General features: G+C 45.0%; 2 protein-coding genes and 1 non-coding gene across 11 annotated transcripts in view; all 3 read right to left on the minus strand.

The window, feature by feature from the left end:
• Window positions 1–768: 768 nt before the first annotated feature.
• LOC142572631 (reticulophagy regulator 3) lies at window positions 769–59,203 on the minus strand. 9 transcript variants are annotated; one of them, XM_075681881.1, is made up of 9 exons: window positions 44,518–44,772; window positions 42,508–42,645; window positions 34,263–34,389; window positions 28,629–28,713; window positions 28,418–28,537; window positions 23,705–23,920; window positions 13,048–13,380; window positions 8,915–8,991; window positions 769–787 (listed from the first exon to the last, which is right to left on the minus strand). In XM_075681881.1, the coding sequence occupies exons 1-8, from the start codon at window positions 44,751–44,753 to the stop codon at window positions 8,930–8,932; spliced, it is 1,317 nt and encodes a 438-aa protein (XP_075537996.1). In that variant the 5' UTR covers window positions 44,754–44,772; the 3' UTR covers window positions 769–787; window positions 8,915–8,929. The 9 variants fall into 9 exon arrangements, with proteins under 9 accessions (XP_075537996.1, XP_075537995.1, XP_075537993.1 ...); XM_075681880.1 differs by lacking the exon at window positions 769–787 and adding an exon at window positions 3,232–3,416; XM_075681878.1 differs by lacking the exon at window positions 769–787 and adding an exon at window positions 8,303–8,521 and having other exon boundaries at window positions 44,518–44,771.
• On the minus strand, window positions 7,578–7,652 carry TRNAS-GGA (transfer RNA serine (anticodon GGA)). The gene has a single exon. It is a non-coding gene; the product is annotated as a tRNA-Ser (tRNA).
• Window positions 59,204–71,335: 12,132 nt separating the features above from the next.
• The window catches only part of LOC142570959 (uncharacterized), a 1,312-nt gene continuing 558 nt past the window's right edge, over window positions 71,336–72,089 (minus strand). The window contains exon 2 of the mRNA XM_075679256.1: window positions 71,336–72,089. This exon is cut by the window's right edge and continues 185 nt beyond it. Within this exon, the coding sequence (XP_075535371.1) occupies window positions 71,693–72,089 (397 nt within the window). The 3' untranslated portion in view covers window positions 71,336–71,692.

A 72,089-nucleotide genomic window follows, 5' to 3' on the forward strand; every position in this document is an offset into this window, starting at 1 on the left:
TGATGGCTTACCCAAGGCGAGCAGCTGCACCACGCCACTCATCCAAATGGCTATAGAAGGACTCAAGCTTGAAGTTGTGCTACACCATTGCTGTCAAGCTACCTTTTTGTGTCCTCCTAGTGGTACAACGTACTGCCGTCAATGAGCATTTAGCTTCTGCATTTCTTACCCATCTTGCACCACCATGCTGCTCTATGCCTATCATTCGTAGAAATCATGTGATCATCGTTACAGTCATCGTCATCTTACTGCTGTCTAATTGTAATTACACTTTGTCTTACGCTTGACACACTTTGTCTAATTCTAGACAAAGTGTGTCAAGCGGCCAGTTGCGTGGCACTTATGTGTGCATTCATGAGTTCCTTTCACGCTCGGAAAAATACCTTTATCTAGCATGTATTCAGCAACAGAAAGCTGTAGTGGGAATTTTTGACGTTTCTCTACAATTTTCTGATTGACACTGTTCATCTAATTATAATATTTTAAAAGCTGATTAATTATTGTAAACTAATTATGTAATTAAGCAGAATGGAGGAGGAGGGGGAATAAACGTCTATTTTCGAAACAGTATCCTGGGGTAATCCCCAGTTCTACTCTAGGTGGCAGGTCTCCTCATTCCAGGAACCCTCTGGCCTTCACTGCCTCCTTGGCCCTGGCGGCAAAGCGTTGTTGTCCCAGGTCATCGGAGACGGGCTTGGCCTCCCACATTTCAACAAAGTCTTTGCTTTCTTGTCTGGCGTTAGTCTTTCGGTGAAAGCGATGCATCTGTGTCTAGATTTCATGGACACTTGAGGATCAGGTTCACCAAGGTGTCGGCAAAAAAAAAAAAAAATCAAAGTATCTTCAAGTGACAGCAAACATTACCTTGGTTCTGTCCAGCTATGTGGCATTTGCATATTTTTAGTTTGGCGCATGATAGTTGGGACACCCTGTATAATGTTAAGACGTTTACAACTTTATGCTCAACTCACAATATGAGTTTACTCGCTACGTTTGTGGGGTGGTTCAGGGCCCCTTCAAAATATTCAGGAGATAAATAATGGTGATGCACATCTGTGCGACAGTTATAGCTCTATTTCCCGGCAATTTTTTTTTTTTTTTACAAATAAGTGAAATCCACTCCAGGTTCTAATCAGAACTTTCACTTTCAAGTATTTCACTCAACTTTGATGTAGAATAAGTGAAAATATGGTGAAAAGGGTGATGTGGCAACTTCTGCAACATGCGTCTTCAGAAAAACCAGGGATAATACATGAAAAGACATTTTGTTTCGTAGCAGTTAAACCTCTATATAGCGAAGTTAATAAAATGAGCAATCTGCTTCGTGATGTCAAAATTTCGTTATATTGAAATTCAGCCTTTCATGCAAATAAGTGCAGCCACCAATAGATCCTTTTTTTTTTTGCATGGAAGGGGCCGCAACATTTTTAAAATTATCGTAAGATAGGAAAAAGTAAATTTGAATAAGAAAACAAAATTTAATTAGTTGAACTTCATACGTGACCCGGTGGATGACCGGCAGCAAGGAGCGAATGCTTCGTCTGCCTCGCATCAACAAGTCTCTAAAACTCGAGATTACACAATGTACAGGACTAAAGTGTGGGAAAACAATGCACATGATGCCATGCCATCTGCCACACACAGCAGGTAACCTCGCATGGCGTTGAGAGCCATGCACAGCCATGGCTGCTCTAGGATAGGAGATGCATGCAACCTGCCCCTAGGGAAGACTCCAAGTCAGATGGCGCTCGTCAAGGCACCAACTTCCTTGGCTCACCCTTGCATGCTTTTACTCGAACCCAAAGCATACAGCACACGGGGCTGGATTTGTCTCGCAGTGTGTGATTTGAGAGGTGCGCTTGCAAGCAGTCACTTGGCCATCTGTGCCCGTGGAAGCTTCCATTTGTTGTCTCGGCCAGTGGATGTGTTATCTTGGCATTCCCTCACAGTGGCAGTGAAATTGTGTTGTACAGTTAACGACTGATTTTTCAGACATGCCCAATAATTCAGACGTCTTCGCGGCACCACCGCGTGCCCCATAGAGCTAGGGTATAAGAACGTCAGAATTTCGGACGTTAAAACCCTTCATTGTCTGATTTTCCGGACTTTTTGCCATGAATGCAGGTCCGAAATGGCATTATTCGAAGCCACTACTGCGGCCATTTTAGTTAACTCACAGTCGATCTGCTGGAAGACATGGCCCTCGCACAAAATGCTTAGCCTAGCTGCTTTGACGTTCGCTGCCACATTTTTCATAAGACAATTTTAGTTGGCATCCGCAACAGCTCTGCGTACGCAGGAAACCCGCGGAGGCGACAGTACGCTTGCACATTACACAGGAGCAAGCACGGTCTCTTGCGTGCGCCCGCAGCTTTTCAAACGCTGCGTAGTGTCCGCTGCAGACTTTGCTGGATGTTCTCGTGTGTCCATGACAGCGAATTTTTTGGTATGCGTCCGGCCAAAGATATGGCCCCGGCTTCTGGTTTGACCTCGTGGTGGCCGATATTGGCTACACAGTCTCAGATTCAAAAGCTGGCATATGGTGGAGGCGAGTAGCACACACTACCAGCTCCTGTGCATGCAAATCAGCAATCCCCTTCTCAACTTTTGCGTCCGGCCACTATGACCTCGCACGCAGCGTACGTGGGTGGTTGCGGATGCCCAACTAATAATTTGGAGGCTTGTCGCGCTTCCCGGCAACTGCAGCATATGTAACCGTAATGTTTACCAGGAAACGCTGGCAGCAAACGCTATGCACAAAGGCGGGCTTTCTGGTAGAAATGCGGCCTCTTGCATGGGCTGCGATGCAGCAGAGGCGAGCGCCACCTGGAAGTGTCGCAAGGAACCGGGCATGCCTCTCCATGGCCTCCAAGATAGTCGTGCGTGGTGCAAATGGCAGACGCCATGGCTGGTCTATGAATGACAGAAACCATGGAGGGAGAAAAAAACTGAGGAGCTGCCCTGACGTCACTCTTTCTGAAGCTAGGCTAAGCGAGAAGTTGGTGTTGCTCCCCCCACCCGCCATCATGTCGGGCTAGTTCTCTTGTTTACATTTCTCGTGAAACTACGCCGCGCTGCACGCAATTGGGCTATTCGGACGGGCGCACTTCGCAGCAATCTTAAACCGAAGGATTTACTCGCGACGTCTCATCGTATTACCGTTGCCGAAGTCATGTTGAAAGTTCATAATGAAATTCGCAAATTGGGCCGTGAGGTCGAATCCGCTGTTTTTACTGGCTTTTATGAAAATAAACATGCGTTATCAGCCCCACCAACCGAACTGTTCTCATCAATCGTAGGTACAAGCCACTGCCCAGTTCTTGAGTGTTTTTAGAGATTGCCTTTACCACTCCCTTCTACTTGCTTTCTTCTGCTTGGATTTCCGGGGCTCTCACACGGACTTGCCAGCTAGACGTCTAGCGATGCGAAAAAAAAAAAAGAAAAGAAATGTATGCATTCTCACTGCACTACAAGAATGCACTGGAGACACGTACAACACACCGACCCATTTGCGAGCACAAACACATATTGTCGCTGTGGTTTGAAAAATTGTCACGCTTTAATGAACAAATTTCAGGTGGCCATGCATCACTGCCACAGCGCACATGCGAGGAGACAGAACATCATTTCTGACTCCACATTTAGATTCATTGACTGCGGCCTTCTTCTTACGGTAAGTGAAGCTTCACAGAACCAAAGTTTTGTGGTAGCCGGCGCATGGTGCAAAGCAGTAGACTCGGCCTACGTGCGACCATGGAACAGCCCTTTGATGCGTTCGCAGGTGTACATTCTGTGGAGCCTTGCTCACTCTTGCGCAATACATCCGCTAACCTTCACTTCCTTACACTTCTCACGCGCATGGATAAGATACAACTGCAGTAGGGAGGATTCATTCCTTAATACGTCAAAGCAGCCGCTTCTTTACCATCTTGCCGGATGACGCATCGACTGGCCAGTGTACGGTGCCGAGGGTAGCAAAATGCACATATTCTGCATAAAGCTCTATAAGCATGTGTATTGTGGTACACTTGTGCAGGTGTGTATGATCCTCAAACGCACTCTGCTTAAAAGAGTTCGTGCTGTCACGAGTACTGCGAGAAACAAGCAACAATTGAGTAACATTGTTTTAATATGCACAAAAGCAAGTTGTTACTGAGCATGAAGTTCTAGTAGAACCAGGATTATGCATTGATGAATAACATACGTTCTACGTGCCACAAATGCACCATGTGCTGTCAAATGCAGGAATCACTGACCTGCAAGGCATTTATTGTGGATTCTGACATGCATCGATTGCAGCCTGTGATGGCATGTAGCATGGTTCCGCCAAGAGGGTAACATTTCCTGCAGATATTCCTTCGTCTGTTGCCATTGCTATGGCGCGGTACATTGCGTACAGCGTTGCATGCGCGTTCATTTCACGAGTTCTAGTTCCTCCTGTCCCGCCTGGCCACAGCAACATCCAGGAGAGCACGTTCCAGATAACACAGTGCAACAAAATACGGAGACTAACTCTAGACTAACCTTTGCTGTGGTACGAAACCTACGAAGCAACAGGTCTGAGCACATATAACCATAATAAAGCTGCCATTGTGGCCCAAGAACATGGCCACTACAGTGAGAGAGAGAGAGAGAAAAAAAAAAGAAACTACCATGCCATTTCCTCCACACCTTTTTCCTAGCACGAGGAGGGGGTAGGGCCTCCCCTGTTTTTTACTTCCTCCATCTTTATGGTAGAAACGATGGACAAGGAGTTTGTTTGAGCTTTTGTGTAACACAATTATGTTTTCTCGTATATTCAAATTACAATAGACACTATCCTGTGTGTAGGTTGTTGTAAGTTGAACTTAATGATTTTTCTGCGTATTTTGGCTTGAGAAATTCAATTAGTTCATTAACTTCCTTGTACCACATGGAGGGCTTGGGTATGGTTAGAAATTCTTTTTGCCAAAACGACGTCCGACACTTCATTTTCTGCAGCACGGGGTGCTTAATGCTTTCACGTTAGAACTATCTAGTTTTAACGTCTGCAGGAAGCATGGCGAGTTGCAGATGCCGGTTCTCAAAAGTCACCTTCGCCACAATATAGTCATGGTACATGGTGAAGCATACCAAGGGTAACTGTCATGGCACACAATGTACTAAGCCTGTGTCGCAGAAAATCTGGCGTCGGCCGAGTTGTCCATGAGCGAAAATTGCCGTATATATTTAGGTATACCATATTTACTCACATAATGATCGCACTCGCGTAATGATCGCACCCCTGAATTTTGTCATCAAAATTCTTTTTTTTTTCTTTCCCGTGTAATGATCGCACCCCAAACTTGCTGCAGCGATATGTCGTGTGCAAAGTCTAGCTAATGCTACGCGGACGACTCTTCAAGACAAACCAAGCGGTCTGCACGCACCAAACATTCTTAAGCAGATGCAGATTTCATTTCTTTCATCACTTTCCACACTTCCACGAAAAAAGAAAAGCTACAACCAAACTTGCCTTCATTATCTGCAGGCTTTATAATGGTTGTGTTCACCAGCGATACAACAACAAAAAAGGCGCCTTTCAATTCTTCTCGTCTGTACTCGTGGGCACGCAACAAATCGCGAGCAGCCATTAACAATGATACGTTAGAAGTGTACCCTATTCATACGCCGACGTTTAACACAGCTAAGATATTTGCCTACCCTTCACGGAAACGTGCGGTATTAGGGTAGTAGCGAAAACAAATGCCGCAGTTTCCGCAGCCTGCCCGCTATGTGTTTCTATGTCACCAGCAACTAAGCGCGCCCATCTGTTTCTGTCCCCTCAAAGTGGACATGGCTATGTTATTGCCGCAAACTTGCCTATATTAACAATATTATTCCTTACTGATATGGAAGAAACTGTTTCAATGCATGTAATGTACTCACGAGAAGAAGAAAAAAAATCGCGTTCGGCTTGCTCCGCCGGCCGCCATTTTTGTTTTGGTGTCCCGCACTGTTACAGCGGCAGCCACCTGTTTGTTGCCCTGTTGTCATCCCACAGCAAACACGGGATGAAAAAAAAAATTTTTCTTTTCATGGGGAATTTAACCCGTGTAATGATTGCACCCCTTCATTTGCGTCAATTTCTTTTTACAAGGAAGTGCAATCATTATGCAAGTAAATACGGTACGTATATGCCACGCCTTGCTTTATGACAAGTGGTATGTGCGGGTAAGATTGCCACACCATTCTATCACTAAAGTTGCTCATACCTTACATTTTTGACAGCTATTCCTCGGAATTTTGAGAATGACAGCTCATAAACAAATGTCATGAAAACAAAACACCGACAGCGCATGCCTTTTATGCTACATCTTCTCAGACTTAAATATTAAAAGTGCAAAACAATAACAGAAACCTGAAAATGATGTAATTTTTCGGCGCAGCTATGCACTACCTCTGGGATCGGCCCACGCACGAGGCCGCGTTTCTTCCAGAAAGCTTGCCATTGTGCATAGCGTTCGCTGTTATGCACAACATTACGGTCACATAAGCTGCAGTTGCCAGGAAGCGCGACAAGCAGTTGGGGACCTTTAAATGCCATTGTGTTTAACTCTGAAAGGCAGAGCTTAAGCGTTCTCCAAGTGTCTTCCTGAATTATACATGCGTGCACCCACCATCTCCTTTCACAGTGTGAGCACTGATACGCATAAGTATACCGGTATTTCAGAGCTATTTCGGACATGCCCATGGCGATTTGAGCACTTGGGGTTAGTAAAAGGCATGCATTCATTTTTTCGGACGTCATGGCCATTAGGGAATCAGAAAAATCGGATGTTGACTGTATTAAAATTGCGTATAAGCACACTTTGTTATATTGAGGTTTGAATATCGAATACATGGTGTTCTAACGTAGTAGTTCTGCGGAAACCCGCAAGGTGGAGAGAAGTAATGAATAAAGGGAAAATCAGACATCCACCAGTTCGTAGCGATTGCTACAAAGGAAACCCATACGGGTTCCTCGAAAGAAAAGCCTCATAGTTGAAGAAAAATTTGTCCTGGTCCGGGACTCGAACCTGGGACAACCGCCTTTCCGGGGCAGCCGCTCTACCATCTGAGCTAACCAGGCGGCTAGCAGATTGTAGGGCGAAGTCGAATTTGTTGACAACACGAAGCAAAGGCAAGAGTTTGACGTAGTAGTTCTGTGGAAACCCGCAAGGTGGAGAGAAGTAATGAATAAAGGGAAAATCAGACATCCACCAGTTCGTAGCGATTGCTACAAAGGAAACCCATACGGGTTCCTCAAAAGAAAAGCCTCATAGTTGAAGAAAAATTCGTCCTGGTCCGGGACTCGAACCCGGGACCACCGCCTTTCCGGGGCAGCCGCTCTACCATCCGAGCTAACCAGGCAGCTAGCAGATGGTAGGGCGAAGTCGAATTTGTCGACAACACGAAGCAAAGGCAAGAGTTTGACGTACTAGTTATGCGGAAACCCGCAAGGTGGAGAGAAGTAATGAATAAAGAGAAAATCAGACATCCACCAGTTCGTAGCGATTACTACAAAGGAAACCCATACGGGTTCCTTGAAAGAAAAGCCTCATAGTTGAAGAAAAATTCGTCCTGGTCCGGGACTCGAACCCGGGACCACCGCCTTTCCGGGGCAGCCGCTCTACCATCTGAGCTAACCAGGCGACTAGCAGATGGTAGGGCGAAGTCGAATTTGTCGACAACACGAAGCAAAGGCAAGAGTTTGACGTAGTAGTTCTGCGGAAACCCGCAAGGTGGAGAGAAGTAATGAATAAAGGGAAAAATCAGACATCCACCAGTTCGTAGCGATTGCTACAAACGTCAAACTCTTGCCTTTGCTTCGTGTTGTCGACAAATTCGACTTCGCCCTACCATCTGCTAGCCGCCTGGTTAGCTCAGATGGTAGAGCGGTTGCCCCGGAAAGGCGGTGGTCCCGGGTTCGAGTCCCGGACCAGGACGAATTTTTCTTCAACTATGAGGCTTTTCTTTCGAGGAACCCGTATGGGTTTCCTTTGTAGCAATCGCTACGAACTGGTGGATGTCCGATTTTCCCTTTATTCATGGTGTTCTAAGGACAAGTTATAGAAAAGTGAAATATTTAGTTCGTTATATCAAGTTTCACTATATAATAGTAGAGTTTTGCCAGCAGTATGCACTTGTTATTTTATTGAGTGGGTGGCAAACAAAGGGACAGTTGTAATGTGGCGAGAACCACCTTTGGAAGCATGAAACTACATGAACCTTGGAAAAATGCATAATCTTAAAGTTCAACAGGGTCAGCAGTACCCCTTAAGTTGCAATGTGAAAAACAACCTTTGAAATACTTTCTTTTATTGTTCATTTATGTACAAGGCACTCAAATATAGGTCTGTGCTGGTATCACTACGATGCCTGGTTTGCCGTAATCTTAAAACATCCACGTATTGATGGATACTGCAACCAAACCCCACACCAAAACTACCGGATGCCCACAATTTTTCCAGGAATCCCGCAGGTGGCGCCGGTTGCTATGCTTCGACCAGGCTTTGTAGAGCTATTGCACAAAAGAGTCGAATATGAGATTCTTGATGGAGGAGGTGCAATTTGGTGACAAATTTTCAATTCAGCAAAAACATGGCAGGACTACTGTGACACTTTACCATGTGCAAGTGCACATGCAGGCCCAAGTTACGACTAGCATACAGGTGTGATGACAAAAATAAAATCGTGACAGTGCAGGTTTGTGGTTGGTAAAAACTCATCACAACAAGTGCGTAAAAGTACAACCACAGACGGAGGTAACAAAGAGCAATCACTTGCACATTCGTACTTAGACAAAGTGCAACATGTTTATGTGCAAGTTGTCATTGGTAGTCGAAATGCAGAAAAAAAAAAAAAAGGGAGAGCAAATGTATAGGAAAAAAAAAATAGTATCAAGGCAACTCACAATCTGTTCTTTGGGTTATTGAAGGTCCCGCACATCGCCAGTTCTCGTGCATGACGGAACGTTTTCACTTTGTGACACTTTGAAAAAGACAGCAGAATACAAATGCCACATTACAGCTATACACCAAACGACCAACAGCAACACCACGGCACTCTCACAAAATGCATCACAAACCTTTTCGACTGAACATTCATGTGACCTTTACTTGACCTACACATGTAAAAAGTAACTGCAGAAACGGAGTTGTAGATTGTTCGTGTCTCCTTACTTTCTCTTCTGCAAAACAAGGATTGGTTTGTCACACTATATTTGCAATTACAAAACTACTGATTCTTTGACGGAGACCGAGCTTTTTGGTTGCTTAAAACACTACTTTTACCTGGAACTGAAACATAAAAACGGAATGTGACTGCAACTGAATTCAGCTTTCACCATAATTAGGTCGCTGAAATATAGTACATTTTGCATGCCATCGTTTTTTTAATTAGCAGGGGATAAAAAAAATAAAATGCAGCTACTGCTCAAACTTGCAGGCACCTGTTGTCAATACCACCTGCTCCAAGCCATGGATGATGAGTCTTTATAAGGTCTCTGCCTTGCGCTCTACAAAGTCTACCTACATTGTAAAGTGCAGCACACATTTCGCTTTGAATTTTGTAATGCAATGTTGTACAGTACCATTATCTTTACATTACTCTTACTTGTAAGCTGTAGATTGCCAACTGTGTGTTTACCTGCTACAATCCCTTTGGGATTGTCAGTATATTCATATAGATAAAGTAAAGCTTGTACCGCCTGCGAGGCCATGTACACAAGGCATTTTGGGGTTCCAAACATTTGGGGCCCCTAGGCAAATACTCTTCTAATCTCCAGAAGGCCACTTGACCAAATCATGCTGTTGTAGAATATGAAAATTATGAACAATTTAGATCACAATGAACTTAGAGTTCATTGTCATTATGGCATAATGTGCTAGAATGTGGATACAGATCTCCTCACTTCTTCCTACAGCAATCCAGTAGCACATCAAGAGAGGATACTTATGCAGAATAGCACTCTCGATTTATATACAGGCAAACTATGGTCTTATACTTCCTTCTTTGAATCCAGTAGCTGCCCTGTTATTTCGAGCTGTCTTCACTCTCTAGCCACTCGAGCACTCTAGACACAAACATGGATGTCTGTAGTACATCACTCTGCTTAGTGATCAAGGTACTTGCTCACAACACTGTGACACTTCTCACAAAGTTGAAGAAGTGCCACTTAAGGGCTGGAATTCAGACCCCCCCCCACCTGTCAAATGCTTAGTATATCTAAAGCTAGATTCACAAAATGTCTCAGCACTTTAGGCCAGGTTAACCATTGTATGCTTTGAATGCAAGGCAGACAAACCTTGGCAAGATGTTGCAAGTCAACGTTTTGGCTCAGTGAAAGTGTATTACCATTATGGCACCTAGAATAAATTGGTTGCAGTGCGAGCAGTAATGAAATGCCTACGGATTGCTCACACGTCGACTGCATAATGCCATAACGGAGCAAAGGTGTGATGAAATGCTACAATTGGCCATAACCTGCTAGTCCTGGAAGTATACAATTTTCAAGCAAAAACAAGCTAGTAACGATACCGCAAGCATTCATAAAACAAATCGTTGCGAACTATATATTGTAACATGTTGCCGCTTGCTTAACCTTCAGCAAAAGGTTCGAGTGATGGCTAGCAGGAGTTGCACGTATAAAACATTGTGAAATCACAGCTCAATGCTAAAAACTCAAAGTAAATAACAATAACAAAACATAGCAGCACTAACTTGTAGAAAGTTACCCTGGGCTGTGAGCACTGCGATTCCTTAAAACTCTGTTCTCACATACATGGCAACATGGCATCACTGCCAGTGAATGCGCAGTAGTAAAATTTTCCATAGGGACAGCCATGGAGAACAGAGCGCGAGGAAGCACAATCTTACTCTGGTAAAGAAATCTAATACAGATTCAAGATACCTTACAGTCGTGCACAAGTCAAGTCTTTCTCTTACTGCTCAATAATGTTTCAAAGTATCAAAAGTAAAAAGTAACAAATTTAGCTATGCAGGGAGCAAACTTGGGTGACTCGAGATGCTCATCAGAGGTCAACTAAATGTAAGCTGTAAGCTAAGTTGAGGTGGTTACGGCTCGGCTCTGCATCTTCAGATTTCTAAGCCTTAAATTATGACCTAACCATAGTAACCATACAGGTTTTTAAGCTGCCTTGCAACGGATGATACTAAAAAATGCGAGTCCTACTATACTACAACGCTGGCTAGATACATGCTAGATCATGAGTGATCACCTTTTTCTCTCTGAAAGGTTAAGCTACTGAATCTGCTGCTAACGACTATGCTTTTTGTAAAAGCCGCATTCTGCGAGTGGTGCTTACGATAGTGATAAAATTGTTCTCTTGTGAATACTGATGTAAAAAATGTGGGAAAGCTTCCACACATTCATGGGAGTCCCACTTTCTGGTATAAAATCTGCATATGTGGCCTCAAGAGAACACAGGAACACATGGCCTTAGTCTTAACCTCAATATGGACATACAAACAAGCACAGAGGGGTTCTTTAAAACAGGGCACAGTGCCCAATAATGCCTACAAGTGCCATTGATAAACTGCTTGTAGTAGTACTAACTCAGAAATACCAAAACAAACCACAAAGGCACTGATGACATGCAATTGGTGATCCATGCCCAAACCAGCTTTTAAGAAAGTAACAAACACAAAAAGGGGGCTTCAGGCCATTGTTAGTGCAATTTCCGTGCACGGAAAAACCACCAATACATAAATGTGTTGCATATACACGGCAAACAGTGTCATACAGTGCATGCAGTGTCAGTTTGCTGCAATTTTCTGCTAAACATCTGATTCCAAAGATTAAGCATTATAGAAATTTTTTCACCTAGTTACTTTTTGCGTGTGGCGTATTGACAGAAACAATCAGCAACACTGGACTACCACTGAACAGAATGTGACATACACAGAATTTCCTCGCAACACACCAGCCTGCCAACATGTGCTTGGCATGGAGTGTTTCAAAGTACTAATATTCAGAGCATACCTAGGGCTTCTGGGTCACTAACTTCCACAGCGTCATTAAGATTGCCACACTCTAGATTGATGCGTCTCCAAGTTACTGAAATCAAGGAATCATTATTCACAAGGGACCACAGGGACTTCATGATACGTTCAACCAGTTACACTGCATCATTTCAGTCTGTTCAGTAATGACAAATGAGAATATGGTGGCTACCAAGAAAGTGTGCATGTAGTAACTTAATGAAACCACATGGTGATACTTGGTTACATGTACATGTACAGGTACTGTTAAATGACTGATGAGGTGTTACCTCAAAAGCGCCTCAGGGCTCTTCAGTCAGTCACAATAATGCCAATCAATAGAAAGCGCAATGAATGTACAGTGGTTCTCAGGTTGATGTTTCGAGAAATCTCAAATAAAACTACAACCTCAAAGCTACTTGGAGCCAAAAGTGTGCAAAGACTTAACCATATCTGACAATTTAAAAAAAGGAAGAAAAAGAAAAGACCTTTCTCCTTACCTTAAACTTGAATCCTATAATCAGACTGCTAGCTTCACCCAGAGCATTTTGTGCAGATGTTCAGAAGATGCTGTCAAGGAAAGCTTTAGTGACACATTCACTGATCGCCGCTTGACAGCTGTCTCCAAGTATATACTTGGTTATCAGAAGGTTGCAGATACCAAGGCTGATGTTGCCGACAGTCAATGGTAACTCATGCTTGCTGCAGCTGCTCCAACATGCAATTAGATCGGGATGCTAATTACACAGTCTGGCTGCCATGCACTTGCTCACAAGCATAACAGAGGGCCCGCACTGAAGACTATGAGCTAAGAATACAAAGTGTCGAGAAATAAAACAAAAAGGAAGAAAGGTAGGAAAATAATGTACAAAGGAATAAGGTGAACAGTGGTGAAAAGAACAGAAAGAAACCACTCCTCCACGGCGTGCACAGAGCATCACAGAGGTGCACACATATACACGCAGTAAGTGTGGGTTTGTTATCACAAGTGTGGAAGCTCCCGCTTATCCACCACCTCATATTCGTCAATGTCAATGTCACTACCTTGGGAGCTGTGTCGGGAGGTGCGAGGGCCCACGGCAAGTGGGCGCGACTTTGATGCCTCAGGCTGTCGGGCAGGCCGACGCGTTGAGGTCAGGCCTCTGATGAGTGCGTCGTCACCTTCCGAGTCGGAACTGTCCATTTTGAAGTGTGAGGTTGAAAAATGCATGGATGCTGATGATGCAGTGGCAGCAGAGGGAAGGAACTGCTCTTCAGAGTCACAAACTTCGCTCAGAGAGGGCATGGTTGTCATGTCAGGTAGGAAGCTGTCCAGGTCTGTGTCTTCATCATAGTCTGGAAGGCTCCCCATCCCTTCATAGAACTGAATCTCTTCATCTGGAAACACAAGTAAAAACTTCAATTATTGCTTGCAATGAACTCGTTGCTGGCCTAATTGGTGCATGACAGTAAATAACAAAATTATGGCAAAGCAGACAACTGCAAAAATAAAAAATGGCTGTGGCTTAGCTAAGGTTAAGCCCAGGATGCGAAGCATACTAGCCTTTATTTTAGTTGTTGAACCACTGTTTAGCCTGGTGAACTGCTGTTGCTTGGCTATACCGTATTTATTCGCGTATAACCCGCACCAAAATGTGAAAAAACGCGTTTAAAAAGTGGGGGTGCGGGTTATCTGCGAATTTTTTCCTTGGGAGGGGGGGGGGGGGTCGGCTTCACCGCAATGTGCGGCGGCCTCCCCGTGTAGTCCGCCATCCCCATCGTCATCGACGCTTGTCAAGCCGATGAAGGGCCAACGAAAGGCCAGCATTGTTGAGCCTCGCGTTAGGCGCTGTTTAGTGTACTTACCCCAGTTTGCACTGTTTGCCTGCTTTGTTTTGGCATCATGAGTGCGACTCGACGGCAGTGTTTCACAGCGAAAGAGAAGCTAAAGATTATAGCCGCTGCCGAAGAAATCGGCAACAGAGCTGCTGCAAGACAGCATGACGTCGACGAGTCGTGCATTCGCGACTGGAGGAAGAAAAAAGAGAGTCTCGAAGCAACGAACCGGAACAGGCGAGCGTTTCGGGGTCCGAAGACTGGCGCGTACCCCCACCTCGAGACGCAGCTTGCGAAGTTCATTGAGGAGCAGAGAAGTCGTGGCCACGCTGTTTCGACTGAGATGGCGCAAATGGAAGCCCTGAAGTTGGCCCGGGAATTGAACATTCCACGTGAGTTTCGTGCAAGCCGTGGATGGCTTCAGCGCTTCATGCGAAGACATGGATTTTCTATGCGGCGGCGAACAACCATGTGCCAGCGGCTTCCTGAAGCCTACGAGGAAAAGTTGTTGAACTTTCAACGATATGTGATCGCACTTCGGAAGGAGCACAGCTATTTGCTGTCTCAGGTGGGAAATGCTGACCAAACACCTGTGTACTTTGAGATGCCGATGGACACGACCATGGAAAAAAAGGGCTCCAAATCAGTCAGCGTGCTGACCGGCGGAAATGCCAAGCTGCGCTGCACAGTCATGCTATGCGCTTTGGCTGACGGCACGAAACTGCGCCCGTGTGTCATTTTCAAACGCAAGACGCTACCTGGCATTCCACTGCCCCCAGGAATCGTTGTGCGTGCGGAAGAAAATTCGTGGATGAACAGTGGCCTAGTCGGTGACTGGCTTCGAGTAATCTGGGAGCGAAGACCAGGTGCCTTGCTGGCACGCCGGTCGATGCTCGTACTAGATTCCTTCAGAGGCCACTGCACTGATGCGGTGAAGGCTCGCCTTGCCGAGACCAGCACCGACCTCGTCATAATACCTGGCGGCATGACGTCCATGCTACAGCCACTCGACGTGTGCCTGAACAAGCCGTTCAAGGCACACGTGAAGCGGCTGTATGCCCAGTGGATGGCCGACGGCATTTACGCCCTCACACCGATGGGACGCGTGCGAAGGCCTGATATTCCATTGCTGTGCCAGTGGATCGTGGATGCGTGGAAAGCGATACCGGCCGATTTGGTGCGCAAAAGCTTTAAAAAATGTGCGATCAGTAATAGTCTGGATGGTTCCGAGGACGACTACGTCTTTGAGAGTGGCGATCAAACCTCGGATGGCAGTAGTGAGAGCGGCGACGATTAAGAATCGGATAACCAGTGACGTGGTGGCGGTCGTTTGAATAAATGTTCTGAAAACGAAATGATCACTGAGTGTGAGTTGCATCTTTCTAGCGCTCATTTTTTTTTTTTCAGGTAAACGTGCGGGTTATACGCGAGTTTTTTTTTTTTTTTTTTTTCCGCCGAGTTCAAAGTTAGGGGTGCGGGTTATACGCAGGGGCGGGTTATACGCGGGTAAATACGGTATTTGGTTCGGCTAGACGAAGAAACAACTCATGTGTTACTCTGCTTCGCCTTCAAGAGTGGAACGCGACAGCGTTCCCGTCGACCCGCCAAGGGGTGTAAGACAATGGGCTACGGCGCAGCGACTACGCGCCCCGCATTGGACGCGGTGAGCGTCGAGCAACACAGCGTTCGCCGCGGCAACGAAATGTGCGCCTGAGCAAGCGACGCACGCCTAAGCCTTAGAAACAGCTCGTTTCTAAGGCAACACCACATTCACTAGAGGCGCTTTTGTACCGCTTTAAAGCATCTTACTCGTGGCTCAGTGGTAGCATCTCCGTCTCACACTCCGGAGACCCTGGTTCGATTCCCACCCAGCCCATCTTGCAAGAGTTGAGCCAAAGCCACCTAGAAAATCAGTCTCTGTAGCACGCCGCAACCTTCGCTTCTCATTCCAACGAGCAGCTCTGTCTCCAGGAGGCATCTCACCTCGTGAGTCTAGCAGAGGCAAGTGCAGCTGCTTATATACCGCCGCGACGCCGCGAGCGATGGCGCGAGTTGGAGCCCCGTTTCTCCTCTGTCGTGACGTCACGGTGTCACGTGGTATTGAAGGCGACACCGCCGCGCCTGAGGAGCTGGGTTGAGCTCTCGTAATATGCTTCGCATAAAAAAACACAAATAAACAAGACAGTGCCCGTCCTGTCCTTGCTTGTGTTATTTTGAAGTGATCCGGTTCACAAAATAATCTTATGTTGGAGGCAAATCAGTTTACTGTCCAAGTCCCAACCACGAGAATAATTTGTATGCAGTGCACAAAGGTGCCTGCAAAAATGAAGGCATTGGAAGTTATAGAGAAGAACTACAAGGAGAAGCATCAAAATAATTTGGTGAAGTCTCACAAAGCTTGCTGGAAGATGTGTGAAAATGTGCTTAGAAAAGCTTGCCAAAGGTTACGAATCAACACTCGCAAAACATGGGCCTTTTTATATAATAATGAGGGAAACCACAAAAATTAATTGCAGTCATAAAGCTTTTATGAACAAAACTAAACCTGACTAATGCGCATCAAGACTCTTTAAAGACCTTTAGATTTGCTGATGATGATTTGCTGAGATTTGCTGATGATGTCCTGTCAGAAAGGCCTATTTTCGGCCTGCCCTAGGAAGATCTTCAAGCAATAATTGTAGCTCCCAATGTCTGATTACTATATTTACCCGATTCCAAGGTGTACTTCTTTTGCAAGAAAATTGGCCGAAAATTTGATACAAAACCAGAACCGCCTTTGCGACGATTGTATGCTTTACTGCATAACACATATGTATTGCGGCAAAGCTGACTTTTACTAGCCATGCAGTGAAACTAACTAGGAGACTGGCCACCATTGTGTCGGTAACCCATAACTAAGACCCTTACTCGTTTTTCTTGCCAGAAGATTGCCCACCCATTCAATTTATGCTTTGTTTAGGAGCTTTAATGCCATTTCTGCATTATTTTTCTACTTTGGAAACATAGAAGTGGGCGTCCGTTTGACTTGGTGGTGTGTTTGAATCTGGCAAATTAATCAGTTGTGTTACTTTTAAATAATCAGCTGAAAGAAAATTTTCAAGCCTATTTGCAATCTTTTATTTATAAGGAGCAATATAAGTTATTTTATAACATTTCTAGGCCTTGAATGAAGTACAAACCTCACACAAGGGGCCCTACTTTTCCCATTTACAGGGGGCACAGAAAGATGCCTGGACAAGATAATGAGAAACTGAAATCATGTTCAAATAAATGAATGAACTAAATTTTGCATAATTACAGCCGGTTAACTTTATTCCTAATGAAAATGTATCTTTGAGGTATAACTTGCTGCTCCTAAAAAGTTATGCACTTGTGTTGAAAAATAATACTGTTATACACGTATATTGGGCAAATTGGTGGTAATTCATGTTTTTGGAAATTAACAGCGCAAAACAGACAAAGATGAAGGAAAAGAAGAACACGACACTGGCGCTGTGCCGTGTTCTTCGTTTCCTTCGTTCTTGTCTGTGTTGTGCTGTTATTTCCAAAAACATGGATACAATATATATATATATATATGTAAATCTTGCAGCCTAAATGTACTCATTACATTTTGTCGGTCAGTACTAATCACCATATGGAATGTCACAGAAAGGCAATTCGGCAAGGGCAACCCCTAGTGGTGGATTATTTACTCATGAAGCTACCGAAAGTTTCATGGGCACTGACAAATTCAAGGACTGGTTGAAGTGCCACATTTGCGCTTTTAAAACGCTACTATAGGCCAGAAAAGCAGAAGCGGTAACTATACGGCAAAGTGCATTGCATCAATTGTCCAAACAGGTGGCACACAAACCTGGGACAGTGAAGTAGCACTGCTGCATGCACTCCAAAAAGAGATGATGATGATATATGGGTTTTCGACAGTAGAGTGAGGCCTCATTAACCACCGAGTTAACTATGTTGGTTTTCCCTGCCTCGAAATACAGTAGAACCTCACTGATACTATCCCGTTTTGTACGATTTCTCAGTGCCAGTGTTCGCGATCAAGAACACAAAAATGACCCAACACAGTTAAGCTTCTTTTTCACTAGTTAATACATTCCTAGAGCACACAATCTTTTGGCACTAACGTTCACTAAATCGTCGAACTGCCATTGTGGCATACATTTTTCTGGCCGCTGGATCCCATGCGAACAATAGCAGTAGGCACTTGCCACGGCAGCTTCTCCGCAGTACTCGCCCACCCGTGTCACATGAAAATTTTGGCACAAATTCAGTTTTTTCTTCTGGTACCAGTAAATCTGAGGCGTTGCAGATTGCATTAACAGCTATCATTATCAAGCCTATCGCAATAAGAATCTGCACCAATCGGTTTTCCAGCACGTGTTTGCATAGTACTGTTGGAAGCGTATTGCGTATTGCAGTGCAAAGTGACCATCATATTTCACTCTGGTGGCATCGTATTACAGCGTGGCCCACCAGCTCGATTTTGTTTCAGTTTTCAGCCGCCATCTTGAAACATTATGCAATAGGAAAACGACAATGTCTACCTCAGGATGCACGGGCCTCACCAGCCTCAATGAGTGTTGGCGTGTTGTGCTGCAACACTTCACGTTACGTAGATGTCAACTACAGTTGACTGCCAAATTTTTTAGTCACTTCAGGTCATATGTGTTCCAAGTTAGTAAGTTTTGTTTGTGCATGTTTTTTTTATGTAACGTATGATCTGGGCACCTTTGCATTTTACCTTTCATTAAGGCAGCCAATGTGACCAAATATCGAACATGAAATTGTGAACTTAATCGCAGATTGCTGCCGTGGAGTGGGCCATAGTACATGTCACTTATAAAATCATCAAAATGAAGCAAATGCCAGAATAAAAATGCATACAAACTTTTCTACACTAATACATTAATGAACTTCAAGGCAACCAAAATAAATTGTAACTGAAACTTCACCTAACCAAAGCATGTGCACAACAGTCTTTCATCACGAACGACAGCCAACTGTTTTCATGCAATATAAGGGAATTCAAAGCAGATTTCAATGGCCAACATGACCATGAAAAAAGTTGGGGGAGGGAGGGGGCTCATCTTTATGTACTTATACTTTTTAACAAGACATTCTGAATTGCACCTTGGTGTTACGAAGTCAAAAACCACTGAACTGTTCTGCACTGCTTAAACCTAAATCAACTTCAAAAATTGGTCTGTATGACCCTTATACAGCTTCTGCCATGTCACAAAAGAATTTCTAGACCTGATAGTTGCATCATACTAAGATCACTGAACCGATTTTTGAATGCAAATCCCTGAAAAGAAAGAAAGAAAGAAAGAAAAAAAGAACTGGCAGATACCACGCCCTGTGAGAATCAATATCATGCGAAGCCGTGTGCAGGGAAGCCGTGTGCGGGGAGGAGCCTGCCAAGTTAGCAAAACGACCATCAAAGCACCAAGATGTAGGTGGCCGTATCACGAACTTTATGACAAGCATGTCATGATTTATGATTTATGTTCGTCATACACTCTTGTTATACTTTGCCAAATGTGGTACATACCAAGTTAACGAAATAACCACGAGAGCACCAAGACCTAGGTGGCTGTTTCATGACCTACACGACACACATTATGATATTCATGTCATCACCAATCATTCATGTTTGTCATACATTCTTGTCACACTATGCCAATTTTGGTACATAGTAAGTTAATGAAACGACCATGAGAGCACCAAGACGTAGGCAGCTAGATAGATAAATAGATACCGTCAAAGTGGCAAATGTTCGCCAAGAAACGCTTAGCAAAAAAAAAAAAAAAAAAAAAAGAAAAACTGCCGCACCTGCCGCAGATGCAGCATGGCATGCCTTCACCATACAGTGAAACCTCGTTAAGCTGTAGTGTGCCAGAGCTTGGAAAAAGTATGCATTAAAAGGTAGTACATACTGCTTAACCAAGACAGCATAAGATCACCTGCTTATATTTATTCACTTTGCGCGACAAAATTGTTATATCCCTGTCAAGCGGGCAAGTTAAGTGCACTTTCCCGAATTACGTCGCGAGCGGAGTGTACTCGCAGAAGAGTGCACTCCGATCGGAGTGCGTTCACGGAACTCATTTTTGCTGGTCAAGCGTGTAGCATCGCCGCCAGCAATTTGAACGATACAAAATGTAATGCACAGAAAAAGGACACAAAAGTTCATTCTAGCTGTTGAACAGCTTTTAACAAAATAATCAGAACAGAACTCGCTGGTATTCTGTTCTAGCAGGATCAAATGCCCCCTCGTTTTGAATTGGCTAGGCATTCATCATGGCCAGCCTTGACCTGTAAACTCTTCTGATAAAAATATTTTTATTTTTGGTTGAGTAAATATAGACTAAAATTGTTTTTTTTTATTTATGATAGAACTAAAGCAATCGCTTTTTAGATTTTTTTATTTTGCTTTACATCTTCCAAAAGCGTTATTTTAGTCTGTCACCATTTTTTTTTTTTTTTCCGTGCGAGTGCGCTCTGTTTTTTCGTTTAGCACCACGTAGCCTAAAGTGTCACTCAAGGTTCTGAAGTGCACTCCCCGTAAGTGCACTTAATTTGCCCACTAGACAAAGTGTTAGTTTCGTTTGATGCTGCCGCGGCCTAGCAGCAATGACAGCAGCTTCTTAATTACTGAAGCTGCAAGCCAGCTTTTCAGCCAGCCCCCTCTTGTCAGCAAACACTCGCATGGCAGCTTGCTCGTTAGCATTGCATAGGACGTATTCTCCGTGCACGTGCGTAGTAGGGCTGCAGTAGTTGCGGGGCGCCTTTTTCATTGTGGGGTGCTGTTCTCGTTGCGACGGTTGCATTCATGAGGCTGACGTAACGCGCAGCTTCTGGCACTCTCGGGCCTGAATCGTCCGTGCTATTGCTTTCCGTGTCATCCTCATCACTGTTGTTAGGCGACACATCGGCAACAGAGGCAACGATGGTGGAAAGTCGAACCTCGTAGCCGACATCTCTTTGCGGTCGCAGCAGCGCTACCAAGCAACTTCTTCGCATTCAATATGCCACACATGGTCAAGGGTGGATCCCTGTCGCGCACCAGCACCGACTTCGTGTCACGTTCAATAGCACAAACAATGTACAACTTTTCTTCTATGCTAAGCACACGGAGTTTTTTTAACCGAGCTTTGGCATGAAGTGAGTCTTAGCTTGCACGACGCCTCAACGCTCTCCGGCACGACCCCAAAATGATGTTTACGTCGACGTGGCTTGACGCACAAACGCACAGGGCGCTTGGAGGCCGTTGTTCTGATCTCTGAGGCTTGTTCTGCCGGGCTGCCTGGTGGTGACGACGCACCACTGCGATTGCGCGATGAAGAGTGGAAACACTACGTGTTGATCAATACGTACACAATAAGCTTGTACGGCTCATGCGGATACAAAACGCATTATGTTCCAATGGCTGCCGAGTCGAGAATTTAACTTTACTACTTTTAGAACGAAACTAATGTTTAAGCGGGTACGGTTAAACGAGGTTTTACTGTATTCTTGGACAATCACTTTCGAAGATATACTTCTGACTTTTGTGACATTTTGTGTGACTAGCACTGAACGTGTCAGCCAACAACAAAGGTGTTCTCGTTACTATAATAAGATGGCATGCCTCTTGGCATTGTGCCACGAATGCTGTCACTCATAGGTGCAAATTCTTCTGATGCTAGTCACATGCAACCCCGCAAATGTGAAAGGAACCCCAAAAGTGGTAAACCAAGAAATATGGCACACCTTATCTGGCCACTTGTAGAATAAAGTCACTCATTTCCAGTCTTGTTTATTCGGGCTTAGAGGCAGTCCTTGTCAAACCTGAATTATTGTTCAATGACTGGAACCTTTATAAAGGTTAAATGCTGTGTTTGCTGCCCATTGATCTACGTGAAAGCCACGAGGAAAGCAAGCGGTGGGTTTACATTTATCTGAAGGGGCCTGGCCACTTTTAGGCATGCCACATCATCGACAGTTCATCCAAATCTTGCCATAAAATTTATTGCAATATTTTTTTTTATAAGGTGCTGCTGTGCTTGTGACAGAGATAAGAGGGGAATTTGGAGATCGTCGGGAGAGACCTTCTTCCTGCAGTGGACATAAATAGGCTGGTGGTGATGATGGTGATGTTTGCAAACCACCAGTTAAATCTTGATATAACGAACTTCAGTACAATGAAATTCTCAACATAATGAAGCACTCAACCTTTTTTAACTTCATGTCCATAGAACACCATGTATTTAGGACCAGAATTTAATGAAGTGCATTAATACACAATTTCCATACAACAAAATTTCACTGCTGCTTCAAAGGGATATCGAGACAATACACGGAAACTTCCACGGACACGGATGACCAAATGGATGAATTACCAGTGGCTGTCAAATCCTCTCGCACCTCTCGAATTGCGCGCCTGCAACCAAGAGCGACCGACCGTTGAAGCAGAGCAGCGTTAAAGTCCAATTGCAATAAGATACTATTGAGCACAGTGCGCTGTATGCTTTGGGTGCGAGTGAAAGCTTGCGAGGGTGAGCCAAGAATGATAGTGGCTTGATGAGGTCTGGCTTTGAGTCTTCCCGAGCAAGTAAGGAGAAAGGGAGAGAAGGTGGCACAGGTTGGCACGCGTCTCCTATTCTAGAGCAGCTGTGACTGGGCTGATTGCATAGTCAGCCCCTACGCACCCTCGGTAATCTGCAGCGTTTGCAAAAACGCAAAGAGTGGGGGTGCCGACATGGCATGGCATATCATTAACACTGTCTTCCCACATGTTTAGTACTAGAGATAGTGTAATCTCAAGTTTCAGAGATGCATTGAAGGAAAAGGCAGAGGAAGCTTTCGCCCCCCACTGCTGGCGCTTTTCATGATAGTGTCATCCCACTGTAGGCAACACTATCAGCCGCAGGGGCAAACTGAATGCGGAAGCGTGGCTGGCCTTGCCTCGCACCATTCATGTGAAGGTATTGTCGACAAGGCACGAAACCGTATCTTTCATCACAGACTCTTAAATTCAACAAAATAAAGTTTTTATCATTCAAATTTGCCTTTTCCAACTGCCCGATAATTAAGAAAATTTTGTGGCCCCTTCCATGCAAGAAAAATCCAGTGGCAACTGTACTTATCTGCATGAAAGCAAATTTGTGATCTTCAGAAAGTCAATAGTGCATTGTTTCCACTTGTTTTATCGCACTGCTAAGAAAGCTGCCAGTCTATAAATAGAAAAGTGTAACACTAAACAGCCAAAGAAGTTGACAAGTTCAGGTACAATAATGCTAAAATGGCAATAGTGCCTGGTGTTTAGCAGATATGATGCAAATCACAAACCGTGACCTTCAAAATTTTTAGCCCACTGCTAGTGCCGCCTAATCCCAGAAGTAATGCTGAAGAGCGACGAAAGTTCTCAGGTTCTGGGTTCTGTCTCACTGTCAGTGAGTGGTGATGGCCGCGTTTTCCCCTGTTTCGGCATCAAAATCGTTCACTGTTGCACGCTTTCTACAATACAGGCACTTGAATTTCAAACGCAAAATTTAGCATAAGAGGTTGTTTTATGCCTTGGCACCACCTGCAGCAAGTTGCTTTTTCATCCACTTTTATTTCCCTTATTGCTACATCTATATATATACATATATTTTTTAAAGTTAGTTTTTCCAGAGACCTCTCTGGCTTCATAAGGTTATAAAGAACAAAAATTGAGCATATATGTTTCCCTTTTCACTCCGTCTGAAACTGGGCTATCGGTAAGTAAGAGAGCCCTTGTCAGTAAAGGCTCCGATCCTACCTCGTGCTTGCTCAACTTGATGACGGCTGTCACATGCACTTGCATTCACCAACAATAATTTTTCATAGCCAAAGAGGAGGACAGGACACCAACCCAGGGAATCTAGAGGCGGTGCAGTGGCAAGCCCTTGAGGCAGAAGTGATGTGTCACTGTGCGTGCTCGACCTCGTGTCAGACTCCAGAGACAGGCTGAGCTGCTTTGCCAAAAGCCTTTCGTCCATCTTGGGCAGAAACTCCTCCAGCTCATCTTGCTCTTCTTCAGTGTTAGTGGGACCAGAACCCTCCCCAACACCACCACCATCATCATCATCTGAAGAGCACAGAAAGGATGCAGGAGGTTAGAAGATTGAGGAAGGTGAGCTTTTGGGAAACAAGGTGAAAGGCTAATTATTACAGGAAATCAAGTATAGATGGTGCAACAGCACAATAAGAAAGACAGCCATGCCTGAACTTTTTAGAGAGCACACTGTCCCGCACTTTCCTTTGGGTTCAATCTCAGCTACACGTTTTACCAATGCAGTCAAACTTTGACATAATGAACCTCAACCTAACAAAAGTAAAATGTACCATATTTTTTTGTGCGTATTACCCCCACCAGATATATAAAAAATTTAACATTAAAGTCAGCGTGCAGATTATATCCAAATTTCACCAACAAAACTTGAATGGCGGAAAACTGTCTTGAGGTCGGCCTTCATGCATCGCATCGCGGCACACGCTGCCATGAAGCCACCCCTCAAAATATTTTATGCAACAACACTCTTCATCCTAACAACTGACTTTTGTGACGAAATAACAATAATTGACATAGCAATAATGCTACATGTTACATTGCCCCCATTTTTATTGTATAGTTGACTGACATTGCTTGTTTATTACAGAAGTTTTCTTTGCCATCGTTTGTCTAACGAGCTTTATAGTATTTTCTTTTTTGCACTGTTCTTTACTTTTTCATATTGTCTTTAAAGTTATCGTAACCACTACCGTATTTACACGATTGTAAGTCGACCCCTTTTTTCAAATTTGAAAGTCTGAAGTTGGGGGGTCGACTTACAATCGAAACCAAAACATGGCCCCGCCAAAGAAAGCCATACCAAAGAGAGCTACAACGCAGTTACAATTTTATGTTTGCTCTATGGCCCTACCCGTATCTTTTCGCTATCCCGTGTGTTTGTTCGCTTTTCGGAAGGGTTTTTTAACATTTTTGAGAGTCTTACAGTGCATGCAACACTCATGGGGGGGTGTCGATAGTTGATAAAAGCGCCGCTGTTCCCATTTGCGGCGGCACCCTCAGAACGGTGGTGCTTGCAGGGAGTATCGGTAGTTCATGGAAGAGCAGACATCGCTCGCGGGTTTCTCTTTCTCTGTTTAAAGGCATTGGTATTAATTTGACCAACTTCTTGACGCGCTCCACTTCGGCTACGTGCTACTTCTACGCTTCCCCAGTCGTCATGAGTGCTGGAAGCCCACTAATCTTTCGGCACTCGTTCACAGCAGTGTTCAAGAGGGCTGCCATCCTTTACGCCGAAGAAACAAATCACTGCGCAGCGGGCCGCAATTTCGATGTTTCTAAACGGGTGGTGCAAGAGTGGTGACTGCAGCGAAGCGAAATTTTCACCTGTGTGACGGCAAGTGAGAAATTTCCCACGTGCCGAAGTATGGACGCTTTCCGGAGCTGTAGGCTAAGCTTGCGGCGTACGTCGCTGAAATGCATGATCGGTCCCTGCCAGTGAAGTGCGACGTGGTCATGAAATAAGCCCGGACCTCCGCCTTAATTTTAAGGTTCTGCTCCGCCGTGAGTACGAGTGGCTGGCGGCAGAAGACTGCGAAATTACGCCAACCGGACCTGTCAAAAGAGCCTCCCTGACGGCTGCGTGTGGTTGGGTGCATTTGGCGTGGGCTGCTGTTTTGCAAGATGTCCTGGTGCGGTCGTTTGCCAAATTTGAAATTTCGCTGGACCACGACGCGCTGTGGGACCGCAGCAACGATGACAATGGCAGCACTAGTGAAGACGAGTAGTCCAATGACCATGTCAGCTACTAATAAATTTTCGTTATCGAATGCGCCCTCGGGGGTTTTTTTTTTTTTTTTCCGGTCAAGCGATATGGGGGGGTCGACTTACATTCGAGTCGACTTACAATCGTGTAAATACGGTACTTGATGGATATCTTGTTTTTTTTTTCTATTTTGTTGATGTGTGGGAGTCACAATTTCTAACTTTGGCGCTCCCTGCGTAGTGTACTAATTTTGTATACACTTCTATGCAAAACCGACACCGTAGATGAGTGAACTTAAGCCTCAAGGCATCCGTGCGTGTTGAAGCTTCCTTCTCCTCCTCTTTATGGGTTGCCATTTCGCACTTAGTAGTTAGTGAATAATGCACGTGGCGGCGGCAAACTCATGTGTGACCCCTTCTCGCGGCGCCTCCTAGGTTCACGTGAAGCCCTTTGCGATACGGGGGAGAGCCATTTTATTGTTGGAATTTTTGGCTCGGTCGCATTTGCTTCACCACCCTTGCCCATGCGAAGACTGCTCCGTCCATGCTGTCATCTTCAATCATGTGAATGTTAGCTGATAAGTGATCCTATTCACGTCACATGTCACGTGACGGATTGGTCAGTGATCACGTACGTCATGCAAATCCAGCTTAATCAGCATCACCAAAAAATGGGGGAGGGGTGTGAACGAGCAGCTGGCTGTACATACAACGTGGACAAGTTGTACGTCCACCAATGGAGACTGTTCTTGCAAAAAATTTGAGCGTTCTATGCAGTTATTTCCAGGGGTTACATGCATGGATTGTTTTTTTCCCCCTTTCTGGGTTGTAGTTGGGTGTGGCTTATATGCAGTGGCGGATTATCCACAAAAAATACAGTAACAACACCTTTCTTTCCACTTTATTTTTTGTAATAGCTAAATAGCTAAATAACTAAATATCTTTTTGTTACAACAAGCTGGCCATGGTGGCTTACCAAGATTTTCCTCTTGACTGGTAGGAAGCTAGATTGCTGACGCTATAAGAGTTAGTTAAGGTTAAGAAGGATGTCAGGGTTGTGTTAAAAAGCATGTGCACACAATAGACTTCTATGGGACCACAGGAAATGCTACACATGCCAAGAGAAAGCAGCTGCACAAAGACAGCTCCACACCTTCTGGCTGCATGCTGGAGCATGCTGGGGCTTGACCTGATGATAGCTCTAACATGAAACTTAAATTTAACTGAAGCAAAACAGATACATTTGGTCAAAAAAAACAGTCTGCAGTCTCTTATGAACATTACATAATATGGTAAGCCTTTGCCTCTGCAACCAAACAGACAAAAAGATAATGGACACAAAACAGACTTGCACAATGATGAAACTACAGAGGAACATACAATGGTCTGAACTTGACATAGGCAACCAAAAGTGAAATTTTCAGCGTATACTAATAGCTACGTATATATGCATGCTGCACTGAAGCTTGGGAGAACATAAGTCCTGCCTGCCAGAATGCAGAAAGCTTAACTTGTGCCCACTGATGTGCAGTTTAGGTGCTAAGCTAAGGAACAAGCATATGACAAAGGTTATTTGTAATGTTTGGACAGTATACTGCACATCAAAATACACAGCCTGCAAACACATTTATCTTTAAACTTAACCTCTCTGACAGTCTCTGTTGACTCCGTACAGTTGTAACAAAAGAATGAAGCTCATTTGTTCCCCTTATTCTCATCAGCACTTTGGGCAAACAAATATATATTCCTCATATATGCACTGTGTCAAAAATACTGTTCATTTGCAAGATAACTAGGGGTGCCAAAATTCTGTTTTGAATACAAATCAGAATAGTCTTGGCCATTTGATTTGATTCGAGAATACACTATTCAAAATTGTTGAATAATGGTTTCTTTTGAATATGTATTTGAGGAACAACACTTTTTGGAGTCTCAGTGAAGAGAGGACGATGAAAGTAAGGAACATTCCGAATGATTCTGCTGCAGGGGAGCTGCAGTTACTGCGTAGGAGCGCCAGTTCCTAAGGAAATGCATGGGGTAGACGGAGTAGATAAATTATGGCCAATAATTTCCAGCAATTCATTATGAATGCCTCTCTTTTTAGACAAAGCAATTTCTTATTGGGCTATTCCCACCATGCTTCAGTCCCTTCAAAACAATGAATGGTGCTGTAGTTTGACACTTCTTGTTTAGAAGAAACTCCACACCCTGTGCACCTGTTGATGTGCTGTTTTCATTTTTTATTACTCATTGTAACGGTGCACCAGATATAATTGAAAGCAGTTGTTTATCATTTGTAAGCTCCTCAGATGTCTGAACGTCTATTTGCAAACAGCATTACATGTATTTAACTAAGCCACGTAAATATGTCTATAAGCCTCTTTCTCTACCAAATGGACCCCACATAAAATTTATTTATTTATTTTACCCTCAGGGCCGAAGCATTACAGAGGGGAGTGGGTATAGAATAAACACAGTGCATAGTAACATAATAATAACAAAATAATAATGAACGTAATAAACATAATATCACAAAGCATTCTAAGGTATGGTAAATCCTAATTATACAATGTTAGCTAAGGCATGTTTAAATCGGGTATTATCATTAATGGAAACAATGTCGGAAGAAAGGTGATTCCAATATCTCAGTGAGTTTAGAAATACGGTATTTGATTTGATAATTGGAGGCTGTTCTCAAATAGTATATTCATATTCAATTAAAGATGTCACTCTTCAAGAACCCCTAAAAACAAACAAATACTTAATCATACCAAGTGGAGCCAGGAATTGAAGACAAGGATGTTCACTTACTACGCTGCTTCCTCCTAGGTGGCTTCCCGGATGCAATTCTCATAAGTGCGTCTGCCTGTTCATACCATGTGGCTGGTATAACATACAGTGCAATTCCAGGACCAAGGGTAACAGCCATCACTGAAAAAAAAAAAAAGGAAAATTCTACATTAGGTGAACGGAGGGTGGCTTTCAGTGTTGGTAAACTGAGAAGAGCTTCTTGTGAACTTACACAGACTGTAAAGTATGAGGACACCAGACACCATTCTTCCCAAAACAGCCGTAATAGCAAAAGTTGATGACGCCAGAATGCAGAACTGCAGAAGAAAGATAAAGCAATGGCAGTCATAAACAAATTTGCACAAAGAAGTGTTTCCAGGTACAGTGCACTAACATGTGAATGACACAACCAACCTAACTTACTGCTATTCTGCTTCCATGAAAACATTAAAGAGGCAACGAAACACTTTTCGAATAGGTAAGAAAATGTTCCCAAGTTGTAGACAATCCTACTGTGACAATGCAAGTCAAATATCCCCTTACACCCAGCAGGGAACCTGAAATCTAGCATAATAAATTGCTAGCCTTTAAACACCTCCCCTCCCCCCTACCCAATAGGCAATGTCAGCAATGCTCATAGGCACTAACCATCGGTCATACACCTGCACGCTGCACATCCTTCCACATTTGCCCAGAAACTTGGGAGTGCCAGTTGTTAAATAATTCTGCGTGTCCTATCACCAATCCTTTCTCATCCTCATGCATGATTGATAGACGCCAACCTGTAAAGGTTGCCATAAGCAGCCCGCAGAAAGAAAAAGCAAGGAGCAATAGGCACGCCATTTCTACCAGCACTGCTCCCACAAAGTGCCTCCCAAGGTCTGGCCATTTGAACTGACGAGTGCAGTGCATACAATGCGCACATACAATTACGCCTGTAAAGTATTACACCACTAAGCACCACGAAAAGAGCTGAGATTTCAAACCAAACACCCTGCGCCCTTCTCCTCATGGGTACCGCGCTCCCAGCTGGAGAGACGACATCAATCGAGCAAGTGCACCTGCGTAGTTTGTCATGCTGTGGCAGCGGCACGTGACTTTGAAAGTTATTCAAGGCAACAGCAGTTATTTCTTTGAGCTATTGCTTCAATAGATGAATTAAAGTTTAGAGAAATAATAAAATCTACAAACTGAATGTCTGCGTGTTTTTGTTTTACTTTATACCATAGCAAGAGAGATGTACTTCCACTCTGTCTGCTTGTTCCAATGTTGTGCAGTTTCCTCACGCATAGAGTGAAACTATGTCATTTTGTACCATGTACCAGTGTATGCTCATGCTCTGTGATTCACTTGCATCTGCCTCAGTGTTTGTGTAGCCCTGACTTATACAGCTAGTCAGGTGTTCTTGTGCAAAGCGCGCAAAACTGTGCACTGTGAGAAATGAGACAAACGCAACAGCTCGCACGCAAGACCGTCAGCAAAAGTGCATCATGCAGCAAAAAGCAAGCAAACAGAGAGAGAGAGAGGTGGGGCCTGTGACGTACGCATCACGCAATCCTCCAGTTTCAGTATGAGAGAATGCAGAGAAGGAATTTCGCTTGTGGAGGCTAGACGAGGGAAAGTGGAGAGAGTGTCTATGTTGATGGTGATGCTCGCCTACTCATCATGGGTTTGTGGCACTACAGTATGTCTATATCAGCTATCGAAGAACCAACTTGAAACATTCCTGCAGTAGAACACTTCCTAGAGGGCACGTAACAATTTCCGGCATATAACCAAAATTTGCTATGTGGCCTGGTGAGGGGCCCTGAACCAACCCTTGGGCTTGGTGAAATAACACAGTCTGCGGGTAACATACGCTGCTGTGAACATCTCAGCCAAGTTCTGCTGTCGTATGCAGTACATGAAGCTTGCAAGTGGATCGCGAAGTAACCTTTCAAATGCTCTCTTCTCAACAAAAGGCCCTATCCTCACTCTCTTCTAGACACACTATTTCATCATCGGATGCACTATTTGGTCATTCCCTTAGATGGCTGCTGTTGGCCGATAGCTGACATCAAGTTGTGGTCGGCTACATGGCGTAGATACCGCGGCCACCGCGGGGTGATGCCATGAGTCCAATGCCTAAGTGCACTGCAGCTCGCTGAGGACAATTGTGTTTGGATTAAGTTTAGCAGGTTGTAGGAACCAAAGGCCGAAGTCGTGGCATCTACATTAACCCCTTTCAGGGTCAATGACGTAAATATACGGCATCACGAACAAGCCCAAAATGGCTGATGCCGTATATTTACGGCGCCGTCTGTACGTTTAAAAAGCGCGCCTATTTCCTAACCTTTTCCAGATTTCTTATAACCATCAGGAGTTTTTTTAACGTGCGACTGTGTAAAACAAACGTTTTTGAGTTCTGCCCCTGTCAATGTGTGACGGCAGCAGCTGGGAACCAAACCCACAAACCCTCCGCAGTGGAATGCTGTAGCTGCTCAGCCACCACGCAACTGTTTCTGCTGTGAAACATAAAACATAACATAAAAAACATAAAAAGGAAAATGGGGGTGTTCCTGCATAAGTAGGCAAGCCAGTTTGTAGAACATCTAAAGCACAGGAAGCATCTGCTTTTTCGAGTATGGTAGCTTTGAGCACTGGCTTCCCTATAACTTTCTATGCCAATGAAAGAAATGCTACAGGGGCAGAGCTTTTGCACATGTGTTACTGCGTTGAGTAGTCTGGCAGAGTGGCAGGGCTTTTAGTTTCTTGGGACAGATACTGGAATCAGTGTAGCTTCCATGTACGACAGTTTTGCATTTTACCAAAATGCAAAAGAGAAAAGCAGAGGGATAAGTCAATGCTCAAGTATTGTCTTAGTATTTTGCTGTTATAAATAAGATGTTTTTCTTTTCTCTTCCACAATTTAAGCTCAAGTGAATGCAAGACATTTTCATGAGTGCTGTTTGGCTCTGTAGGTTTGTTAAAGTTGTCTGAAAATATACACGCTCCAGATGCCCGCCACAGACCAGTTAGTATCAAATATGGTGATGCCCATAGCGGTCTTTATGAAGCAGCATAAAGAAAGGAAAAAGGAGAGAGAGAGAGAGAGAGAGAGAGAGAGAGAGAGAGAGAGAGAGAGAGAGAGAGAGAGAGAGAGAGAGAGAGAGAGGAAAGCTATTCTATCTTGTGTGCTCTCATATGACATTCACAATGGACACTTTTCCTATGTAGTGTGCATGTTGAATTGCTGCATTGTTACTGAAACATGCCCTGTACCTTGGACCAAATTAAAGAAAAAAAAAAAAGGCGAAGCAGTGATAGCAACAGCAATGTTTAGCGGTGCGCATGGCTTGTTGGTCGCTGTTCTAACAATTTGTGGGGCAACATGTTCGCACAATGCACCACATGAGGCAACTGCTGCTATGCAGCAGTAAACAGCACCCTGGCAGCCACCAGGAGTGCTGGAGGTGAGGTACATTGACGGCGCATAAGATGAATTCAACATTAAACTGTCGGCTGTTTGTAGCTTCCAGTTTACTGTCCGGCTGGATTACTGTATGCAGAGAGCTGCAAAGCAGGAGCGCTGCCTTCATTTCTACAGCGAAACACACTGCGAACTTCTTGAATTTCTGGAGACCTAACCCTCAACACACAGGCCCCGCATGCACCCAACCATGACACCATGTTGTGCCGGTGGCAGTGCCAACAGTATAGTAGACTGCATGTGAACATGCCTGGTAACGAAGTGAGACGTGGGAGTTGTGCTTTCTAATCACTATACGGATGCTAAGCAGGTGCCCTGGAATCACTATTCAGATAATGCTGGTCATATACATTTGCACGCTACGTTGCAAACAATCACCATGTGCAAGAAAGCACCAGGCTTATCAGCCTAGGTGTGTCCCTGATGGAAACAGGCAACACAGAATATGACTAAACTACCACAGTAAGGCAACAGGGGAAGGTAGCACACCTGCAAAGGCTGTGTTCTGCCTGTGTTTTCGTTCATGCTTTATCAAGTACTACCCAAAATGAACACATTACATTTCTTTTGCAATACAAAGTGAATGTAATGTTGTTGTAATGTTGAAATTTAATGTTGTTCCCCGTCACTTCAATCACATTGTAGTGACTGCGAACAACCACAGTGGCACACTGTGCAACACTAACTGTTTAGTGGGCGAACCTGTGCCCAGCAAAACAAGCAACACTCAGCACAATGGCACCAGCAAGCACACTTATCTACAATGACAAGAATAGCATCGGCTATTTATACATAGCTCATTGAGCCTTCCAATGTTATCACTGGTGCTCGCGTAAGTTCTAGAATGTACAGCACTATTCTTGCAGTCCACATAATCTTGCTAATTACACAAGGCTCAGCGAGAACATAAACAACAGATAGAACCAACAATAATATTTATGAAATTTTCTATACAGAAAGGTGCGTCTTATTCTGGGCGATAACTCTGAACATTTGTTAGCCAATAAAACATAGTCACCGGGAAAGAACACATGGCAATTGATAACATTTTTCTCACCATGCACTTGACATTTGAATAATAAATTTAACTAAGCAATGTCATATACAGAGTGGCAGTAAATACTGTAGTTACTTGCATAATGGTCACACTCACGTAATGATCGCATCCCTCACTTTTGTGGTCAAAGTTGTATTTTTTTTTTCTTTCTCGTGTAATGATCGCACCCCGAACTTGCCGCAGCGATATGCCGTGTGCCAAGTCTAGCTAATGGTGATCGTGCTTACCATATGTTGAATGCTGTCGAATGCTACACAAACGACTCTTCAAGACATACCAAGCGGTCTGCCCGCACCAAACATTCTTAAGCAGATGCCACATTTTATTCCTTTCATCACTGTCCACAGTTCCATTAAAAATAAAAGGTACAACCAAACTTGCCTTCGCTTTATTATTTGTAGGCTGTATAATGGTTGTGGTCAACAACAACAAAAAGGGTGCCTTTCGATTCTTCTCGTCTGCACTCGTGGGCACGCAACAAAATGCAAGCGGCACCGATAGTAGCCACGTTTACACTGATACGTTACAGGGGTACCCTATTCATATGCCGACACTTGTAACACGGCTAAGATATTCGCCCACTCTTAGCGGAAATGTGCCATATTAGGATAGTAGTGAAGAAAAATGCCACAGTTCCAGCAGCATACCCGCCATGTGTTTCTATGTCACTGGCAGCTAAGCACGCCCATCTCTGTTTATCACCTCAAAGTGGACATGGCTACGTTATTGCCATAGCTTTGCAGATATTAACAATATTATTCATAAGTGATACGGAAGAAACTGTATCAATGCGTGTAATGTACACACGAAAAGAAAAAAAAATCGCATTCGGCGTTCAGCTTGCTCCGCTGGCCACCATTTTTGCTTTGGTGTCCCTCACTGTTACAGCAGCAGCCGTCTGTTTGTTGACCTGTTGTCATCCCGCAGCAAATGCAGGACGAAAAAATTTTATTTTTCTTGTCGCGGAAATTTTAATCAGCTTAATGATCGCACCACTGAATTTGCGCCAATTTTTTGGACAAAAAAAGTGTGATCATTATGCAAGTAGATACGGTATACTTCCTACCTAAATGTACTACACATAGCACTAATTACAGACTTTACAAATCATGGAACGGGCCTTTTGAAAGCATTTTGTTTTTAAATACAGTACAGGAATGTCTCTATAGCTTCTACAAAATACTATTCCGTTGAACAGTTAAGCTCAATAGATATCTAAAGTGTTTAAGAGTGTTACAGCTTTTAAATGGAACAGGTCCACAAAACCACAATTAGCAACCCTTCAAGACCTCACCTCCAACACCATTTATAATTGTAAAGATAGAGAGGATACAACGCACCAATCCTGGGTTGGTCTTTCGGAGAAGAATCACATTTGCAACCCACTTTCTGACGCTCTCTGACCAGTCAGTGATGTATCGGCTCAGTTCAGGAACACTGAAGACTTGTGGATGTACAGGAGTCCACCTGAAAAGTATTGCTAGTATGTAGATAAATGGTGCATATAGAAATTGGCTATCAAACAACAACCAAAGTTCCAGACAGTAGGAAAATTAATCACAATATGCTACCAGACGCATATTTTGTATGAAACAACAGCAGAAGCAAGGTCTGCTTACAGATATCTTCCCTATTGAGACTATATCTGGGCACTCAAAAACCAAAAACCAAGAAACAGCGCAGTGTGTAGATCACATGTGGTGATAATCCTGCCTGCAAAGTATCACACCGACGTGTGCCACGAAAACAGCTCAAAATTCAAATGGAAGCCTGTGCCTTCTTCAGAGGCACCAGTCTAGAGCAAAGATATCATCACCAGCAGCGACATTACAGCTCATGCCTCCATGTTACACATTGTGACTGCACCACACAAATGGCCAGCAGTAACATGAACTCGAAGATTCCCGTAAAATCCAGAGTGCAAAAAACCACCATTAAATATGTGCCAAGCAGGGTGAAAGGAAAAAAGAAGGGGGAGAAAAAAAAGAGGAAGAATATGAAGCTTTCATTTTGCCACATTTGTTGCATAGTCAGAATTATAGAAAGCATACAGCTGCAGAACTGGTAAAGGATTTTCAATCCTTCAGCTAGTTTTGTAAAGTTTACAGAATGTGGTCTCCATGCAAAAGATGTGGAAATGTCTACTATTTGACAATAATACACTAGGGATGCATCCATCCGACCCCATGAAACATATGCACAACGTAAAAAAACTTGGTGGGCACTTAAGCTTCGCCTCTAAGAGTGGAACGCGATAGCATTCAAAGATCCCCAACTGCCTCTCACACTTCCTGGCAACTGCAGCTTATGTAACCGTAATGTTCACTGGCAAATGTTGGCAGCGAACATTATTCACGAAGGCGAGCTATCTGCTAGAAACGTGGCCTCTTAAATGGGCCGATTCCGAACGTAGTGCACAGTCGCACCAAAAAAATTACACAATCTTCAGGTTTCTGTTATTGTTTTACAACGTTAATATTGAAGTCTGAGAAGCTGTAACATAAAAGCCATGTGCTGTCAGTGTTTTTTTTTTTCATATTTGTTTGTGGGTTGTCATTCACAAAATTCCGAGGAATAACTTTGTCAAGAATGTAATACCCCTGTCAAGCGGGCAAGTTAAGTGCACTTACGGCGAGCGCACTCAGTTTTTAAGTGCACTTTCCCAAATCTTAACGTCGCAGCGGAGTGTACTCTCAGATGAGTGCACTCAAGTCGGAGTACGTTCACGGAATGCACTTTGCTGGCCGAGTACGTAGCCTCGTCGCCAACGCTTTCAACGACGCAAAATGTAATGCATAGAAAAAGGACACAGAAGTTCATTTCAGTTAGTGAACAGCTTTTAACAATATAATTTGTGTTTATCGAAAAGCGAAATAGCACAATAAAGAAACGAATTTATCATGTACGCAACTAACGGCGCCAGAATGATGCGGCACTGCGGCTCCGCCAGGTTCATTCAGGTCGTGTTTATTTTGGTGTGAAAGCGTGCTGGGGGGTGGGGGGGGACCATGCCGGTCGTGCTTTGAGCCGTGTGCGTGGCATTTTGCAGTGTAGCTAAATATCGAACTCGCCGTCTTTGCTCATATATAACTGCTCATATTCTGTTCTAGCAGGATCAACTGCCGCCTCGCCGCACGCCGCCATGTTGTTTTGGATTTGCTAGGCATTCGTCTTGGCCAGCATTGACTTGCAACAGATTTATAATAAAAACGTCTTCGTTTTTTGTTGAGACAAATAGATGAAGTTTGTTTTTATATATAATTCTACTTAAAACAATCGCTTTTTAGCAGCTTTCTCTTGTTAATTTACACCTTTAAAAACGCGCTCTTAGTCTGTCGCCATTTTTTTTTTTTTTTACTGGGAGTGCACTCTGTTTTCCCGTTAAGAAGCGCGCTGTCTAAAGTGTGACTCAAGGTCCCGAAGTGCACTCCCAGTAAGTGCACTTAACTTGCCCGCTTGACAGGGGTATAAGACACGGTATAAGCGACTTTAGTAATAGAATGATGTGGCAATATAAGCCGCATATACTGCATGTCATAAAGCAAGGCATGGTGTATATATATATATATATGTAGTTCTATAGGCTGTATAAACTTGTAAACATAGGCATACTAACTAAATTAACAAGCAGGTATCATGCACGCACAAGCAAACATGAGCACATCTCACTCAACGACTGCAGAAACTCGTGAAAATGCTGCAGTGAGGAAACATAGCAGCAGCAGCGAGCGAATTGATCTTCGTGCTGCCGCTCGCATTAACGCAAACTAAGCCACAAAAACATAACACAGCACGGACTCTGTACCCGTCACAGATGGCTTCCAAGATACAGCGGTCTGGCCGGGCTGCCCGGAGCTCTTCTCTTCCCTAGCCTCCCCCTAAAGTCTTGTGTATGATAGAAGGCGGCGCGAGATTTAGCTGCGATTGCTTGGCTCACCGTCATACGCTTTCACTCGCACATATAACATACGGTGCACGGCATCGATTTTATTGCTTTTGGACTTTATACGGAACCTCACGGTGATGCCAATGGCAGAAATGCGCCTGGAGTTTCCATATAATTGCTATCACAATAAAAGTGAGAGACAGTGAAAATGAAACCTTTGCCTGACGACATTCCAACACAGAGAGCAAACATGCAGCCTTCAACTTTTCAATTCGCTTTATTAAAACAATCTACAGATACTATTTAAACTTACAGCACGGGCATGAACATTTTATGGATGAATATTTTCATCAGTGTTTTTGGTTTTATCAATATTGCAGCATGCACAATTGTGCACACAACACCTGAAGGGGATAAATGTCGCATGGGCCCTCAGCTCCAATCAGGGACAATATAAGAGAGCGATACTGCTTGTAGATTCCAGACGAACCAATGAAGGAGTCTCGGCTGTTGCTAGGGGTAGTAGACCACCTTCTGGCACCATTTCTCACAACATTTCAAATGGCGTTATTTACCAAACATATCTCGAAATTTGTGCAAGAGAACACTCCTTGGGCAGTCCTTTACAGCTTCCAACGTAAAACAAAATTTTTGAAGGGGCCTTTTAACAGCCTAAGCAGCTGGCACACTTAAGACTGATGCGAAGCAGCAAAATATGGCCAACTGGTTATAACTTTCTCTTTTTCAGCACTCAGAAAGAATAACCATCAATGAGAAGCAAATTTAGCAAAAGAGCAGTTACTCCAACAGCAGTAATTGCCAGTTCTAAATGCGGTGTGAGCTTTCTAAAGCAAGATGAATTCAATGCAAGCTAAACAGCTGTCATTGCATAGAAGCACTGCAGCTGGACCGTGCGCACTTCTGTTTGTCACAGTGCTTGGTCTGTAGACAAAATAAAAAAACTCGTACATCTTGCGGCTTATTTCAACCAGAAAATTGGCATAACAGGTACAATTTTCAACGGAGACTGTGCAAACGTATACCTGACATGCCAGCAAGACTGCAAACTTGAAGCAACCCTTTATCTAGCATCATGTGACGCTTTTGCCATTCGCGTGCACACATCCAATTTTGTATCCACTATGACTGACCTTCACTGCCACCCTGTTCTTAAGAGGAAGAATAAAAAAACAGAACCCGATACAGCTCTTCATTGCCTCTGCACAGGAGGAGGCTACTAACACGAAAAAAGGAAGAGCACTGGGCTGGTATTGCTTTTCTTTTGAAAAGTAGCCAGCTTTCGAGAGGGAACAAGTGAAGCAATTACTCAAAGCTTACTTGGGCAGTGAAACACAGCTAAAACGAAAAACATAAAAAGGACAGGCCATTTCTCTTGTCAGGACATGTCATGCATCTCTGTCCCAACTCCTGTTGCACTGCCCAAGCAATCTACAAAATCTGCACTTACTTTAGTGCCTTTCAGTCATTCTGTGATGCAATGACTGTTTTAACCGTTTGCCAAAACCCCCCAGAAACAAGTGAGAGCAGCCTGGGAATTTTCTTATGGGCATGTTCGCAAGCAGCAGAGCCGCATAACACCACAGGATTCACTCATCATTAGTGCTTTTCTTTCTTTTTTCGTACGACAATTGTATGGGTATTGTGCGTTACCTTGAGACAATGGCTTTAAGACAAGTTTTAGTCATTGAATATGAGGCAACATGTCCAGGGAGCGGCAATCCTCTTTTTGTGATCTGCTGGTGCATAGGAGCACACCCAAGTAAAGCAAGCCAGCACAGTGACAGTACATGTCACTGGCAGGTATATCTTAGTCTCATGCCACAAATGTGACAAAAGGCTAGTGTTACATATACAAGATTACTGCAATTGCATTTGACATATGGGTAAATTGGATAAGTATATTGCACTTAAACGATATGAACAAGAAAGAATGTTCATATACCCAGAAAAACCATATCATGAAGGGCACAGAAAACAAATGCCCAGAAATATGCATGCAATGTGGTCCACGAGTTTCACTATGCCACTGCTAGACTGAGTGGCAACTAAAGGTCAAATGAGCAAGAAGAATAAGGAGATCTATGGGGCTCTTATTTTTTTTTTTTTTGTTAATCACAGTCACACATAGAAACAGACAATGAAGACAGAGCAAGTGTAGGAGAAATTATTGCTTAAATGAAATGAACAAAAAACTCGGTAAAGGGAAATGAAAATGGATGAAAGGATAACTTGCCACAGGTTGCAGTTGAACCAACCTCCTCCACTTTAAGTGTGGGTTGCTTTTACCAATTAAGCTACTGCAGTAGCCATTCCCTCATCCATTTTGTTGGATGAGCCATGTGTACAAAAAGGATGAATTGGGAAAGTTGGTTTGATAACGCCGCATTTGTCCACTCTCTGTCTTCTTTCCTTGTGTTGTCCTCAAACGTTGTGTGTGCAAGATTAGCCCTAGGATTACTAGCCAGCACTATTCATGGACAAGAACACAGATGATACTTTTAACCGCAGGCGACTGCATAGTATGCGAGCTAAGGAGCAGGCAACTGGCCAATAAGCCATTGTACACAATCTCATGACATCAAAAGTGCTATATTCAAGGCCCTCACTATACAATGAACGAGAAGAATAAGGTGATTCGAGTGGCTTGATTCTTGTGTTAGTTACAGCAGTACAATTAAACTTCCAACAAAGCCACAGAAAACAGTGAAAACATTTAATTGAAATGTAGAAATAATTATATAAAGGGAAGTGAAAGTGGATGAAAAGATTGCTAGTCGAAAGTGGAAGCAGAACCCGCATATATACTCCCAGCATAAAATTGGAGCGTGGTTTGAGGAATAACAGATTTTATGGTCTTATTAGGGGGGGAGGGGAGGGAGGGGAACAAGAAAACAAAAAAGAAGAAGAAAGGGGGGAGGAGGATAGGTTTAGTGCTATTTGGTTTTGGAACCAAACTAGGTAACCACAGTAGATGAGGCCAGTGATGCTGCAGGAACAATGAAAGCAATCGCAAGAACTGTACAAGCAGCATGTGGCTGGCGACAGTTTCAGTACGCGCAACTAGCTCAGTCACAGCGTTCCTTGCTCATTTTGAAGGCCCTCCGCTGATGCTTCCTCCAGCAGTGCTGCCTAACTCGGTCCAAGCTCTTTGCAGTTGACACAACACTTTCTCATGACGGATCATTGGCACGCTGTCGTAAAATATTGCTAAATCAGGTGCTTCTCTACAGCGCACAGAACTGAACAAGTGATCTAAGTCAATCGCTAAGGGTAGGTAAGCTGGCTATTAAGGCTGCGTTTAGGAGACGAGAAAGACATGTAGCAGCGTTCTGATATGAATGAGCGTTTGAATTGCCTCTAGACATGAGTGAACCAGAGCGAATCATTCATGGATCTTTAAGTATTTTGCAATAGTGCTGAAGCTTCAGCTAGTTAATACATTGGATATGTGGGTCCTCAATGTTTATTTTGCACTACTGTGTCCGTTATTACGAAGTGTTCTTGTGCACTCATGCTCATGCCTTCCGTATATTAGTGATTTAATAATTTCAAGACGTGAGCTACCACGAATGAAGCGATGTGTGCTGTTTGAAGCCCTGCCAATTCATGCTAGTGACATGGTGAGCTGCCACCTACACGGTGTGTCCGGAAAGTAATGCAATTATTCTTTTTCCAGAGCTGCTATTGGACCTACCACAATCAGATTGGTTGGGTTAGGTGGGGGCACTCTTATCTTTTTATCAATGCCTAGTGCACTCTGCTCCAAGCTTTGGGAGTGTCAGGATCGCTATTTCCGTGAACCTCCTGATAGTGCTCTGTCATGATGGGCAATGGCATCCACACACAACAATGGTACGTGATCAAATTCTGTACTATACTCGATAAAAGTCTTTCTGATACCTACCAAATGATTCAGCAAGCCTACGGGAATTCTGATTTGTAATATTCTCAAGTTTCAAGGTGGTTGAAGGTGTTTAAAGGGGGCCGAGAAGACGTGGATGATGAATCCTGCTCTGGACGGCCATCAACGAGCAAAAGTGATGAAAATTTGTCCAGTGTTCATGATTATTGAACACCGACCGTCGAATGAGTGTGCGGATGATAGCAGAGACTCTCAATATTCCTAAAACCACCGTGCACGACATCGTAAGCGACAATTTGAACATGCGGAAAGTGTGTGCCAAGCTGGTCCCCAAGCTGTTGACTGACGAACAAAAGAACAACCAAGTGGTGATTGCGAGCAAACTTTTGGAACGCAAGCAAATTGAACCTTATTTTTTGGACAGTGTCATTACTGGTACGAAACATGAGTATTTGAGTACAATCCCGAGATGAAGCGCCAAAGTTCCGAATGGCACACCTCGGAGTTCCCTCACTACAAGAAGGCAAGAATGAGCAAGTCGAAAGTGAAAACAATGCTGTTTTTTTCAACGCCAAGAGTGTGGTTCACAAATAATTTGTGACCCCAAGGGCAGACAGTCAACGCTGCATACTACATGTATGTGCTTGAGATTGAGAAAAAAGGTCCTCCGAGCGCGAAAGGATATCGCCGATACCTGGCAATTGTACCATGACAACACTTCCAGCCACACTTCTCTGCACGTACGGGAGTTCCTGGCCAAGCACAACTTGGCGACGTTGCCCCAGCCCACCTATAGTCCTGACATGGCTCTGGCGTACTTTCTTCTCTTCCTGAAAATCAAGAGCGCCCTGAAAGAAGTCCGTTTTGGGACCATCGAAGCCTTCCAAACCGCTGTGACAGAGGCTATTTTAAAAGAGGTTCCTGTCGACGCCTTCCAGGATGCATACAACGCATGGGAGAGTCGCTGGCAAAAATGTGCACATGCCAGAGGAGACTACTTCGAAGAATTCTAAAGTTTGTAACGATACCTTGAATAAAAGTTTCTCTACGCATAAAATTGCATTACTTTCTGGACACACCCTGTATGTTACCTTTAGCTAGGCCATGCACCAATATATCGAGGACCAATTTTAGAAGACCACAAAGATAAAGCCAGAATTTTGCTGCCTCTTTAAGATGACAGGTAGCAAATGTCTACACCATCATTCACATCTCATGAAGGTGGCAGGCTTGGAGCTGCCATGCCAGGTGATTTTCCTGTGGAGTTGAAGACTGTGGGAGACCCAGCCAAACATCGCTGCTGCAGTAAGCCAAACATCGCTGCTGCAGTAAAAACAGTGAGAATTGTTTGACAGCTTGCAGGCGGACAGTATCAGAGTTGCAAAACCTTAGGCTGTCAACCTAAGATTGCCCTCATTGATCTGGACAAAGGCAATACAGTGGAGCTGTTCAAATTGTGGTTCTGGGAAGCCACGCTGCACTTCGAACATTGACAGATTTAATTTATTGGTTTGCAGTGCCCCCACAACAAAACGCAGGAGTAAGAGCACGTGGGCTTGAGCAGATAAAATTGCAGACATGAGCTCAACTACAGTAATCCTAGATGGTTGACAAGATTCCAAAAGCTATGGTGGCACTGTAAACAAACCTAAACATCAGTGGCTGCGCCGCACTTCTCTATGCCCCAAAATGCGCCCAGCAACCAGTAGTTTTAACAAAGTGCTTGGGCTTGGCAATAATTCTAGACTGAAAAAGAGATCAGATATGAACAAAAAGTAAAGTGGCTACAAAACAGAAAGCATATACAAAAACTTACTGCTCATTATCCTCTCCTTCAGGAGGTGGCACACGGATCTCTGGCCAGATGCTGTTCACCCAAGTTTTGTACATAAAAACTACAGCTGCTATGAGCGCCACAAAAGAGTAGAATCTTCTGCTGCATGACACCACCAACCTGGAAAAGAACAAGACGAAACATGAGGCACTTGATAGCGCCACTAACGATGCCTTACAAGAAGCTATGCCAGTATCTCATGAGTCACCTCAAACAGAACTCAAAATTCTAACCAGACTGCAGTCCATATTAGAGGCCTTCATGGTTATATTGCGTGTAGTTTTACACTAACAATATTAGGTGAAGGACAGGACGTGGACGGACGTAGCGCGTCCTTCACTTAATATCGTCAGTGTAAAACTAAGTGCAATATAACCATGAACGTTCACCAACTAGTCATTGCTTTACTATATATTAGAGGCTGAAAACAGAATTGAGTGTAAAAGGCTTTGGGATAAAATGATTCAAGCAGTAGAAGTCACTTTCAATCTAATGAGCTTCGGTTCTGTCATTAGCAGGTGCCAAAGTCACAAGGCGAATAATTCAAAAGACATTCAGCAGTGCAATGTGCTCAGCTGACTACAAATACAGGCGCACAGCAAGAACTGCACCTTTACCGCGACATCGGTTCGCATTCTACCCCCATACAATAAGCTCAGCTCCTGAAATTTCTCACAGAGTCTTGTCCTAGCTTCTGCTCATGATTGTTCTTTTTGAACTATGGCACGACATTCTAGATGCTACGCTGTATCTGTGCGATTCTTCTGCTTTCCAAGGCCTACACTGGCACAGTGCACCTGTATACTGACAGCTCTCAAGCAATAAAACTCAGTTGTTAGTTCAGCACTTGTGGCATCAGTTTTATGTTCTTGTGCATTATCCTTGTGCTGCTTCTTTAGTATAACGCAACAAATTTTAACCAAATGCCCCTACTAATTTGTCTCAGCACTCTTAATTTGCCTTTATAAAGCAGGCTGAGTAGTGCCTTATTTTAATCTCAAAACAATGGCACTGCATGGGAAAAAAAAAAAAGACCGATCAACTCCTTTGTTCGCAAAGCAAGAAAGGAAAACGTGGCATTGAGCACAAGCAACGTGACGGCCTCACAATGTGCAACACGCCAGTTAATCTTAAGTCAGCGTTCACTGAGCAGATAAGATAGGAACGACACTTGCGGGTTTCTGGGCGTAAGCGAATAGCGTATCACCGTCAACAAAAAGCGCACTTCCGCGTCAGTATCACATAGTTCAAAGCATCTGCGAGTTCCAAAAGGCATGTTCCTGGGGCGAATTGTAAACGGCTGGAGAAACCGGGCTCATAAACAGAGAAAAAAGAAAATTATTGACATGGAAACACCAAACGATCAACGCGTTAGCTCGGGGAGGTTTTTCTTGACAACGGCGCGAAGCTCGAGGGCGACGCAAACGAACGAAGGTCACTGTGTTAGCCAAAACTGTCACAAAAGTAACACCTGAACAAAGGGTTTGAATCAATAGCCATTAATTCTGGCTATCAGTGACAACTTTGGTTACTACTTGGTTACTAATGTTCAATTTCGAGCAACCACAAGGCACATGGTCCGGTACGCGGCTGTTGTGCATTCACCGCGATAACCGCGCTTCAGTTTTTCATTCATTAGACAAGCTTCTTTGTTATGCTCCTATGAGGAGCATGCCGCGAGATTGAATCGGATTGGTTCCGTGTTGCATACTTACTGGTGAACTGAAATAAAGCATTAAAATGGGCTAAAAACGAAAGAGCAGCACATATGCATAGACGTTTTAACTGCTTTCATTGCGCTTTCAACCAAATTTGGGCAAAAGGGCAAGGCGTGAGCGCAGCAGCGCTACTGTTGCCAATGTGTCTACGGCGTCCACATAATATGTCAACTTCAGCACGCTTAAGTTGTATCAGCCAAACACCACATATGTAGCGAAGTCACCCAGGAACGTCGCGCAAATACAGCGGTTGTACCAAGGACGCACAACTCACCAAAACAGACAGTTGACTGCGACAAAGGCAGTAGCGCTCACGTACGGTCTCTCCCAGATGAGCAGGCTTTGGATTGAGATCAGATGTGCCTCAAAAGGTCCCAGCACGCGCTCAAGAACACAGTCATGCTCTCTGTCGCCTGTGCCAGCAACGTTAAGCTGCCGCTCGAATCCAATACGCAGAAATTCCCTCGACCAAGCGAGCAGTTGCAGCACCCGCTTCTGCGCGGCAGCCATGTTTATTTTTCTTCGTCTCGTCTGACGTCACGAAGCATATGACGAAGTCACCTGACCGCGCGCGCGTGTGTCGCCCACAGCGGTGTCGCCACCGCGGTCGCGGTAGAGGAGTGCGCGCGATGCCGCAGGAGTTCTGCGAACGTTGCTTCCAAAGTGTGACAATGCAACTCCTCTCATATACTTGTCTAGGAGATCTTGGGGAAGGAGATGACTGTATGAGAAGCGCGTCTTCTGGTTCAGTGCATGCATATATAGCTACAGTTCGCAATTGAGCGGTGCTCACATTTCTTTAACTGCGCATTGCTCTGTCACTGACATAGATTGAATTCAGAGACAATTAACTCTTACAGTGGTGAAATGTTCTCAGTATGAGCAAGGTACTTATTTCTGCCGAGCAAACACGGCTAATAAGCTAAGCAGCAAATCTAGGGATTTGAGATACCATTTGAGGGATTTGTGGATACTATATAATTATGTTTGCAACATTGCTTTGATAAGCTAGAATTTACCATCGCTATTGCAGATTGATATTCTTATATATTTCTTCAGGAAGTGTCTCAAAAAATTCTGCAATGCTTTTCAGAGGATCAATTAAGACGAAAACCAGCGCGAAAGACGGGTTAAGATACTATATAAATTATTAAAACAACTTGCCGAGGCAAGTTGTTTTTCTTTATCCACTTTCACTGCCATTAATTTATCATTTATTTAATTCAATTAGTAAGTACATGTTATTTCCCCAATGTTGTCCTTGGTGTCTTTGTTTCTTGGCTTCTCATGACATGATTAATAAAGATCGGGCCCCTCGGTGAAACCCCTTTTTTTTCGTTCATTATATAGATAAAAGGAACATCCGTCCTTTGCCCTCCTTAATGTATCTTGTGTATATGCCTCTTTTTCGCTGGTTTTCGTCTCAGTTGATCACGCTATCTACCAAATCGCCCAGCACTTAGCCTGTTTCACTACTTTCCCGAGGAAAAGCACAGCTTTGTGACACGCACGCATCACAATTTTCCTTCGTTTTCTGGCAACCGCTTTGCAGTTTAAACCACACCCTGCTGCATGGCATTTGCGAACGCGTGCAAAAAAAAAAATAGATAAAAAAGAAGAGAAGAGAAAAGAGCGGCGTTGCGTCACCCGGGGCAAATCTCCAAGTCTGCAAGGCCAAAGCCAGGTGGCTTTGGCGTGGCTCGCGTTTTGCACACATATATGCATCGCTTTACGGTAAGATTTGCAGCGTGACAATCAGTTAGAATAAAGAGCACCGCGCGAGTGGAACTGTGTCCGACAAGAACTGGCGGAGAGAGAGGAAATCAATGTGTTGCGCTGTAAAATGTGCTCATTGTGCGTGTAAAGACCCCGAAGCAAGAAAGCACATAAAAATAAAGAAAATGAAGCAGGGGGTTGGATAGGCGACGTCAATTGCTCTGCGTTTGCGTGCTTGGACTGCTACGCAGAAATGTGTTGTGTTTTCATTAACAAAATACGTTTTCAACGACCGACATCCACTTGTTGGCCAAAAATACGAAGTCCTTGCTTCCCACTTTCGCATCGAAGTTGCTATGCAAATTGATAGCTGGCTAGACACTGGATGCCAGGGCCAGGGTTATTTGGTCGGTTAGTGGCCGGGAAATCGAGGCAGTACAGGTTGTACAGTGATGTTCACAGTGTCCGAAGTATATTATGACATGCTAGATGGTGCACGGTTTGTAAAGGTGGCGTTAGAGAAGAGTGGAACATGTTTACCCAGAAATTAAAACCTGTAGGGAACATCTACCTACCGTAAGGGCTGCGATTCAAAGCAATGGAAACATCAAGTGGTCAGCAGTCGACATAAGAGACGTTTAGAGTATCGGCGAAAAAAAACATATATATACTTTTTTTTTATGGGGTTTCACGTGCCAAAATCACTTTCTGATTATGAGGCACGCCGTAGTGGAGGACTCCAGAAATGTTGACCACCTGGCGTTCTTTAACGTTCACCGAAATGTAAGTACACGGGTGTTTTCGCATTTCGCCGCCATCGAAATGCGGCCGCCGTGGCCGGGATTCGATCCCGCGACCTCGTGCTCAGCAGCCCAACACCATAGCCACTAAGCAACCACAGCGGGTCACATAAACAAAAATAAACAGGGAAGATATTGATAGGATCAGAATCGTTACGGGCATATGTAACTGTATAATATAGGTAGATATAGATGTTTTACCGAAGAAAAAAAAAACATCAAGAAGAGAGAGGCAAGTGCTTGACGGCGATAGATGTAAGACTTTATTCGCTCAAACAGACTATAGTGACTATTTGTTGCTGCCCCGTTTTAAACACCAATAAACATCTTCAGCTGTATCCCAGACCTCCCCCCCCCCCCCTTGTTCGTGTCTCTTTGACATTTGGTTTGTTTGTATTCATTCATTCATTATTTCTTTCGTATGTATGAATGTGTGTGTCTACTTTCTTAATTAGTTTCTTCTTCAGCATTGGTAGACTTGTTAGAATATGCGGTGCGGGTTTTAGTGATATAGCATATCCTCCAGTAATACTACACGTGCTTCACAACAGAACAAGGCCGCGGTATCCAAGACGTGGACCCGAAATCGAGGGGTCAGGCTTTACGAAGGGTGGAATTTGTCGGTGCATGATTCTGTGAGGATTTCGTTAGTTAGCCCATATATGTACGTTCATAATACTAAAGAACACGCTTACCACCGAATACGAACACGAAGGCAACTGCGGGACAGGCGTTTAACTTCCTACTATATGTTTTCTTTTGTACTTTTTGCTCGCCTTTTCAGTGCACGCGTATGATCTCAAATGCCAATTAGGCCAAGAACAATAGTTGTGGGTTGCTCGCGTCACGCACTGTATGATGTGCTTGACTATAGACGTCATACTTAGTTACTTGACCGCGAAAGTAGCAAGAAAGCCCTCGTCGTATGCGTGCTCTCTGGATCCCGGGGTTTCCAGATCATGATGTAACGGGTCAGCTCAAGAAATGAAGCATCCGCGCAGGAAAGAGAAGGTGTCGGCGGCTTTCAGTATAAGTCGAATTTGCTCGGGCATTTCATGACAGTTTTCGAAGTAATTAAGCCGGCACGGTACCGACGACAGGTCGTGCGGTAAAATGGTTTCCGGCGACAAGTTAAAGAAGCGGTGGAGGCGACCGCATCTGTCAAGTACGTGCGCGACACTCTCTGTGACAAGAGAATCTCATGTTTAACGTGCGGCGGGTGGCAGCACTTTTCTCAATTATTAGTGGCGCGTTCTCAAGCGTGAATCTACCTTAAATTATATGTTTGTACTTTGTCCAAGCCTATGGGCATCATTCGCATGGGTTCGTCGTCGTTCTTTGTTGCGCGCACAATCGTTGCCTAAAATACTTTATCTATAGTCAAAAACGATTGCTTACGCGCATTTTTGGCGTACTTCCGCCACGCGAAAATATATTACAAGGAACGCAAAATGAAGGTAAAAAGAAAAAGAAAATTAGTGTATTGAAGGACATTCTAGTTCTCAGTTTTCTAATGGGTGTATATGAAAAAAAAAAAAGCGGTTTTTCTTATTTACGTGCACCCCCCCCCCCCCCCTAATCTGTATAAATTAGAAAATAGGTTTCCGATAAACAGTATGACCATGTCAAACGTACATTTGACACGTGTACTGCAAAAGAAGACGAAGAAAGAAAGCTTATTTGATTAACATAAGAGGGGGAAAAAAGAAACTTTAGTTGGTGCAGTGGCAGTACACTTCGGGTAGTTTGATAAGCACGGTAGCCTAGCGGATAACAGTTCGTTCTCGCGTGGTACTTTATAAATAAAATCAGTTTTGTTTGTATACTCAGACAATCAAAGAGTGACAAGATATTTTTGCGTTGCACGGTGAACCCCAAAAAACACCTTCACGCTGTTTTCTGTTAGTCTTTTGCGTTATTTTGATTTCTTTCGCCTATTACATAAAAGCGGCTGAACACATTGAAGTAAATGTTTGCAACAGTTAGGTGCCGACCTACACTTTAGGAAGATGTATTTACTTCGTCTCGGTGAGTTGAGCCGGAGCATTAGCGCGTATACACAGCCTGCCTTCTGTACAGTGCATGGTACCTATAGCGGGTTTTACAGTTTATACACTAACTGCGTATTCCGCGATACGCAAGAACAAATTTTTGGCATGCATCTTGTTTTTATGTGCGTAAGCGAAACACAGTCGATCGAACATCTAGTCGTCGAGCTTGATCCGCAGCCTCAGTGTGTGTGCTTCGCTGAGGGGCTTTCCCTCGTTGGTCTTCCACACGTAGCCAAGGTCATTGCTCTCCGGAGCGATGGCTTCCGCCCTTTCTGTGCTGGGGAGACTTCGACAAAGCGCAGTTCTCATAACGCCGTGCCGGTCGAGCCGCAATTTGTCGGCTTGCACTTGAGACGAAACGTATAGGTGTTCTGTGACGAAACGGCAGCTACTCACCCCCCATTCCTTTTCGTATACGGACTCGGTCAAGGTCACTGCCCTTCGGCGCGCTGGCTTCCGCGCATTGTTTACTTGGAAGACGGACACAGCGGTCTTTCCTCGCGGCCCTCTTTCTCGACTAAACCATTTACTCTGGTGGACGCGGCCACTGCGCGCGTAGCTGCTGTGGTGTCATCCCGGAAGCTGGGCTTGCGTGAATCTGTCTTGGTCCAGTGAGAGCGCAGAATTCGATACAATGTAAATTGCGTTCAACATGGCCCGATTGCCGTAAATGACGCTTGTTTCCGCTTGTTATAGCCCCGTTTAAACAGCCACAGCGCACTTACCGTAGATGATATGCTCAGGTCAAACAATCGCGTAGTGAAATGCGACTTCAAAGTCATGTTAGCAAATAACGGGAAACCATGGAAATATGAGCCACGGAGGTTTTCCTATATATTTTTGTGTGTGTGTGTGTGTGTGTGTGTGTGTGTGTGTGTGTGTGTGTGTGTGTGTGTGTGTGTGTGTGTGTGTGTGTGTGTGTGTGTGTGTGTGTGTCAAACGAAGACGCTGTATCTCGTCGGCAGGACGTGTAACAAATGAACACGCAAGCGGGAGGGAGGGGGGGGGGGGGGGCCTGGCTCTGCCTGTCAGATGTCCACAAGTGCAAACGCACAACTACGAAAACACACAACTGCAAGAGCACACCATTGCAAAAGCATACAACCACAAAAGCACACGCGTGACTGCGTGCCGATGCTTACGCACGCATAATAAAGTACGTATGTTGACGCCCCCAGCAACCGTCTTTTGTATTTAACAAGTATCTTTTCTCCGGTCTGTCAACTAAAGCTCCTTGACCCCCAGCTGTGCCAGTGGTGTACGCGCCTCACACGTGATCTCTAAATTATCCCAAAACATGTACAATAGCTCCACAGCTGCCACCTTCGTGGACTACACAATGCGCTCTCTCTATACAGTGCTTGCGCTGCATCGAACGGCATGCAGCGCACGCATATACCGAGAGAGATGCATACATATAAAGCACGTGAACGGTCTCGCCTGCAGCTGGTTTGTCACAAAGCCCCACTGACACGGGTGATTGACGTGCCGTGGAAGCTTCTCACGAGACTAATCATTATTAGTGAACAGCACATAAAAAAAAGTGTGCTGCCACTGAAAAAAGTGACCGGCTGGCGACAATTTCAGATTCTTCGTCGTGCTTTAGCTATCGTAAACGGCCGGGTCTGTTGCCCTCGACAGCACGCTCTGCACCAATAGCTGGCGGCAGCTTCGAAGCCAACGCCTGTGCCACTGTCTCTTCACTTTTTCAGCGGCAGTGCTCTCTATAAGGGTTAAGCGCTCGCTGTTCGTTCATGCGTGACACGTTTGAGAGCGCGGCAACTGCGGCGTGCTCGTACACGTACTGCTACGCCGCGGGTACGAGTACGAGTGCGGCGTACTTAACTCGTACTCGCGTGGGTGTACACTTTCATATTTCGCGGGTTTTCGTCATGACGCGGCAAGAATAATTGCGTAACGGGCGCGAATTTAAATACCGCTGAATCGGATGCTTCCTATATAGAGCTCCCTATGATTTCTTTATTGGAAGTTGGTTTCTCGGTATATAAGACTTGCTGAGTTGATTAATTTATCTCGACGAATTAATGCAACTGAACAGAATGCATGACCATCGTATGATTTGCTTCATAAAGTGGCCGGCAAGATCGTTTTATTTGCGTCCTCCTGAACATTTTTAAACCTTGGCTGAAGTCAGCTGGGACACCCTGTATTATAATCTTGTCGGTTGTGTGGTATGCGAGATACGCAGTGACAGAGAGACCGATGGACGCGAAACCGTGGCGTACTCGGCAAAGGGATCTCCGCTTTGAAACACTTGAAAGCCAACACAGGTGGTCTGAGTAGACGCGTATACGCAAACATCGCAAAGCGAACATCAATGTACTTAACTTTTGACGTTGTAGAATGTTTGTAGTGGTCGTTCGGGCAGTGATCAGAGTTTACAAAACTACACTCTAAGAAAAATCCCGGGGAAAACGGGAGTAACTGCGCCGTTAGTCCTAAAAAGGGCGCTTTCGTCCCTCAAAGGACTAACTGCATGAATGTGCGGGCCGTGCGCAAATTTCGGAGAGTAAGTGTTTAGTCCCTGCTCGGAAAGAGAGCAATGGGAGGACGAACGGCAACAGTTACTCCCCAGGCACTTCGCTGTTTTCGTCCGTGTCATGGAGCGATGCGGCGAAAACGGTATTGTCTATAAATCGTGAATGGTTCGAAGTTCGTGCATTGTCTATTGAACTACATGCAAAGCAGCACCTTGCCTCTTCGTGAGAAAATTACGTGAAACTTAAAACTGGAATGTGAAGAGGCATGCCCTTCGTGCGCACCCCATAAGTGAGCGATACACATTAAACGCGCAAGTCACTGATAGACGGCTAGATTTTCTTGGTCTATAGTACCTAGAGAGAGAGAGAGAGAGAGGAGAATTCAGGAAAGGCAGGGATGTTAACCAGTCAATAGTCTGGTTGGCTACCCTACACAGGGGGATGGGAGAAGGGGAAGAGAAAGAAGGGAGAGAGAAGGCGTAGATACGCGTACGGAGAGCACTTCAGTTAGAGTCGCTCGAGCAAACCAAACACAAAAGTGCCTTCACTGCCTTCTGAGCCGATGATCGGTCGGGACGGTGCTCTAATATGGTCTGTTCACTCAGAGGACGATCGTCTAGTTTCCTCAATGTGTTGGACAAAGACTGTCTTTGTGCTTGAAATTGTGGACAATGGCACAATAAGTGGTCAATGTTCTCCTCGCATCCGCAAACATCACATGCAGGAGTATTAGTACCTAAGTATAGTACCTAAGTTCCTTCCGTTCCAAGGAGGTTGCGAACTGAAGCGATGTGTAGCTCAAACGGCACGCGCTAAGCGACAGAGAAATTGCCCTTCTCTGTCGTCTTCGGTGCCCCGTTTGAGCTCGCTACACGTATACATGGCGTAGTGCCTCAGTTTAAATCACCCTAAAGATACTCGGGCTGATTTCTTTTCGCAGTCGCTTATGGTTGCAAGTACACTCAACGTTAGACTCTGACTGCATAGCTTGCACAAAATACAAGTGGTTAGAGTACCTGATTTGTGAGCGAGAGGACGTGAGTTCGAATCCTGCTGTCGGGCACGTTTTTTTTTTCAGCTCAATAATTTTTTTATTAGGGTATAAATGCCTATTTTAATTAATTACACCTTTGCGGAGCATCGGAACGAATTACAGTTACTCCCTTGAGGACCATCGGGCAGGGGCAACTGTTAGTCCCCGAAGGAGTAAGCGCATGGGGAGTAACAGTTCATCCCATGTCAGTTCGTCCCCAAAAGGACTAATGGTTGTGGCAAATCAGTTAGTCCCCAAAAGGACTAACCTCCCTACCCCTTTTAGTCCTTTTTTTCTTAGAGTGTACTGTGGGGATGTGTGGGGATGTGTGGACTGGTGGTGGAATTATGTTTGTGACGATAATGTATGCGAAAATTATCGTGACCGGTTAATCGGCCGTTCGAAGAGATTACGTATAGGGACAGAAACGAAAGCATAAGGTTGTCTTCAAGGTAGGTCATTGGCGTAGGAAGAAACTCGAGGGCAGACCCTAAACTTGCCTTTCGGACACCTTTAGGGCACTCGACGACAGCCACTTCACAGAAGAGTTTTTTGGGACCCTGGCCTCGTGCGTCTGTTATGTACAAAGCCACAAAAGCGCGCTGGTGCGTTCCTTGAAATGCACCAGCCTATATGACCGCTTGTGATTGACGCAGCGGTGAACTCTTGATTGTGCGTGCACCAGTGCGAAGTGTGAACTCCTCTCTTCCTTCTAATCTTTCACTGCCCTTTTCCCAGTGCAATGGAAGTACCGGGTTCAGCCTGGTTAACATCCCTTTTTTTCCCTTATGACTTCTCTCTCTCTCTCTCTCTCTCTTGAGGTAAGACAAAACGTTTTTAAAGATCAGGATAGTGCATGGTTACGAAATGAAGACCGACTTTCCTGGGCAGAGCACTTTTCTTGTTGGAGACGCTACTCGCCAAAGTTCCTTTAGTATACCCATAACGGTTTTCTCAGTGAACTGAGTGGTATACGAGGAACTTCAATCATTTTTTTTTGTTTTACCTATGCGAAACTCTTTTGCAGTTGAACTAACATCAGGACTGCACCGTTTAGGAGAGGATTATTTTACAAGGGCGCTCCAATAGTAATGGCAGTGGAACTGCACATCGCTTAGCCGCCGCTATGCTGCCACGCAGTAATACATCGAGAACCGGATATTACAACGTGGCAATGATTTGCAGTGCTCAACGTTCCAAATGAAATTTGCAAGCCGCTTACCGCCAACTATTTCGTTGGATTATCTGGTGCAACTACGAGCATGCTACACGCGTGGACCGTCGAGAACATTTCAAGACAGCGCCACCGTACTTCGGGGCTATAAAAGACACCCCACCGGGAACACCTTGGTCACTGGACATGGCAGCGTTACCAGCATGCAGACCACAATTAACCCGTTCGCCTACCTTGTGCTGGTGGGGAAATGTTATGGCACGTGCGTTCGCACGAGCAACCTGTTTTTTGGTATAGTGCTGGCATGCCCACGGCCATTTGCCTTTGTGATCGGCACGGCTGTGTATCTGAGGGGCCTGCTCTTGCTTGGCGAGGACACTGAAACCAACCCAGGACCGGACCTTACGCAGATCGCTAGGGAACTTGAGGGAATTGCAGCAAATATCAAGGGCATTTAGGAAAAGCGACTGGCTGAATATAGAAACAAACCCGCCGTGGTTGCTCAGTGGCTATGGTGTTGGGCTGCTGAGCACGAGGTCGCGGGATCGAATCCCGGCCGCGGCGGCCGCATTTCGATGGGGGCGAAAAACACCCGTGTACTTAGATTTAGGTGCACGTTAATGAACCCCAGGTGGTCGAAATTTCCGGAGTCCTCCACTACGGCGTGCCTCACAATCAGAAAGTGGTTTTGGCACGTAAAACCACATAATTTATTCATATAGAAACAAAATTAGACGCGTTAGCGATAACAAAAAAAAAACGATGCTTGCGAAAATCAGGTTAATAGGGCGACTCGTATGATAGAAACACTTGAATAAAGAATCGAAGACCTGGAGAATTGTAGTAGGAGGTCAAATTTGATTGTCTGTGGCATTCCAGAAGTTTAAGGGGAAACTAATGACGTACTAGAAGATACTGTTAACCGAGAAATCGTCCAGGACGCGCTTTGTTCGGAAGCGGTAACTATTGAACGCATCCACCGCTTAGGCAAGGCTAGAAGAAACGAGGCAAGACCTGTTATATTTAAGCTGGCAAATTCGCGGCAACAAGATTATAAACTGAAAATTACGGATTGGTCTATCGGGGAAGACTTCTCACGAAAAGTGCACGAAATCAGAAAGAAGCTTTGGGATGGTGCTAAAAAAAACCGTGAAAAACATGATAAGGTGTCTCTCGTGCTCGATAAATTGTACATCAGCAATCGGCCATAAGTCTGGTATGACAAAACGAATGATAAATTGCTATTGCAAAAACAAAAACAACAACAACGAAGGGACAAGCCGGCCAGTGACTCACAGCAATGCGCCATCAAGGAACTAACACTCATGAATACAAACGCCAGGAGTACACCGAACAGACGTGACAAATTTGAAGATCTTTTACTTGATCGCGATCCTGACATAGTTAGCGTCACTGAAACGTGGCTCTCATCTGCAATCCATAGCCAGGAAGTCGCACCGCCAAGCTACTCGGTGATTAGAAAATATCGGTCAAGTCGAGGCGGGTGCGTGGCACCATGCACAAATAAAAAATGCGTTCCTTTTGTGTTCCTGTCAAGGGTTGAGGATGCTGAAGCAGTGTTTTGCAAGATTATGTGCAATGACAATCCAATTATCACCGGGTGTGTTTACCGGAGTCCATCCACAGGTCAGGAGTGCATATAGGCCCTTCAGGAATTCATGCATCGACACGCGCGTAACTCTCGAGTCATCCTCATGGAAGACTTTAACTTTCCACACTTTAACTGGGCCACGACGCATCATACATCATTTGCCTCGAATGCGCTAATTGACCTCATGCTTAACTTCAACCTTCAACGGGTCGTTTTGCAGCTTACCCGCGCACAAGGTATCACAGCAAACATTCCGGACTTGATATTTCTCAGCACTCATTTTTCTAGAAGTCATAGCCAGATTCATATTACTGAGGGCAGACTACAAAGAATAGACAAGCAAAACGAAAATACTTTAAGGTAACCCTTCCGAACTTTCTTACCAGTAACCCGCAAAGATTCTGCAGTTATTTTCGCGTGAGCAAGTATCCTGCGTCCACGTCTTCGCCAGAGGGAAACACCGCTAGAGCAAACGAATTTAGCGATTTTTTAAATCAGTATTTAAGGAAGATAATGGCTTTCTACCTCCCTTCGGAGCGGCTACTAATGCGAGTATGGTCGCTTAGACATCACTGACACCGGAATTCTTAACCTCCTTCTAAATCTAGGTAAAAAAAAAAGGCTAATGGTCCTGATGACATTCCTTGCATTTTCCTTAATATATATGCGTAATTGTATAACATGTACCATGGCCAGATCTCTCGCAAGTAATTTCTAACGTCCAAGCTACCATGCGATTGGAAAGTCGCCAAAGTAACTCCAACCCACAAATCGGGAGACACTGATACGCCTTCTAATTTCAGGCCAATATCATAACAATCACGTCCTGTAAATTGCTTGAGCATATAATTCTGAAACATATCACTAATTTTCTAGAGACAATAAACTACTTATAACCTAATCAACCATTCATCCTAATCAACCTAATCAACCAGCGCTTTGACAACCATTACCTTCTGAACAACCATTACTCTCACTGAAGTATGGCTCATGAAGTATGGTTCGTGACCTTGCGAGTGCCATCAATAACCACAGTCAAATTGATATGATATTACTTGATCTAGCGAAAGCATTTGATTCTGTTTGTGCCACAAAAAACTAATAGCGAAACTAGAAACCATGCTTGGAAAAAGGTAAATAATCACCTGGATTAAATACTTTTTGTTAGACAGATCCCAATTAGTAGTAATAGGAAACATGCCATCTAAAAACGTCCCAGTAACGTCCGGAGTTCCGCAGGGATTTGTGCTTGGCCCAGTTTTATTCTTAATATTCATTAATGACATTACCAGTAACATAGAGTGCAGTATAAAGTTATTTGCTGATGATTACATTATTCACAGAGTAATTAACAGTCAAAATGATCACCTTCTACTTAACCTTCTTAGCATGCTGACAGAATGGCTCAATAATTAGCAGATGTCAGCGAGCATAAAAAAAATCCATGACCATGACCGTCTCAAGAAGAAAAGAATCTTCTCACTACACTTACCTTATTAATGACCAACCCCTCGGTAAAGTAAGAGAACACAAATACTTAGGCATTACATTAACATCTGATGTGAAATGAGACACTCACATCACAAGCATCACTACCACCGCACTGCGCAAACTGTTCTACCTTAAACGATGCCTAAGACTATCACCTCCGTCCACAAAACCCCTAGCCTACACTACCTTCGTAAGATCTGTTTTAGCGTATGCTAATACAGTATGGTTTCCGCATTCCAAGACTAACATTAGAGAACTAGAAACCGTTCAGCGTAAGGCTGTTAGGTTTATTCAGAACAAATATAAATATACCGATTACCCTACTAACCTGTTTGTTGCCTCTGCACCTTCGAACTCACAACAATGCCCGCGAAATTGTGCTTTCTCTATCTCCTCTCTCTCTCTCTCTTCTTCCCCGTACCCCTTCCCCCAGTGCAGGGTAGCAAACCGGACGTGCGTCTGGTTAACCTTCCTGCCTTTCCTCTCTTATATTTCTCTCTTTCCCTCTCTCTGGCCTTCAGACATTAGAAGCTAGAGCGAGACAGGCCCGATTAATATTTCTTTTTCAAATTCTTCATAATACTTATAGAATTGATCAGTGTAAATATGGTCGCTTATTCAATGTCACGTGAAAGCCGACACAAGCATCTGCATACGTTGGTAGAATATTCCCACAAGGTCAACCCATTCAAACGCTCGTATTTTCCATCTGCAATACGGAAGTGAAACCAATTAGATCGCGAAATAACAAGCACTAACTCTCTGTCTGAGTTCCGTACGAAAATAGAGGCGTTAACTTTAACTTGACAGCCAGCATGTTTACGCATTTCAATATGCGGACTGTCTCATCACGAATTTTTTTTTATTCACTTGATTGCCTTTCTTTTCTTGTATTGTACTATTTCTCTATTTTTAGTGTGTTAATTGTGCGCTCTCGTGTTCTCTGTTCAAATTAGGTATCCGTACTGCTCGGCAAACACTTTCCATATATATATATATATATATATATATATATATATATATATATATATATATATATATATATATATATATATATATATATATATATAGTCATATCATAGGAAGCCAATAAACACTGACACCAAGGACAACATAGGGGAAATTACTTGCGCTTAATAAATGAAATAAAGAAACGATCAATGAATGGAAATTAAGTGGATGAAAAAAAAAAAACTTGCCGCAGGTGGGAACCGAACCCACAACCTTCGCATTTCGCGTGCGATGCTCTACCAATTGATATATATATATATATATATATATATATATATATATATATATATATGTATATATTCTCTCATTTTCTTTTTTGTACAATGTACGCTCAATATGCCCACCTGTTATGCTCTCGATCGAGAGTGGCAGTATTGTAAATAAAAAAAAAAAATTCACGAGTTATGAGAAGCGCCGTCTAGTTGGGGGGCTGCGAATTATGCCTGCGGTTCTCTAACTTGAATTTAAAGAGCGGAAGCCGAGTGGGTATTGTATTACACACCTATTTTGTAAAAAAGCCACAAGATATGTATTCGGAGTACGGATGATCCGATTTACGGATTATTCGATGTACGTATGAGTTGACATGAGTTGCTTTGTTAGGTGAGTTGACAGCTGCTTTGTTCAATTACAGGCATGTACATAGTCTAGCAAAAAAAAAAAAAAAAAAGAAAAAAAAAGAATGCGCCGACGTGCAGATTCCAGGTGCTATAGAAAATTTACGAGCAACCGTCTCATGATTTCGTGCTTTCAAACGGCACTTCGCACTTGCCGCGGCAGCGTTCAGCTGGCATCGTATCCCGTTCTCGTCGCGGCTTAAAAATAACGTGCCAAGGAATGCGTCACCCGACGGCACTCCCGCATGACACTTGTACTTTGAACTCGAGTCCAGTCGGGTAGGGTGGCAGGAGAAACAGATACTTCGGAACAAGTGTCATGCTGTCTTCAATAGCCAACATTGTAGCTATTAAGGCGATTTCAGCCACCGCGAAGAACTACATAACGCGCGCCCGCCCACTATCGTCGGCATTGGCCGACGGCTCCATCAGGCAAGTATCTTTTTTTGTATTTTACGGTTGGCGCACACACGCACACGCGCACACACGCACGCACACGAGCACCACGCACGCACACACGCACGCACACAAAAGCGCTTTCGCGCTCCCTGCTTTTCCAACGAACCTCGCTCTCGACGCAGACATCTCACGACGACAGACAAGCAAATGACTAGGCTGGCATTCTAGACACGCGGTAAGTAGCCCGGGGACAGCACTCACCGCAGCACCCAGTAGAGCCCGTGCGCGAAGACGCTGCCGCCGACACAGAAGCGCATCCGATCTATATTCATATTCATCGTGGCGTCTTCGGCTTCTCGTTCCGAGCAGTCGACACACGGGGGCAGTGATCGGTGTTCACGCAGAGGCACCAGGCGTCTTTCGCCCGCCCGCGAAACCGCGGTCCAATGCAGCGCGTGCAGGTCGCGTCCGCGTAAAGGCGTCAGCAGTCAGCGAGTGAAAGAGACAACCGTTAGCGCCACCGGCTTCTGGACAGGCAGAGACACGCGCCAGTCGTTGCATTAGCGCAACCCGCGGCGGGGTTCGTTCGCAACGGCGCCCTGGTCACGTGCCCACCCCGCGGGTTTGCGACGTAGCGGGCGCCGTGGATAACTCTCCGGGGGGAGAGAGGACGCCAGCAGATCCGTGTCACGTTCTTTAATTGAGGATAGCACGCTCGCGTGCGTGAATGTGTCGCCGTTTGCGCACAGCGTGTCGTCACAGCCCCGAAGAGCCACCAGTGCGTACTATAGGGGAGGCAAATATTCGGACTATACACCATGGTGTACACCCTTCGCTTGCACATTTCGTAACAGCTTTCGGGATGTCGGGGCTCCTCTTTGATGAAGTGACTAGCACAAGAGTAGACACGAGACGCAAAAGGGCGACAAGGACAAGCGCAACTTCCAACTGGTGTTTATTGCAGAAACGGTTATGAATGTATACTCTCGCGCACTTAATCGCGACAGTTGCACACGTGCAAGACAACATGATTATCACAGGCACACAAGAGCGCAGCATGGCGGGGGCATGGCTTAAGGTGCTCTCCCACAGACAGTCTCCAGGAATGCAAATTCTTTAGCGGTCAATTCCATGGATGGTTTGCTTACGCAGTTGCCTTCTGCGATAGCCGCTGACTCAACGATGAGCCTTGTGTTTCTTCTATCTTCTTCTATCCCTTTTTGAACTTTCCGATTCTGCTCCTGTAGACTCACGTTTAAGCAACTTCCCGTTTGTTGCGCTTGTCTTTGTCGCCCTTTTGTGCCCCGTGTCTACTCTTGCGCTAGTCACTTCAGCAATGGAATACCAACTAGCCCGGGCTCACACCCTGCTCCTCTTTGAACCGTCTCACTGGGTGCGAAGGACACGTGATGAAGTTATCCACGGTGCTGTTGAGCAGGCGCTCACGCGAGCGCCTGCTCGCATGATGGCATGATGGTAACTCCCAGGGTGCACGTTAGGACGGTCTCGTTTGGTACCTCGTACGAAGTCGCCCTAAAGACCTGAAACTAAAGATTGGGAAGTTCCATTTGTCACCCCCGAACAATAAGCGTAGGTGAACATTTGTTATATGTAATTTGTTTTTACTTTGCATGCCGTAATTTCTGATCAGTGGGAGTGCACACACACGCACACACAACATAGCAGGAGCTCATTGCGAAAACAAAATTTTGCTGGTCCGTGTTGCATTCGTTATGCAATGAGGTGGTAACGTTTCACTGTAGTGACCGGCCAGGCGTCTTCGTTGAAAATTCATTATTTCACTTCAGCGCGCAGAACAGCATCTTATGAACAAACATACGAACATATGATGCGGAAGGAACGGGTTTTCTGTCGGAGTCAGGGTAGTGTTACAATTCAAATATCTCTTTCTGTCATAAGCTTTCCGAATTTACAAATTAATTTTGCTGATGGCGCTACACGCAATTATTTCCACGAGGAGGCCATGAATTCGTGCCGCCGCGGTGGTACGGGTGGTGCGCAGCGCGCGACGCAACTTCTGTGACGTCACGCTGCGGACGTGATTGCGACGTGTCATGGCTGCCGCATGCAGCGCGCCCCCGCGGTTTCTCGGCCAGACGTCCTGGCTGCCTTTGTTGTCTGCAGGTATCCCATCGTGGGATTGGCACATTGAGCTATGTGGTCTCTACGCGTTGGAAGTTCGCAGCGGGTTAGGGCGCCGGAGGTAAACTACGCAATCCACCGGCGCGACGCGAAACGGGAGGAAGTGGGGGGCTCGGCGTCAAGTGCACCTCAGGTCGGAACCCCACGGCCTGGCTGGGGTCCAAGAGACAAGAAAAATGAAGAGAGAAACAAAAGGTTCGTCACGCGAGCGAGTGTATTCTCGGCACTACACCCAAGTGACTGTGTGACTTTTTTTTTACTATTATTTTTATTTTGCGCTCGCGTGTGTGTTTGAATCGCGACTCGGGGACTCCCCGTCAGACGACGTCTCACTGACGGCGCCGGTAGGAAGAAAGGTCGCGGAGACTGCGTGGATACCGTCCCAGGTCGGCTCGGGGAACACCGTTCAGTTTTCTCCCACATCACTGTCCTCGGTCTTGGGAGCCCGCAGCAGGAGCGAGCTATAGCAGCCGTTCTTGCCTATATAGATGTCGGTGGGGGCGGAAAGAACAAACCTAGAGAGAGCGCCATTGATGTGCACTGTCACGCGTGTATATATACACATGAAGTGCGCTTAGGAGTATCACTTATTCTCTGCGAGAGCTGTCATTGAGAAGAAACTATATGAGCTGCACAGGTTTACCAGCTATGCGCCGTTTCGACATAATTTGGCGTGAGATAAGCGGCGCTGAGGCAACTTCGCGGATTGGCGGGCGTAGGGAAGGAGAGGATCGACCCTTTCCTTCCACAGGATGGAGGGAAAGGAGGTGCCTTGCTTCAGAGGTACGCGGAACAACCTACGCAGTAAAGAATAACTCTAGTTGCTCAAGTCGAACGGCCAGAGGCGACAGTGAAAGTTCGCGTATATACCCGCGACTATTAATAACTCCCTGGCTTTCGCCATCCCGGAACATGGTTCACCGCCCCGCGAGCTGGAGCTGGAAGACAATGCTCACACCGACTACAGCGTCCTCTGGTTGCGCTTTCAAAGTGAACAACACGGTACATGAGGTACACCCGGAGACAAAAGTTTACGGACCGCGGGATCTCCGAAAAACGTTCAATTCCCGAGCAGCCTGCATGTAGCAGTAGCCAGTAAAACTGTATTCGCCAATGTTGTTAGCATATTCCAGTCGAGGCCCGAAATGCAAATAACAGACTGCGTTGCGAGGTTGCGGAGACGTTCCAACTTTTTCTCAGATCTCGAGCCCCGCAATATTTTGTCGCCGGGTGGGCATGAGACCAGGAAGGCAAGGTGACTCGGCGAGTATATATATATATATATAGGAATCTGAGATTATGTGGTCACAAGGTTATAAGTCAAGATAAAAAAAAAGAAACATGACTGAATGTGTGACATGATGAATGAGGCCAGATGAAGCTGCACGTTCAGATAGGTGTCCGGTGGGGCTTACATTTCGAATGACTGCGGTGAATATAACAAGGCGCTACTCTTATCTCAAGAATCCCCGCTTGGCAGTAGTACCGAATTTTAACGTAATTGATGTGAAACTATATATTGTATCTGTGGGGCGAGAGCCTGTACCTCTCCTGACCACGTGATGGACAGACTAACGAGAAGGCTTATTGTATCTGCTTTCTTAAAATCGTTTATGAGTTCTCGCATAACATTATGATTAAAATCTTGTATTTTTTTCGTATACATGCAATCTTTTTCGTTGCACCGTGGTTGTATGTATGTTGTTCTGTACTGTATGTTGTTCTGTTCACGTTCGAGATGCCACTTATTGGTAGGCTTGGAGGAGGCGACTGTGGTAGCTACACATAAGCAAATGTTCGTTACGCGGACATAACTACGCCAGCGTCGACGATGATGTGCACATTTGTAAGGCTGATACGACAGAATAAATAATCGGGGAGGCCCTCTAGCTGGCCCTGCATGCTAATAATTATGGTGAGGTCAATGCGCAGAAGACAAGAACTAACTATGTTCACGCGTGATGCAGCCGATGACATACCGAATACTTTGTTGCATTTTTTTTCTTCAATCACATAAGGGAATTAAAGAATTTTCGAGCTAGATAGGCTAGATGTGGAAATTCGTAAAAACGCACAGGTTCGGACAGCGCTGGTAAGCAACAATTGCTCAGTAGCTTGAACAATAGTGCCTAAAGCAATACTTCGTATCGTGTAAATATATGAAGTGTTTCTCCTTAAATCTGAATTTGTTTGTTTTACTGCTGTTTCATTTATTACCTTCTGTCATGAACATTTGCGTTAGCCAGGTATAGTAGATTTTAGTTTTGGGAATGTCAGTTCCGGGGAGACGAACTGAAGATAAGATAACCGATTTCTCACGGTCCCTTCAAGTTCGCATTAGTGGGAGTGTGCTTACCGTTGATACACACAGCGCGAGATACAACGTGATAGTAATTTATACCCATATTACTGTTCTATAATTTACATTTGGGCCATATGTCTTCTCTGGCTCACCGTTAACGACAAGCTGTCTCACTAACCGTTCACGGCAACAAGGAAACGCCGTTGTGCAGTTGGGTCTCTTTGGAAGTTTAAAATAGCCTGCGCACTGGGCCACGCTGGCCCAGCACCCACGTGATCACGGGCGTTAGGCGAGCGTGCCAGCTGTGGGTAACCCGAACTTCGAGCCTTTTTCCAATAAGACCAGAGACTGCTTAGGTTTTAGCAAAAAAAAAAAAGAAAGTAAAGAAAAGCTAGACATTCAGAGGTGTGCTAAGACTCTCAGCCTGAAGGAGGTTTTGGAAGTCGACAACCTTCTGCATGGGAATTTACACTGTGGGTTTCAAGCTTACGATCATGGACTCGGCGACAGAACTTCGGAAAGCACTGCCTTGAAATAGGTCATGTAAGCTAAGCATGGGTATACAAATGTTGCAGGGTATACGACGAAGTATGCAGCGAGCTGTCGCAGATCATTCAAATTCATGTCACAGAGCGCGCACTTGGGTCTTGTTATGTTAACATCACGCGCTTGCCCTGGCACTGTAGCTCCGCACATAAATGCACAAATCGTCGCCACTTTCAACAAAGTTGTTTGATCGAACTTCGTTTTACTGAAAAGATCAGGGCCGTCCTGCCGAGAACGCAGAAACGCGTGGCCGTCACTTCCATTATATTTTACACAATCAAATCGTATGTATAGCCAAGGGGAAAAAAAAAGGGACGCCGACCCCAAACAACGTGATATCTCGGCTACCATGCGGGAGCGTTATTCGCAATTAACAGGGGGTGGATCTGTCTAACTGCAAGTGATCACGACAGCAGGTAACTATGAATTTACACTAAGCGTGTGTTAAAATAAAAGGCTTGGAAACAAAGTTGACAGAACGAAATGCGTTTCAGCGCTTAGAATATACTGACCACCAAAAGACTTTACGGACATACCAGAAACCTTGGTCAGGTTGACCACCATGTTTGGTCTGGCTAGCGAAGTTACATGACTGTGCTTTCTTAGGATGAGGCTCCGGACATGAAGTATGTATTGAAAAAAAAAAGTTCTCTCTGTCTCTCTTTATACGGCACCGCTTACGGCACCGCGTAACTGAAGTATGCGATTGAAGGCATGGACAAATTTACGCAGAGTATCCTCACTTAGCGTTCTTGAGTTTATATCGCATTCCACTCATATAAGTTTAGGAAATATATATCGGGGAACTAAGCTGATGTTTCGGCAGGTACTTACCTAATATTTTACGATGTTTCTAGGAATTGTAAATATTAACATTCAAAGTTAAATTTCAGCACTCAACTTCAAAAGATTCTAATCTTCCCCATACCACGAACACAAAAAAAAAGCTATTGCCCGTCATAGAGCGACACAAAATGCTTTAAGAATATTTTAAGCTTTCGCGGCACCGAATCGCGAAAAAGCAGAACTTTTCGGATTTGCGTGTGTATAGTCTTGTCCTGTGACATGCGATGTTTACAGCGAAGGAGCACTAATTCTATGATTTCTTGCAAGGCAATTTCCGTAAGAGAGTGCATGTAATTTATTTTTGTGCGCGTGGCTAAAATGCGAGTCACAAAAGCGTCGACGAGAAATTCCAACAGCCAACACACGATGAGTTGCTCGCCTGATTCGGGCACCGATGTGTCATTTTATCATGTTGCCAGCTATGGTGATTTACGTTGAAGTGACTTGGCTTCTTTGTTACGTTCGCGAGTAGTTCTCACTAAGAGCAGGCACTAGCAGGAGCCGTTAGAGGAACAAAATGAATGTTTTTTAACGGTGTAATCTTTACAAAAACATTAAAATTGCGACATCAGACAGGAACTCCTCGAATGTCTTCACATAAACCTGACAATAGTGGCTGGCATGTCATCCTCAAGCACCGGAACCATGGCCTCGGAGGGGTGCACAGCACCGAAAACTTGACAGCACACGTGCGCGCCACGCAGGCGCCAATGTGCGCAAAGCCCCGCGTGGCTTGTTTCTCACCGTCAAAGCTGTAATGTCACGTAAGGGTGGATGCTTATCGATCCGCGTCGAACTATCGAAGGGATCTCGGCAATCCCCACATCAATGCTTGCATTTCAGTGGAAATATTAAGTGTTGGTATAACAGCACAATAAGCTGCATTTGCGTACGCCCACATCACTAAGTCCTATCCACAAGCGCGCGTATGTGTGTGTGTGTGTGTGTGTGTGCGTGCGTGCGTGCGTGAGAGAGAGAGAGAGAGAGAGAGAGAGAGAGAGAGAGAGAGAGAGAGAGAGAGAGAGAGAGAGAGAGAGAGATGTTTTTAATGAAAGCTGTTGATCTTTTCCTGGTTGACGGCCTGTCATGCTACCTCTAGGTGTTGGGTAGTTTCACCATAGCAATGTTGAAAAGGTTGGGGTGTAGAGTAGCACCTTGGAGGTTCCGTTGTTGCGGGTAGGTAACGTCGGAGTTCTGAACAAAATATCCACACAGCGATCAATCATACAAACGGCGTGTGCATCCAGAAATATGCATCCCCTCGACCTACCCATACGAACTCTTCAAGGACCGTGCGATTGGAGGAAGCTGCTAAAGCAGACTCCATTTGAATCCGCTGTATTTATTCATCGCTGATGTAAAATGGCCGACTATGGCACCGCAAGCAGGGACTATAGGAACATTAGAATGGAACTTAGCCGCTGAACCACCACGCTCTGTCCAGTGGGCTTTATTGTTCAAAGTTCGCGCGATAACGCGAGAGCACCAGGTGTTTAGTCGAGTTAAAAAAAAAAAAAACATTCCGCATCATAACCTATCCTGCGAACTTCAGTATATCTTATCAGCGAGTTTTTTCTCTGTTCGTGGAGACCGCTATGCTTAAATCTAGGTTTTCTTTTCTTTTTGTCTCCGTGGGAGGCACAGCTGACCAGCCCAAAACCTGAGGACCAACTACGGCTGGTAAACGCGGGACCAGGCTATATCAGCGCAGGGCCATGGCTACCTGGAACAGAGTGGCCGCGCACTGTCGGGCATCAACAGCTTGGTCTTTACGAACACGGCACCTTACAAACCCACGTCCCGGAGACCAAGACCGGAGCTTGCAAGCGGCACGTTCATTATTGAAGCTGGTGCACCACTACTGTGCACGAACGTCAAGATGTCAGTGGCGGAACAGCATACAATACTGCAACACTGCGAGTCCCTCATGAGTGGTCTCTATATATTTTCTTGCCAATAATTTCGCACATTTAACAAAGCACCCTTCATTCCTCTAATTCGCATTCACCAACATGACACATGGTGTTAGTGACGTGGGGATCGCAAAAAAGAAAAAAAAAGTTTCAATTTATAACACCGCATTGACAAATGCAAGGTAATATTTATTCTTCAACGTAATCTTCCCTACTTATATTTTAAATATAACAATACGTAGAAAATATTTTCACTGCTTCATTTTGTTGACAGTGTTCCAGAAACGTACACAGGGCAGACAAATTCGTTGTTGGAAGCCGAATTCACGACTCTGACCCTGGGTATCTCGTCCAGGTGGCCACGTGGACGTTCGCACGCGTTTGCAACACGCGCGACCAAACTGGCGGCGTAAGCAGTCACGCAAACCTGGGTCCCTCAGAGCAAACACTCACTGCTTGCTCGCCACGACGCGAATCGTGCAGCTGGTCCACTATATACGGACGCTGGTGCAGCGCCCGTAGTAAAGCCGATGGACACAGTACCGTGGGTTGTTACTACCGGTCCGTAGCAGACGGGCTCAAGTCCTTCCCGCGGATCGTGCTCGACGGCTGTCGGACCCAGCTGGCGCGTTGCGGTGACTCTCGGTGTTTGTCCCCTGCAGCAGTGCGTCATCGTCGTCGGCGTCGTCGTTACAGCCTTTGACGACGCCGGTTGGTTCCTTGCATTACAGAGGTCTTGCGTGTTCGGTCTTTTGGATGACATCGACGTCGTAACCAAAGAGGCAGCTTTCGACTCGAGCTTGGCTTTGTCGTGGTTCTGGATACGTTCGTCGACGAATGAGCGGCCAGTGCCGAATGGCCGCAGTAGCCCAGGAATACAGAAGTGAGGAGGCGCTGCGCCTGCAAAGTGCGGCACTGTGCCAGGCGACGCCACGGTGATCACGTTGCAGCCGTCTACGCTGCTCTCGGTACACTTAATAGGGTCGTCGCCTGCGTTTTCACTCTCGTGCCTGTAAGTAGACGGGGCATTCATCTGCGGGCGGTTCGGCTGGTTGTCACACTGTTGCCGCTCTTTGTGGCTGTGGCAAATGGCCATCGCCCGGAAGTCGCAACGAAGTCTCCTTAGCTGCGGCGGAGAAGAAAAGCAGGATGTAAGAGCTAATTATTTGAGTACAATAGCGCGAAATCAATCCCCAGGAAACTGCGAGGTAGCTCTGATTGTTGTAGCGAATAGGACGCAATTAAGCGTGATAAAAAGGCGAGACTGGTTCTTATTTAGGCTTATCATGCGCTCACTGAGTAATCTCGCCGTAGCAACCAGACACGAAACACGCAAACATCGCAATCTGACGCTATGGCATTGTCGCTGCATAATTGAGCGGCGTGGCGCCATATTTAACACGAACAGAGCACGAAGCAAAACGTGGGCAACAAAGCCCCACTTACTCGGCGTAGCGACGTTCGAACGCGAGGACTTGGCTGGCAGAAATGGGGCAGGCTACGCTTGTGGCACACCCTGAGGAGAACGCAAGCACACGCGCGGTCAAGATCAAGGGCGCGTGCATTTCTTTCTTTGCGAAAAATGGTGCGCGCACTTCCTCTTCTTCATCTTTTTGATTAACACCACGAAAAAATTATAGCGCATGATTAAATAATAAAAAAGAAAGCATTAGCTTCCGCCAGTGTAAAAGACGACAAGCGTTTAAAATAGCGCTGTCAAAGTCAAATTTTTTTCTTATATATAGACTGCAGTTAGCCGACCTTCATGTAGTTGGCTTTAAGAGCAAGCTTTAGCTCGGGCCGAACTCCAACGCGGCCTATTCAAATACATGTAAAAGGCAAAAACGTCTTTCTGAGATAACGCCTGGACCTATTTTAATGAAGTTTATTGCATTTGAGAGAGGAAGTTGGATTCTAGTGAGTGTTGAAAGCGTAATTTCGATTTGGGACCTGAATTTTGTTAAAATATTTTGAGATATTCACAAGTTTGAAAAAAATAGAATCACGGATGGATGCATGAAAAACTTTATTAAGGTGCTTTGGGGTGCGCACTAGCGCGCAGCGGGCCGCTCCCACGTCGGGACAGAGAGGCCGAGCCGCTCCGCCGCGTCGCGGGCTCCTTGGACAGCCCGTAACTGTTCTTCGAGGTTGGGGCTGTGTAGGACCGCATCCCAGCGTGAAGAAGTGTTGCTTTCATCGCCGCGTAACGCGGGACATCGCCAGAGCATCTGAGGTAAGTTCGCTAAGTCATTGCATAGTGCACGTGCATTTGTTGTCTGAATTTCGGGGTACATCTTGTGAAGAAGTAGGGAGTTTGGGTATGCCCCCGTCTGTAGAAGCCTTAGTGTCAAAGCCTGAGGTCTATTGAGTTTGCAATGTGGGAGGGGGTAAATCCTCCGAGCAAAGTAAAAGTGCTCAGCAATTTCAGTGTACGAGGAAGGAGAGTCCCGATTGTCAGTACCCCCAGCTTCACGCTGCCCGGTAGCTACGCGGTTGATGATCCCTCGCGCAGCTCCGTGTGCCGATTCATTGAGGTTGGGCGGGGCACCCTCGATCTGTCCCATGTGGGCTGGAAACCAGATCAATGTGGGTGGCTTGATCTTCTTATAGTTGCGTCTTTCGCGCTAATTGGAAGTTTGCTGCACTAGATGGCGCTGTCGTGTCAAACAATTTAGTTTATGCTTGCATACAGCTGTTCTGATAATACTGTCACGTTGTAGTGGCGGTCAAAAACACAGTAGCAAAATTGTGAATGACGAAACTAACTCTTTATTGGACGAACTAGTGCCCCTAAAGGCAAGTAACATTCCAAGCACAATGATAACGACGAACACAATCGCCGATCTTCGAAAATCTGATCTGCAGAGGAAGCGCGTCGGGTTTCAAACATGACTCGTCGAAGATTCCAGCGTAATCGCTGGTGACAACGTGCCTCTCAGAAAGCAGGCTACTACACAATTCGTGTCGCGCATATAGTCTGTTCACAAAAGTTTCGGCGAGAACGTACACAACAGATAGAATTAGCATTAGCAATTCGTGTAAGTTCGAAACAATACCGGCGCGTCTCGCGCTGAGCGATAACATTCGTTTGTTAGTGGATAAAATGCAGTCCCCGAAAAAAGGATAAATTAGTACACGTGTCAATATCCAGTCTATGCCAAGCTTTGTAATGAAATTGAATCAGTGAACCCCTTCTTTTTATACTAGAGATGTTATTCAAATCATAGGAAGAAGTTTCCGGAAACTACTTTCCACGGCACTGGATTGGGGTTAAATGTATCGCTAATACTATAACTTAGGGCCTCTAATCAAGGATATACACTCATAAAGATTTTTATTGCGCTGTGTTTGATTTTAAAAATGGGCCAAAACGATCATCATGTCAATTTCTTTTTGTAGATTTAGCCTTTTTTTTTCACTCTTCATTTCACTGAGATCGAATCTTCAAATTTTTGGTTAATGGGGTCTTTATTCTCTACTTTATTGTCTGCTTCGTTAGACTGCTCATTCTAGTACTATTCGTGTTTCCTTTTTCAGGCTTTTCTTCGAGGTTTCATTTTTGGGTTTCTCCTACTACATTGACATTTTCTCTTAATTAAACTATATATATACCTCCTGCCGCCCGATTCCAAGCTATACCGCCCTTGGTGAATACTCACCGTAAATACGGAGCATTATCATCGTCATCACGTGCATTTAATTTCGCGCCCATATAGACGCCCGATCAACTGAGGAGCTTGTAAACGATAAACAGCTGCTTTCTCTGATTAATATGCACGATATAAGATATATATGTGACGACATATATAAGCCATATGCGCGACGCGTAGTGCAACACATTGTTTGAATGGGATGCAACAGTGGCGATGCTGCCTACGTTCCAAATTGCTTTGTCTAAATCACGACAGCGGATTCTTAGCATACGCAATACGAGTCAATCATATATAATTACACTCTATACTACCGGTGGTGCGCGCAGTTGTGTTTACTGTTTTCGTGCTTAACGGGTAATCTCAGGCCATGTTTATGTTTGTCAACCACAAAGCTCGCAAATCGTGCAACGTAAGTTTATGTCTATGCCTACCAAGGAGCCAAGGGCTCAAACATGCTGATCCCGCGCATGACAATGTAACGGTGGCGACAATGGAATGACCACGGCAATGAGCATGACTGGAATGAAAGAGAGGATAAACTTCATAGGAAAGAGCACACAAACGTGGGTAGCTCTTCCGCTGTGCGGTGAGCGGTCCCCTCAGTCCAGGAGTCCGGCGGCCTTAGCTGCCCTTCTCGCTCGGTTTACCGGGTTAAGCTGGTCGGTCGAGCCTGAGCTGGACAGCGCTGCCTCCCATTGCCGTGTGGTGGGCTGTGTTATGGGTGCGAGTTGCGGTGCGCTTGCGCAAGCCCATACCATGTAGTAAAATGTTGCGCATTGATCGCAGTGGGGGCATTTATATATGAATACAGCGCAGGGTGTATGGCGTGGCCGAGACTCAAATGACAACGGAAATACTTGCAGTTTATAGTTCCTTCGTTAAAGACACCCGGCCATAGTCTGCGACAATCAGCTCTATACAGAGACAATTCACACGTATATCGTGTGTTATTGTGTGCTTTGGTCTACACGTACAGACCATTGCGAAGAACGGTTTTTAGCACAACCTACTTCACCAGGAGTAAGTGGAATGTCCAGTATCCTTAAAAAATCTGGGGCACAGCTATTTCACGTATGCATTAAGATGCCAGTGGAACGGAACAAAGAGGCATGACGAAACTGAATCTCTGTGTATATTTGTGCCAGCAATATTGCACGTTTAGCAAGCGGTACTTATTCATGTCTCATTCGCGTTTACCTACACGTCTTTGCTCATTTGGACATCGTAACCAACACGATGTCATGTATAAAATGCCGCGTTCGCATGAGAAAGACAATATTTATTCTTCAAAGCGATACCATATACTTATATAAGAAACATAAAACTAAGTAACACGTTTTTCGAGTATGGTATACAAGCCCATAGTTCGAAGCCATGCCGGTGACTCTGCACCTGGATGTCTAGGTTGAGAGAGTTCCTGTTGCCATGTGCACGTTCCCATCCCCTTGCAGGACTCGGCCACACAGCTGGCGCAACCATTTGCAGTCACCATGAAGCCCCACAGCTGCGGTGCTCTTCTTGGAGACGCACAGAGCACTGCGGCAAGATGACAACGGGCAGGGTGAGCACTCCATGATGAACACAATTACGCATCAGCAGTGAGCGTGCTCGAGTCCTTCCCTCAGATCGTGCATAACGGTCGTGGGATCGAGCTGTGTGTCTCCGTAGCGCTCGGCGTTCCTCGCATGAAGCAGGGCATCGTCGTCGTTGCTGACGTCGGGTTCCGGCTCTTCTGTAGTGCTCTTTTCCATCGGACACCCGCTTTCTTACCGGTCGGCTCGTTGCACTGCAGAGGTCTGGCGTGCTCGGTCTTCTGGAAGAAATCGACGTCGTATTTGCAGAGGATGGAGGCACCTTGCGACAGGAGCTTTGCTTTGTCGTGGTTCTCAGCCCAGTAGATGTGTTCGTCGACGAAAGAGCGGCCAGTGCCGAATGGACGCGGTAGTCCAGGGAAATAGATGGAAGGAGGCGCTACGTCTGAAAACAGCGAAACTGCGCCAGGCGACGCCGCGGTGATC

The sequence above is a fragment of the Dermacentor variabilis genome, chromosome 2, assembly GCF_050947875.1.
Source record: "Dermacentor variabilis isolate Ectoservices chromosome 2, ASM5094787v1, whole genome shotgun sequence".
NCBI lineage: Eukaryota > Metazoa > Arthropoda > Arachnida > Ixodida > Ixodidae > Dermacentor > Dermacentor variabilis.

Bases quoted from the DNA above. Each gene is read 5' to 3' on its own strand.
- LOC142572631 (XM_075681881.1), bottom strand. From the start codon at position 44,753: ATGGCTGCCGCGCAGAAGCGGGTGCTGCAACTGCTCGCTTGGTCGAGG. The intron at 28,538-28,628 runs GTAAGTTCACAA...TTTTTTTTTCAG, and splicing joins CCTCATACTTTACAGTCTGT to TGATGGCTGTTACCCTTGGT. The intron at 13,381-23,704 runs GTTGGTGTCCTG...TTGTGTTTCCAG, and splicing joins ACCGCCTCTAGATTCCCTGG to ATGAAGAGATTCAGTTCTAT.